General features: G+C 35.0%; 2 protein-coding genes across 2 annotated transcripts in view; both read left to right on the forward strand.

Moving 5' to 3' along the window:
• The first annotated feature begins 12,098 nt into the window (after window positions 1-12,098).
• On the forward strand, window positions 12,099-27,346 carry LOC145004494 (putative LRR receptor-like serine/threonine-protein kinase At1g56130). The gene is made up of 24 exons (XM_078963425.1): window positions 12,099-12,259; window positions 15,231-15,426; window positions 15,558-15,629; window positions 15,753-15,824; window positions 15,936-16,007; window positions 16,116-16,187; window positions 16,326-16,397; window positions 16,490-16,561; window positions 16,643-16,714; window positions 16,825-16,890; window positions 16,973-17,044; window positions 17,155-17,226; window positions 17,325-17,390; window positions 17,467-17,532; window positions 17,677-17,721; window positions 18,738-18,802; window positions 20,184-20,560; window positions 21,864-22,062; window positions 22,152-22,325; window positions 22,432-22,550; window positions 24,131-24,341; window positions 24,437-24,668; window positions 25,446-25,596; window positions 26,809-27,346. Exons 1-24 carry the CDS (start codon window positions 12,118-12,120, stop codon window positions 27,190-27,192), a joined length of 3,141 nt encoding a protein of 1,046 aa, XP_078819551.1. The 5' UTR covers window positions 12,099-12,117; the 3' UTR covers window positions 27,193-27,346.
• A 42,758-nt stretch (window positions 27,347-70,104) lies between these two features.
• The window catches only part of LOC145004499 (putative LRR receptor-like serine/threonine-protein kinase At1g56140), a 20,295-nt gene continuing 18,310 nt past the window's right edge, over window positions 70,105-72,089 (forward strand). The window contains exon 1 of the mRNA XM_078963433.1: window positions 70,105-70,325. Coding sequence (XP_078819559.1) covers window positions 70,247-70,325 — 79 coding nt within the window. The 5' untranslated portion in view covers window positions 70,105-70,246. The remainder of the gene's footprint in view (window positions 70,326-72,089) is intronic.

Raw genomic sequence — 72,089 nt, forward strand, 5'->3', positions numbered from 1 at the left:
ATTCAACTATTGGGACATCATTTTTATCACTTAGGACCCTTTCTAGGGTCTGAAAGGACAACTTATTATGTTCAAACCATAACATGCACCAACTTGGGACTTTTGGGACAAGAAATGGTTTTGTAAAGCTACTAAGGCTAGATCTACATCATACACACATAAAGGTTGGAGCTTTTTACCTACTAGAGCTTCTAGAGCATAAAGAAACTTCAGATCTACAAGCTTGTCCTCCTTCTCCAACTTCTTGACGCAACATCTTCTTCTCCAACTACTCAAAGCACACTCTTTTAGCTTACACACTCAAAAAAGAGGTTAGGGTTTGGGGAAAACGTCTCAAATCTATGGAGGCTGAGGTGATAAAGGGTTTTAAGCTCATAAGGACGTTTATATATCATTCAAACCCTAAATATTAGGGTTTCCTTCTGACATGAGTACGCCCAGTGTACTAGGTGCGCCTAGTATGCTCTGCATACCCTTATGCACGCGCAACATACTCCTCCTGATCCCAAAATTGTAATTTATCCCTTAGGCTTCTCATGGATTTACCTATTCATCCCCATCGACTATAAATGACAAATCTTGGGATGTTACAGCGAATCTAGTAGCGGATGCCTTGAGTCGCAAGTCGGCTGGATCTTCAACGGGAGAGATGTGTATGAGGATATCCATTGATTCCCCACTTTTAGATTTGATTAGAGGGGCTCAGGAAGAGGGATTCAAGAAGGAGAACTGGAAATAGGAGAGGATCACAAGCGAGATTGATAGGTTTGTTACTGATAGTCGAGGGTTGTTGACCTGGTGTGGTTGGGTTTGGGTTCCAGTTTTTGGTGGAATCAGGAAAATAATGTTGGAGGAAGCTCATAAGTTGTGTTTTTATATACAAAGTTTTGGGGGAAGGTTGGTCACAGAGTTATGGGAAGGACTGAGGTATTCCTCTAGACCATAAAGCTTATTCAACAGATCAGATAGAGACTACAGACAACTCAGAGTCGGCAGAAGAGATATGCTAACTGGCGCTAATTGGAGTTGGAATTTCAAGTCAGTGATATGGTGTTGCTGAAGGCCTCATCCTGGAAGGGTGTGGTACGATTCAGCAAGAGGGGGAAATAAGGCCCTCGGTATATTAGGTCGTTCTGTGTGATCGCCAGGGTAGGCAAGGTCGCCTACCGATTAGATTTGTCGAGTGAGCTCAACCAAATCCACATCACTTTCCATGTTTCAAAGTTACGGAATGGCATGTTGGACGATGAAGCAGTGGTCCCCTTGGATGATATTCAGGTCGATGAGCGCCTGAATTATGTTGAGATATCGGTAACGATAGTGGAAAGGAAGATGAAGATTTTGTGCAATAAGGAGATACCTTTGACAAAGGTTCAGTGAAACATCGGAAAGGCTCCAAGTAGACCTAAGAGCCAGAGGCGGAGATGTGGGATCATTATCATGAGTTGTTCGAGATGGGAGACTTTGAGGACGAAGTCTAGCTTAAGTGGGGGAGAATTGTAACATCCCCATGATGAGGTACTTCTAAGTTTGACCTTAAGTATGAAGATTACTTGCATTTTAGGCTTTATGCATGGAAAAGGTTGCTAAATGTCCCATGGTGGCATTTTTGTAAAATTGAGCAAAAGGCACTTATGTTGGGCGTAAGTCTCTCTAATGGGAATCAACGAAGTTTGGCGTATGTTGGCGTACCATGCGTACGCTAGGTGTAACTCGTCTGGACACTAACCCTGATCCAAAGGTTTTGGACCTTATATATTCTACCTTAAGTCCCATCCCCTCACCCCATTTCCAGCCTCCATCATTTTAGACATTTTCTTGCAAACCCTATCCCCCTTTATTGCATTTTGAGACCTTTGATTGTGTTTTTTTGTGTTCCAAAGGAGGAAGAAGGTAGCGGTGAACCTTAGAAGCTAGAAGCAAGCTTGGATCTGGAAGTGTTGCATCATTATCAATCTCCAGAAGGTAAAAAGTTCCTAGTTTGATGGTTGAATTGTTAGATCTAGCTTTCATGGTGATATTATGAGATTTTGTCCCCAAATTATGACTTTCTTATGTATGGCATGCTATTGAATGTTTGGGCTCCCTTTTGGATGTATTTCCATGTCTTGAGTCATAAAAATGTGATCTTGGCCCCTAAGAATCTTTCATGCAAACCATTAAGAGCTTTAGTGGTTAAGAGAAGTTAGGGTATTATTGTTGGATTTGATTTAGACATCCATAACCATAAAGTTGGAAAGTTTATTGTTTAGAATGCCATTTAGGACTAAGATTAAGATTTTGACGTAGTGGCTTAAGGAAATAAGTCCCTAAAATGAAGTTGTTAAGCTATCGTGCATGCTGGTTGTAGCTTGTCGAACATCGGGTGTGCGCCTAAGGGAGCCCCGATATGGATTGCGAGTAAGCGTGGCATACATGCAGAGTATGTTGGGCATAATCGGTATGAGTTCACTTCTTGACGTTGATTTGACTTTGACATTGACCAAGTTTGACTTAAGGGTATTTTGGGTGTTTCGGGCAATAGTTGAGCCTTGGTTTCTATCTGTTGACTAGCTGACCTGTAGAGTTGATATTTGGAGCAGTTTATCGTTCATCATTTCATCAGAATGTGAGATGATTTTTCCTTACTGAACTTACAGGTCAAAGGCACCATGGCCAGATCATTTGATTGATATCATGGTTATACATTGATTTATGATATGCTGAGTATGAGATAGATATGTATGATTATATGATGGTTGCTGATATGCATAGACCAGTAGATCTGTAGGACTACCTGTGATTACTGGTTGCATGATTTTATGTCTGTTAAATATGTTTGTTATCTGTTATATGTCAACATATTGTGTTGAGGTGAGACTTTATTGCTATGTGTATGAATCAACAGACCGGGGGTACTCCAGTCCGATAACTGAGTGGACCCGAGGGTATCCCAGTCTGATAAATAAGTGGGCCCGATGTATATTGGTATTCCAGTCTGATGACTGAGTATGCCTGTTGTATATTGGCATTCCAGTCCGATGATTGGGGCTAAGGGTAATCTAGCCCGATAGTTGTAGACCCGTAAGTATTCCAGTCCGATGACTGATCGGACCCAACATGCTTTTTTTATATGATATGTGTATTGTGGGGGGGGGGGACTCACTAAGCTTTGTTTTACAGTTTTTGGTTATGGTTTCAGGTACTTCCGAGTAACGTGGGAAGGCGAAGGTGTGATCATACACATCCTAATTTTTATGTTGTTGATCTTGGGAGACTCTGTTTTGAACAATATTTTGAAATCAAGGCCTTTGTAAACACTTTTGTTAGTAAATGGGTTGATTTGAAAAGTTTAATATGGTTGTGATTTTTGAGAGGTTACAATTGTTTTCATTGATTGCTTGTTTGTTAGTTGATAGTAAGTTCTTCTGATCTTGCAAAATCGGTAAAAACCCCCTAAATCATAGTTTGTTTAACAGTTTAATTAGAAGTAGTTAGTAAAAGTTTGTTAGGATATAAATTTAAAACTAAATTGTTACTTTTATGCACATCAAAGTTTCTGGTGCCGTTTCCAGGGAACGGCTTATTTGATTTATATTTGAATTGCTTTTGGTTATTCGATCATTTTTGTGGGGTAAAAACCACAAAGAGTTACTTTGGTTTCATTTTTTTATTTTACTTTTTCTCTGAGACGTAACCACATCATGCTTATATCTACCACGTCATGGTCTTGCTTTAAATAAGTTTTAGTTTATTAATTTTTATTACTTTTACGTGTTTTTTGTTTTGTGATTTTTATTACTTTTACGTGTTTTTTGTTTTGCTTCAGTGATATATGACCATGACCCGGGGAAAGGTTTGTGTTTTGTTCATATTGTTTATTTGTTGATTAAATTTTAGTTTTTAAATTTTTTTGTTTTTTTATGTATTTTCCAAATCTCAATGCTCTTGATGCTTTTTTTTTTGAGGAATTGGTACATGAATTAGACCGAGATGATGAGGGATATGACTCGGATAAAGATTCGAAGAGGTTTAGAATATGATTCGATCATATCTTGCCTGAAGATCAATAACAAGCAAAGTTAAATAAACTAGAGCTAGAAGATGAGGAATTTAATCCAGAAAAAGATTTGGAGGAGCTGTAAAGATTGCTAGCAGAAGGCTCAGATGATGAAGAAGAACAATTTGACTTTAAAGAACCATGCCATGGTGATCATCACCACGACACAAATTATTGATCGTTTGGATTGTGTTTCGAAGCATGGGGTGACTATTCCATCGTTGAAGAAGGTTCTGAAGCATGATTCTTTTCTAAGAAGTTTCCATCCAGTCCCTACTATTGTCAATTTTCTAGAATTCGATAAATGCTCGCTCAATTGGTAGATTTTCGAAACGAAAAGTCAAATCTTACAAATCGGTCCAAAAAAGAATCTTAAATACAACAGATGTATTGGAATCGATGTTATTATATGTTTATTAAGTTGAGAGTCCAACTCAAGACTCGCACAAAAAGAAGCGCTTCTCGGCAGGCAACTCGATTTCTAGTTTGCATTTTCCTTACCTTTTGAGTTCTTTTCGTTTTTAGATTTTAGTTTTTAGTTTTAATCTTAAGCTTAACCACTTGATCAAGTGTTTCTCTAGTCTTCTAAATTTGTTTGTAGTAAAATTTAAAGATACTTAGAGGAACTTAATAGATAAGAAGTCGTGCATTTTTGAAGATCATAATTAAAGAACAAGTTTTGGAATAAGTGTTGGGTTCCCACACAATGAAGAGAAAAGCAATTTGAAGAATATTTACTAAAAATAAGATTGGGAATGGTCCTAGCCGTTATGAAGATTTGATGCCTTGCTATTGATTTTAAAACTCGATCTGAGAAGACACCATGACATAGACATCATTAACAAGCCGTGGCAAAAATTTTAATCATGACTACATCTGACCACACTACGACGTGGCATCCTTACACCACGTCATGGAGATTTTATTTTTCTTGACCATTCATGACTTCCAACTTTACACAAGGACGTGACATTACTTTCCCACGTCGTGACAGCGGTTAAACACATTTTTCAAGATTGGTTCTTTTATTTATTCCGATCCGGCATATTTGTGTTCACAAGAAGAAGGTCCAAAAGTAATATTTCCAACCATATTGTGAGAAGACTAATCTTTCCATACATTTTAAGAATTCGATCTCTCCACTACTACCTAAGGGGAGCCTGTTCGAAGTCTTCCTCTTTATTTATATGTTCTTTAGTTGTTTAAGTATGCAATGGGGACATTGCATCATTTAAGTGTGGGGGAGGGGTTAAATAGATGAATAAAAACTTACTGATAATTTATTTTTGACAAAATGACTACGATTTAAAAACTATTAGAAAGATTTGAAATAATAATCTAAAATTAGACCCAGTTAAAAAAATTGTTGTCTTGAGATCTAGGTTCGTAGTATTGTGTGGGACGATCTGATGCGAGTTGCAATGTTTATTTGAGCCAACATATGTTTAAGTGTATTGTGACTTCCCTATCCTAGTACAATCATGGAACAAAAACACAAAATTGATTAGTTTGAGGGTTGCAATATGTTTAGCATCGTGTACCAGAAATTTATCCGCAATAGCTAATGTAGTCATTGCACATTAGACTAATACATCTAACCAATAAGGGTTGAAGTCAAATTCCCTTGCTTAAGCATATGTTTTTAGACTTTTAGTTTTGAGTAAAAAAAGTGAGAAAGAAAAAAAAAAGTTGAAAAGAAAAAAAAAGACTTGCAAAGTTTGAGTGAATAAGAGTCTAAAAAGCTATAAAGATCAAGAAATATTCTGAAGAAAGGCTACAAATTATCAAAGACTCAAGAATAAGGCGAATTTTGCCAAGTTATCTATTGTATTTTTTATTTTCAAGGTTATTTTTCCATATGTATGCTTGTGGACTTAACCAAAAATACCTTGAGTTTAAGAAAGTTTTCTAGGGATGGATTCGGAGCGATGCATAAAATGAGCGTTGTTCAAAAGAAGTGGGCAAGTATTTATGAAGATTAAGAATATTTAGGATTGAGGAAGTTCTTAGGAAAATTTAGACACAAATACATGCATTGAGTTCTTCGAGTAATGAAGAGGCTCAAAATGGATTGTTTTGTATGATGTTAGTAGCTAAAGTCTTGATATAATGATAATAAAATCAGTTTTGCTTGAGGGCAAGCAAAGAACAAACGTGAGGTATTTTTATATATGCATAATTAACTATATATTTAATGCATATTTCTAATATTTTTAGCTATAATTATATTTAATACGTAACAAGAGATAAATAATATGCTTTAATTATGTTTTGTAGATGCAAAGACTTGCTCAGGACAAAAAGGAAGCATATGAGGAGCATGAAGCAGGAAACATGAGAAAAAACAAAAGAAGAGAAGAAAAGGTCTGAAGACCACGTCGTGGTACCTTAACCACGACATGGTGATTAGAAGAATTGCGACCATGATGCTTACGTGGCAATTACGGGATTTACTCGAAGACCACGTTGTTGTGGCGGTCAACTACGACGTAGTGGTCAGATTTCCACAGATACAAAATCTCATTCATTAGGTCGAATTTAGGGAGATGCATTTGGTTCTATGAGGTTAATTACAACTAATAAATCCTTAAAAGCCTAGAGGAAGTCGAAATTGAAGTGAAGATCAATGATTAAAGAAGATTAAGAAGATATTCAACATTGATCTAGTTGGTTTGCTTCTTGAATTTATGTCTAGCTTATTTTACTTAGATCTAATGTGTTTTTCTGCTATATTGAGAGGCTAATCAACTTTTACTTCTGTTTGGTGAAGATGATCTTGATACTTATGTATTGATTTCAATATTGAATGATTATTATTATCGATTTTACTTGTGTTTAATATAATTAAAATCTAACATGTTTTGGTTCTAGTTTATATTGCTTACAAATCAGATTTTGTGTGTTAATTGATCATATTAATTGCATGAATGTATTTTCTAATTGTTTATGACCATTAAATAATTAGAGCTAGGATTAATCATCTTAGTTAAAAGTAATTATAGCTAATAACTTTAACTGTGTTAAAGAGCATAATTAATATTAATTTGTTCTTCGTTGCTCAACTTGACCATAGAAGAGTAACTAATACCATTCATAGTCCAATTGTGCGATTATCAATTTAGTGTTTAACTTGAGCATGGCCATTTCCTTGTCATCCATAAATAGATAGGCCTAGTAATTTGTCTATAAGAGCTAGATAATTGGTAATTAGTATAATCTATCGAATAGAAATCAACCATAGAAGAAAGTGAAATCAGATCTAGACAAAAATATTCTTTTAATTCTTGAAGTTTAATTGTTTTCGTTTCTTGCTCGTTTGTTAGTTAGTAAGTTTGTCTGATCTTCCAAAATCGGTACCCCCCCCCCCCCCAAAAAAAAAAAAAATTCATAGTTTGTTTAATAGTTTAACTAGAAGTAGTTAATTTTATTAATTGAATTCCTTTCCCTGTGATCGACAAGCGACTTACCTAAGCTATACAATAATCTGACTACGTACACTGCCTATAGGTGCATAGTTAGTAAAAGTTTGTTAGATTATAAACTTAAAACTAAATAGGTACGTTTGTGCACATCAGATATTTTGGGGGAAACTCACTAAGCTTTCTGCTTACCCAGTTGTTTATATTTTTAGGTTTTATTAGTGATCGTGGGAATACGAAGGTGGGACTGTATACACTCATTGAAAACATTGAGGAATTTGCATTTTTTATATTACTTTGATTCTTAATAAATATATTTTGGAATAACTTTTTTCTTATTAGTTGATTTATAATTGAGAATTTTTACTTTAATAAAATAAAATTTTGTTTTTGAAAATGGGACGTTATATATTTGTTATAATTTATGCAGATATTTTATAAAAGAGTGGCAGCGAGTGCTGAAGTTAATAAATCTACTTATTTGGTGTTGATAATAAATATTTTAGCTGTTGGAAATTGGAGAAAGTATCATATTCACTTAAGGTATCTATTCATTAATCATAAACTAATGCATCAATTATTTTTTATTTTTTTGTTGTTTAAATGTTATAATATCTCCAAATAGGTATTGTAGTGGATGGAGGATTATGGAGTTGAGGCATCTTGTGACATGTATCAAAGTATACTTGCATATGCACAATGGGTCTGAATATTCTGGAGTTGTGGTTGTTGCAAAAGCAACAAGATGCATTTTTTTATGTAATATGTATTCTTTTTCTTTTGTTCAGGACGACACAAGCATCGGTGATTCAAAAATAGATGCCACCACAATCCGTGCGAAGAGGAATATCTCCATACCTCTACAAAACCACTTTCATTTTATCCAACTTGGAACCATTATTGCATCAAATGGTGTCCATCTTTTTCATTATTGAGAAAATGTATACATTGTAGTTGGTTTCACAAGATTTATGTATGACAAAACTACAAAAATGGTCCTTGTGGTATGCATTTTTTCTGAGATTTAGTCCAAACCTCGACTCTTTTGGCTTCATAATCCTTTTTTCCTAGTTTAGTCCCTTGACTTAAATCCAGTTAAGTTGTTGTTGTTAACCCCTTCATGTGCCTCCCATGTGAGGATATATTTGTCTTTTCACCTTTTAGGGACCTTTTTTGCACCTGAAAAAAATATATCCCCTTTCTTTAAAAAAATTAATACTTAATAATTAAATAATAAAAGAGTTCTCTCTCTCTCTCTCTCTCTCTCTCTCTCTCTCTCGTCTTCTTCGTCAAGAAAACACACACATGCACACACTAAATGCTATGCTTGAAACCTAAAACTTGAAACAACTTTTGCGATTCCATAAAAAATGATTAAGATCTTTACGCCCTTTGCGATTCCATATGAATTTTGGTTGTCGATTTAATCCAAAGTCATGGTAGTGGGGAAGATGAAGAATGGCGACCACTGATGATGGGTATTCCATGGTCAAAGACTCACAAACAGAATCCACCACTGCAATCAAAGAAGGCTATTATTTAATACAATCGAAATTGTCGTCTGAATCCTAGATTCAAAAGCTGAAACAAAATCCACCACCAACATACCACCTCCCAACCCTTTGTATGATCGACAACCACCCAGCTTCTTATACATTCTTTCACCTTCATCTCCCAACAGTTCCTCCTCCCAGCCTTGTACAAACCATTGTTAGGAACGATTGATCATTCTTAGATACAAGTCACCTACATTCTTTCCCAAAACTAAACATTCATGTCAATTTTGAATTTAAAGTCAAAATTGGAGATGAAGCATGAACGAAACCTAATTTCATTAGTAAAAGGTGTCCAAACATGATTGAATTACTTGAATTTTAGGATACACATACGATTATTACTACAATTATACCTGATATGTTCCATCTGGAAGCGACTAAGAAACAAAATTCGGGATCTTATCCATGAACAATCAACTATTTCAGTGGTTGATTTGTTGAGAAAGGAACAAGCACCTCTGATTCCCTCACTAGTTCGTGAGAGGGAGGAAGAAACGAAAGAAGCAAGGGCTGCTGAAGAAGCTCTTGTGCTTCTTTTATCTTGGAAAGAAAGGCGAATGGGAGGGGGAGAGATGGTACGATGGAAGCAGGACAACAACAACTACAGTGCAGGTGGGTGTTTGGTTGCTATGGAGTCGGCGAAAGAAGAATAGAAGGTGTAAGGAGGTTGTTGCCCTCTTGTCTGTCGAAAAATATCCACCTCCGGTGGGAGTTTCTTTGATTGAAACTGAACAGAAAAAGGGTGGAACAAGGGTTGAACTGGACATCGAATTTTAGGGATGTCTTGTTGCTTTGCTCGACATAAAAATGAAGAAGGAGGGACGAGGGGCTGTTGCTCCTCTGTTTATTGGAAAACCACAAGAACGCCACCTCCAATGGAGGTGTTTTTGGTTGCCTATCGAAGGAGAGAGAGAGAGAGAGAGAGAGAGAGAGAGAGAGAGAGAGAGAGTGTGAGAGAGTGTATGTGAGAGAGAGAGAGAGAAACTTCTTTTATTTTTTAATTATTAAAATAAATAAATACTTATTAATTTTTTAAAAGAAGAAAGGGGATATATTTTTTTCAAGTGCAAAAATGGTCCCTAAAAGGTGAAAAGACAAATGTACCCTCACATGGAGGGCGTGCAATGGGGTTAACAACAACAACTTAACGGGAGTTAAGACGGGGGACCATTTCCACATATAAACTAGGCCAAAATGACCATGAACCCAAAAAAATCGAGGTTTCGACTAAACCTCGGAAAAAATGCATAATACAGGGACCATTTTTGCAATTTTGTCTTTATGGTTTTTCAATTATGTGTCTCACATTCATTTTAATGTTAGTAGTGTTTAGAATCCTATAGTCGAGTGATAAGGTACTTTCCTACATCTGTGCTATTTCTAATTAGATTATTTCACTTTTTTTTTTTTTTTTTTTTTTTTGGCGATTTGACGATCTTCATGGACACTATAATGTATGTATTTTTTGGTAAGAAAGACGTTTTTTTATTTATCTAAATATTTTTATGTTAGAAACTACATTCATTTGGTAGAAAAGAAAATCGATCTATTTTTTTAAAATCCATCAACTTGACCAACAAGCATTAATGATATCAAACAACATCCAGTGGGTTAGTGACTATCAAACATCAAATATTGAATTCTATTTTACTAATAATGAATAATGATATTTAATTGGGATTTTCACTTTGAAAAGTAAAATGTTTAATGTTTTTGGAACGTCCGGTTATAACATTCAACTTGAAAAAACTGTCTAATAATACAAATATCATCCAAAAAAAAACTACATGATATGAGAATGTTCTGAACATATTGGTTTTAATTGTTCCAGTAGCCAAAATAGCCAAACATTAACCTCATGTTGATGCTATAAAATAAAATATAATAGTTCTTTTGTTTTTAAATCAGTCAACCCGACTAATGTATTATCTACAAAAAAAACAAAAAAAACTCTAGATAAAATAACAATGTACTTGAAAGTAAGATGTTATAATAAACAAATCAACGAATTTACATTGCTCCAAATGCATTGTGTACAAAAAATAAACAACTTCATAAACAAACTTACAGTACATGAGGTTGATTATTGATAATGATTTGTCTATTATGAGTTTTATTTCTTTACTTCAACCATTTGATGATCTTCATGGACAATGTATGTATTATTAAGTAAAAAAGACAATTTGTTACTTATCTAAATAATTTTAATAAATATGTTAGAAACTAATTCATTTGGTAAAAATAAAACCGATCCATTGTTTTAAAATCCGTCATCCCAACCACCAGGTGGGTATAACGCTAGTTACTTATGGCTAATCGGGTGTTTGCATCTACATGTATTATGGTGACTTAGAATCACTTAATCAGTTACATAATCAAAAAACCTAAAACATAGCTAGTTTACCTCAACATCTAAAACTGATTATTAATTTATTAGTAACTTGGAATTGCAATGAATAGATTAAGCGTGCATCCAAATAGTACTCCCAAATATTTTAGGGATTGCTCTGGTAATAGACTATTATCGTCCAATTAGGTTTGATAATTTACTTATGGTTCTCATTTCATGAATCTTAATTAAAAAAATGAGTCGATGACCAAATGATCATTCAAAATTAGCACCATATTTCATCAAAAGCAGACAAACAACTGATTTGGAATGATCTATGAAATATAAGTATTATATAAACCAGAAATTTACAGAAAATGATCAATTAACTAACAGATTAAGTAATTAACAGAGATCTGTACCTGATATACCTTTTGGGGGGAATTTCACACTGACTTCGTTTAGGTTGAGGATGGTCAGAGATGAACTTTGTTTTTATAAATTTTCAAACAGTTACTTTTCTCTACAAATTTATAATTTTTGTACAAATTTTTTATCAACTTATTTAACACAACTTTTATATCCGGTTTCTAAACACACTCAAGCAGACAAGTAGGACCAACCATTGCTTTCAACTGGGAAGAAGTAAAGTCTGCTTCACTGTCATTGCATTTATATGGTATCATTGGAATGCATTTATGTATATGAAGAAAAGTCTGCTTACGCTATGTATGCATTTATATAAATGAATATGATGTGAAACTGTATTTTTAAATGGAAGCAACTGACGGAGGCAATGATTGCAGAGGCAACAGGATCTGTGTGATGGCATCTCGGTTGTGCTTGTGCTTCTATTTCTGCTTGACGATCACCGCCGCCATAACTCGAGCTCAAAACACCACCGATCCAGCTGAAGGTACTTCTTCTTCTTCTTCTTCTTCTTCTTCTTCTTCTTCTCTCTCTCTCTCTCTCTCTCTCTCTCTCTCTCTCTCTCTCTCTATTCACATCATGGTCGTTCACAACTTCACATCAAGCGTTTCGAATAAAATTTGATTACTTTTTTTTTGCTCCGAACCTTATGCACAGTTACATAAAATGTGTAGCTTGGATACGACTTGAATTATTCAAAATCTAACATAATTGAACTTGTTTAATAAAACTTGATTTTTATTTTAATATTTATAAGCTATCCAAACTCTCAAAGCCAATTCGGACATGGCTTAAAGTCATCAAATTTTGAGATAATATAGGCCTTTTTAACAAAAACATGATTTTTCAATTGTTTTTTTGCAAATCGTGCATATAAAAAACTAGGGATGAGCATCGGAACCGGGTATCCGCTTTTGGAACCAAAACCACATCGGAACTGCCGGTTCTGGAACTCGAACTGTCTTAAGTGGTTCCGGTTCCGGTTCCTAAAGTTATGGAACTGCCTTAAGCGGTTCCAGTTCCAATTCTCATTTTTTCGGAACCGCTACCTGCTGGGTACCCGCCGAATTGATTCTATTTGGATCGAACTAAGTTGCGGTATTATCGACGAAAGTTGACAAAGTTAATGTAACCGGGTTACCCGCTCCCGGAACCGGAACCGCCGGTTCCGGGAGTGGTTCCAAAATTTTAAGAACCGCCTAGAGCGATTCCGGTTCCGGTTCTCGCCAAATGAGGCGGGTACCTGCCTATGCTCATCCCTATAAAAAAACTTTTAAAAAAATATTTATGTGATTATAAATATAAGTACAATAAGTTTTATGCAATATTGAATTTGATAGTCCGTCGTTAACGAAAACTCTTATTCATAATCATAAGTCATAACCCTAATCGAGAATTTGTTAGGATGAGTTAGGGGTGAACATTTGGACATGTGGATCGGACCAAACCGGTGAACGGGACCATTTTTTTGAACCCCTGGTTGGTTCTCGGTTCTAGGATTTCAGCAAAACTTCTCTGGTTTTTTTACCGGTACAGTCTGGCCGGTTTCAAGTAAAAACTGGTTTTGGATCGGCTTATTTTAAAAAAAAAAATTGTATTTTGTAAAAAAAATTTAAACAAACATATTCCATTCGTTTTAAGTTGGATTGATATGCTGTTAATTTTCTCCGACGTGTAATTTAGAGTTGTAGATGATTTTAGACTACAATTTTTTTTTTTTTTTGTTATATTTGATGAGTTACAATCCTTTAAATATTAGATATCAAAGCTTAAATATTTCAGCTATTCAGCAAAAATTTAAACGTTTGTATTTTGTAAAAAATTTTAAACAAGCATGTCTCATTCTTTTTAAGTCGGATTAATATATGGTTTTTTTATCGTGTAGTTTAGAGTTTGTAGATAATTTGAAATTATAATTTCATTATTTTTGATTTTATATTCGATGAGTTACAATGCTTCAAAGATGAGATATCAAAGCTGAAATATTTCCGCTTTTCAGCAAAAATTTTAAACTTGTGTATTCTGTAAAATTCTTTAAACAAGCATATCCTATTCGTTTTAAGTCGTATTGATATGCGGTTTTTTCCAACATGTAATTCAGATTTTTTAGATGATTATAGACTATAATTTTGTTGTTTTTGGTGTTATATTCAATAAGTTACAAGCATTCAAATATGAGATATCAAAACTGAAATATTTCAGTTTTTCAACAAGAAATTAAAAATTTTGTATTATGTGAAATTCTTTAAACAAGCATATCTCATTCGTTTTAAGTCGAATTGACATTTGTTTTTTTTTCCAACATGTATTTAAAGTTTGTAGATGATTTTAGACTATAATTTTTGTTGTTTTTGGTGTTATGTTCAATAAGTTACAATCATTCAAACAAATAGTAAAAATTATAAATAATCAAAGTTTGACCGATCCAAATGGCACAATAAACGAAAATGTATTCATTTTTACGAGTTGTACCACATCAAACCCAAAAAAGTATTCGTTTTTTAGAGTTGTAACATATCAAACCCAACAACATATTCGTTTTAACGAGTTGTATCAAACCCAAAAACGTGTTTTAACAAGTTGTATTGTATGCATATAAAGTTGTGTTATTTCAAACAGGTCAAAGAATTGGAAAACCCAGACCTAGACCTGGACACGGTAAGTCTCATCCGGTCCGGTCTACAGTCCACAATATTCTTCGAAATTGATCTGGTCCAAGAGCCGGTCTCGTCGAAATGCTCACCCCTAGGATGAGTAGTGGGCCTTTTCATATGTGACTAAAAATAAAGGGTTGCATTTAATAATTTGTGATTGTGATTGACAAATATCCACCGACTTTTACGTCTCGTTCCTGAGTTTAACAAAAGAAAAAAAAAAAAGAGAGAGAAGAGAAAAGAAAGTAATGAGAGAAAAGAAGAGAAAGGAAAGGAAAACAAAATTTTCTTTCGTGTTCCCGAGTTGGAGAGAAATGGAAGGAAAATGAATCATTTGTTCTTTCTTTCCAAATCCTCCCAAATCGGAAGGAAAGTTAGGAGAGAAAGTGATCCTCTCGTTTCCCTCCTTTAATAAAACTCTGGAACACCAATCTTTTTTATTTTATTTTCATTTCCACTCATTTCCTTTCATTTCTCTCCTTAAGTTGAACTCAAGAATGGGGTATTATGTCCTCTACTCTTTTTCCCGATAGAACGGCACAAACGCCTATAGGGACAACAGATGTTGGCGGTACGCCAGGTGTGATTGTGAAGATTCGTATGAGATGTTGAGATTATGGACATTAGGTTAGAGTTAGGGTAACCTAGGTTTGACAATGAAGTTCAAAATTCTAGATCACGACCTCGCTCTCTGTTTAACTAGTGAAATAAGTTTTCGATTTTGTTACTTTGAAGAATAAAATCACTAGCAACAATGATTATGATCTGGAATATGAATGAAACTGAATAAAATTGGTGTTGCAGCACGAGTTTTAAATGCAATGTTCAGCCAATGGGGGATACCGGAAAGTTCAGTAACACAGATGGGATGGAACATAAGCGGAAACCCATGCAGCGGCGCCGCCTTGAACTCTACCGACTTCAATGCCTTCGGTTACAATCCCGGCATCAAATGCGACTGTAATTTCCCCAATTCTACTACTTGCCACATCACCCAACTGTGAGTACTTCTCTTCCTTCCTTCCCTTTCAAATATACAACTCTGTTATGTGGGAATAAACTTTAGAAACTTGTTACTTATTTGTATTCTATTTATCTTCTAACAATCATTCTCTCGCTGAAAATTATCAGAAAGGTTATTGGAATGGATGTTGTGGGTCCAATTCCAGAAGGACTCTGGACTTTGACTTACCTTACAAATCTGTACGTATACAGCTGTTTCTTCACTATACTGTTATACTAATGAAAGTTGTAACCTAAAAATATATATTCGTTTTATGAATATTTGTGCTTGTATTATGTTAAATAATCAAGTGTTTGCTACAGTCAGTTGGCCCTGAATTACTTAACAGGTCCCTTGTCACCTTCCATTGGCAATTTAACTCGGATGCAGATCATGTAAGCCATCCCTTTTTGATACTTTAAACTCAATTAATAATTTTAACCTCTATATATTTAAGAATACATCTGAGATTTCAGATATATGATGAGAATCTCAACTTTTTATAGGAGTTTTGGCATCAATGCATTATCAGGGCAAGTTCCACGAGAGCTAGGACAACTTACTGATCTTAGATCACTGTATATCTCTTCCTATTTTGTTTGTCTTTCTGCCATCAAGCAACAACTTCTTCTGTTTAATTCTTTGTTGCTTACAATTTTATAATCTATATATTTTCGATGTTGCAGGAGTTTAAGCACAAACAGTTTCACTGGTCCCCTACCATCTGAACTTGGAAATTTGAGAAGATTACAAGAGCTGTAAGAGCACTCATCTTGAATCCTCTTTCATTACTATTGTACTCACTATTACCTTTTGTTATGCATATATAATTGTAGACAATATCATTGATTAAATCATCTAATATATATCATCTTTATATACATTGAGTGTGTCAGTTTCATTGATAGTGCTGGATTTGGTGGTCCTATACCTCCTTCATTTGCTAACTTACGAAACCTGCAGACAGTGTAAGAGCGTTTATCTTCATTGATTTTTCAAAGCTGAATTTCATCCATCATATAAGAATCGTGACTCTTTCTTTTTTATAACGATTTCACAGATGGGCTTCTGATAATAATTTCACAGGCAGAATACCAAGCTTTATAGGGAATTGGTCACAATTACGATCCTTGTAAGCAAAGCATTTAGAATATATACATGCTTTTCATTGTGAACATTCAAAATATAAGCTATGTGCTTAATATTCTTATAGGTGGATTGAGGGGAACTCTTTTGAAGGTTCAATACCACCTTCATTTTCTAGACTGGCCTCTTTGCAGGAATTGTAAGCCTTTATTCTCGTAATAACTTATAATTATACATTGCAAGTTGGTATTTTGATCTTTTAATTTGCATAGAATTAAATCAAAGTGGTCGGGTTCTATAATGTTACAGGGGCATAAGTGGTTTATCTAATGGAACTTTGGATTTTATTAATGGCTTGAGGTCCCTGAGTATCGTGTAAGCAAAATATATAGATCTTATATTTGTTTTATCGATGATTTGAATATAAATTATAACAAGATGTCATGATCTCTTGCAGAAGGTTGAGGAATAACAAAATTTCTGGCTCTATTCCAAATGATATAGGAGAGTATGAAAGCTTGACAGAACTGTGAGTAATCTGCATTTTTATTGAAGTATTTGAATACAAAGATTTACTTAATAAGTGAAACATGAATATTAACAGCTATTAAAGAAAAGCTCTCTAATGGTATTTTCTAGGGACTTGAGTTTCAACAATTTGAGTGGGGAGATTCCAAGAGGATTATTTAGCTTGAGCCAAATGTCTTTATTGTAATACCAATATTCGCCTTTTATGATAAATAATATTTTTCATGCAATTTGGTCAATAAGGCTCAATGTTGACCAAATATACACCTCATCATTTGCAGGTTTCTTGGAAACAATAGTTTAACTGGTACTCTTCCCGATGTAAAGAGCACAACTCTCCAGAATATGTAAGTGATTATAGGTTATTTAATTAAGAGAAATTGTTTTTTCTTAATTAATTTCCATACAAATTTCTTCTTGCAGTGATCTGTCACACAATGAACTATCTGGGACACTTCCTTCTTGGGCCGATGACTCGGGCTTACAACTGTACGTGTTTGATTTTGGATATTGCTTTTTAAATTCTCATTTGTACCTGTATTTGGAGTTTATTTTCTATCAAAAAGTGGAAACATACATAAGTTTTTTAGCATAGCTTTTGGAGCTAATACCATGTTTTTAATGCGTGTACAGTAATATAGTCGTCAACAACTTCACTATAGGTGATTTTGAAGGCAGGTATTTATATTGAAGCTACAACTTACTTCTACGTTTATTTCTACAGCAATCATGACAAAAAATGAAAGGGTTGTATAAAAAATGACCACCTTTTTATCACTTATCACAAAATAACCCCTGATTTCGCAAAAAAAAAAAAAAAAAAAAAAAAAGAAACAAAAACAAAAACAAAACAAATAGGCATTCTAGCTGAAATGTTAACCAATTTTGGTTATGTTTGGCGTACTAGCTGAAAAACTAATTGTTTTAGTTGAAAAGCTAGCTGATAGCTAGTTGTATATGAAAAGTTAGCTGATAGCTGAAAAGCTAGCCGATAAAAAATAATGTTTGGTAAACTAGCTGAAAAACTAATTGTTTTAGTTGAAAAGCTAGCTGATAGTTGAAAACCTAGTTGTATATGAAAAGCTAGCCGGTAACTGAAAAACTAGCCGATAAAAAATAACGTTTGGTAAACTAGCTAATAAGTTAGCTTAAATATATAAAAATTATATAAATAGCCATTCAAAAGAATATGTTTTTTATAGTTAATTAAGGGTATATTTGGAAATTAAAAAATACTTCTAAAAAGCTACTCTAAGTAGCTTTTTAAAACGCTAGCTTATAAATTATTTTTTGGTTTGCCAAACATGACAACTTAGAAAAGCTCAAAAAATAAGCTAGTTTATCAGCTAGCTAACTATGGCGCGCCAAACACAACATTTGTTGCATCTAATTTTGCTTGCATTTCAAGAAATACTTGAGTTTACCTAACTTCCAAGAAAATAAATTTTTTGAAAATGGTATTTTTTTTTTTTTTGCGGAATAGAATAAAATTCGCTAAATATGGTTTCAGAGAAAGTAATTTCTCATGTTATGTCTCATGTTCAGGAACCTTTTTACTCAAAATATGTGGTTATTTTGTGATTATTTTAAAATGTGGTCATGTTGTGATACAGACATTTCCTATTTTTGTGATTCACTCGTTTATTTATTTTTTTGTTTCTTGCTAATTATAATGCAATATTTTTTTGTCTAAGAGGTTTGCCTTTAGGAGTGGTTTGTCTCCAAAGGGATTTCTCTTGTTATCCTGGATCACCAATATGTAAGCAAAAAACATGAAGTTTCTCCTTTTATTATGTAGCAAAGTCTAAAAACATTATATTTTGGAATTTTCTCAGTTTAACTACCTAAAGATTTTTTTTTTTTTAATTTAGTCACTAAGACTTTGTTTCTGGGGGAATCTTCGGCAAGTCCCTATATTATGGGTTCATTAACAATAAAGTAGTCTTTATTATTTTGAAAAAAAAGGAAAAAAAAAAAAAGAAACCGAAAATCATTTACATATTTTGGATTTTAGTCGGCAATCTTCATAAAACTCCCAATCATTTGGGCTAATTATAATAAAGTCATGTCTTTTTGACAAAGGTTATCTTACTACAATCTCTTTGTCTGATTGTGGATCTTGTCTCGTCTTACTATATGATGTTAGCGTTTAGAAGGGTATAAGGTGGAAATACAGATTCCCAGTGGATCGTGTAGGTTCGTTTTCCGAACTATAGTTATACCCTATGTCTGAGTTACTAGTATAATCCAAAGGGATACTTACGAATCTAGGCACAGAAACGCAAACCAACTTGCTAGAACAATTTAGAGTTTGTCAGAGAAGAAGAGTTGAGAAAGGTGTGCCTCACCTCAAAGAGAAGAACGGTATTTATACTTAATTAGGGTTTCCATTTTCTGAATTAGTCAAGTAATCGTGGGATTTAATGGTATGCTCAATGGGACCATCGTCAGAAGCTATTCCCCTTAGACCCCGCTGGGGACGATGCCCCTAGAACCCTGCAAGGGGGCTCGACCCCCTTGACCCCCACCATTTGGTCGTAGCTGCGTATAATTAGATCTTACACATGTGTGCACTCCACACACCCCGGTTATTATAGAGTACAAATTATAAACCCCTTAACTCACATATTAGTTCCAATTACACAAAATGTTTGGTGAAATTAAAATCACCAACATAAGATAATACCCTGAGAATAAATTAAGATTATTGACAGAGAGAATAAATTAAGATTATTGTACTATAATATCTTTTACATAAAGAATGAATTAAGATAACAACACTATAATATCCTTTTGCAAAAAGAATACAGTATGATTACAATTTGATAATATTCTTTGTCGGACAGAAAACAAAGAAAATGAAGTAAGATAATAGTTTGTCATTTTTTGTTGAAAATCCTGACTTTATCGTTAATGGTCCCCGAATATATAGAATATATAGAGAGTTTTCTAAAGATTACCGGCTAAAATCCAAAATGTGTAAACGATTGCCGGTTTCTTGTTTTTTTTCTATAAAAATATAAATTCATGGCTTTATCATTAATGAGCCCATAATATAGTCCTTTATGAAGATTTCCCTTTTTCAGAAAAAAGCACCTTAACCGGGTATAAAGTTGGCACGTTTTCGTGGTTCTTTACAGATAGTAGCTTTGGAATCAATTGTGGTGGCCCACAAATTACATCCTCAAGTCAATTAGTCCATGAGCAAGATAACGAACAACTAGGGCCCGCAACATACTATTTGACTCCCGAAAAGAGGTGGGGTGTCAGCAATGTGGGAGTAAGTCTAAGTGACAACCCCCCCAAATACAGAGTCTCCACTCTACGCGAGTTTACAAACACTTCAGATCCACAACTCTTCCAAACAGCAAGACTCTCTGCTGGATCTTTAAGATATTACGGCTTAGGACTTGAGAACGGCAACTACACTGTAAACCTTCACTTCGCAGAACTTGAGATACAAGATGGTCCCACTTGGAGAAGTCTTGGAAGGCGTGTATTTGACATTTATATCCAGGTCTGTGTTAAAATACGTTTTCATAATTACAATATTTGAATGACTAACGGCTTGAGTTGTTAGATGACAAAATTGCAAGAATTGTCCTTGTGGTTAGTTGAAAAATGTCATTTTGGTCCAAACAAGTTTGGAATAGCACTAGATGTCCAAAGTTTTCATTTTGTTGCGAGTTTTAAAATTCTTCAAATGACGGATTTTCCCTTTCTGTTTGTTTTTTTCCATGTTTTATTACTATTATTTAATTACACATGGTTCCACCTCTGTGTGTGTGTGAATGATAAAAGCTACCATTTGTCTGGGGAAGAATCTTCAACCTCATCTTCTTCATTTTATATTATTTAACCAAATTGCATGGACTATCGCATCAGCAATTAAAGATTTCGTTTTCTGATTTAATGTTTGTACTTTGTATCCATCATCTGAGTTAAACTCATTTCTTCACCTTCATCTAGAATATAAAATCCATATTTCTTCATCTTTATCAGAAACACCCATTGTTTCAACCCATTTCACATGACAACAAATACCGTCTATCTTTCTTTCTGCTAATCGAACAAGCATACACACCAGACATTGGAACTCAACTAAAGATTGCATTTGATTATACGATTCCATCCACAAAATTTAACGGGGTCTAACATTTGATCACGCTATATTGTGTGTGTGAGAGAGAGAGTGTGTGTGTGTTCTCTTTTTTCGTTTTTAATTTCTGTAATAGAAAAACTGAAAAAGAATATATCAAGGGCAAAATCATCTTTATAAAAAAGTTAAAATCAAATTTGACCAAACTCTCAACAAAATGAAAAATTTGGACCTCTGGTGCTAGTCTAAACCTTTTTGGACCAAAGTGATAATTTTCAGCTAACCATATGGATCATTCGTGCGATTTTGTATCGTTAGATTGAACGACAAAGGGATCAAGTTTGCAACATCAAACAAAATTGGTCCCCAAGTATAGCCAATATATGCAATTTTGGTCCCAAAAAAGTTTTCTCTTGCAATTAAAGTCCTTGTTTATGGTTTTCATATTGTTTTGGTTCCAGTACCAAGTAACATGCCTATATTTTTTGGACCAAATTTGCAAGATCGGTTATACTCAGGAAAAGTTATCGTTTTACTTAAACCCTCAAATAAGAACCAAAGTTGCAAGAATAAACTAATTGGGACCAAAACTTAAAAAATCAACGGACCAAAAAACCAAATTTATTCAAATTAGAGTAAATTGCATTTTTGGTCTCTGAGTATAACCGACTTTATGCCCTAATTTCTGTAAGTTCGTTTCTGAAATTTTGTTTTTTATTAGGGAAATCGGGTGTTTGAAGATTTTGATATAAAAAGGGAGGCAGGGGGAGCTTCATTTAGTCCTGTTTCAAGGGAAGTAACAATCCAGGTGTCACATAACTACCTTGAGATACATTTCTTTTGGTCTGGAAAAGGGACTTGGGCTGTACCTGACCAAGGAACTTTTGGACCACTTATCTCAGCAATCAGTGTCACCCCAAGTAAATATTCTTTCTTGAAGTTTGTTGTTAGTTTTTGGTCTTTCTACTTAACAAAATGACAAGATCGCCCTTTACTTGTTCTTGTACAGATTTCATCCCTAGTGTGAGCAATAGTCCACCTTCCAACAAGAAGAAGAATAATACCGGTTTGACTGTAGGGATTTTGGTTCCGATTGTGGTTGTGAGCTTTTTGGTGTTATTAGCCCTGTATATTCTTCGTCAGCAAAGGAAAAAGAGGAATAATGATGACAACTATGATGAAGGTGGTTGTCTTAACTCTTTTTTTATGGCATAGATGAAAAATGTTTTTCATTGTTGATTTATTTCATTTTGCATTTCTTTATGACTTTTTCTTGTCTTGAATTGCAGATTTTTTGGGAATTGAGGCAAGACCATATACTTTTGGTTATGGAGAATTGAGAGATGCGACAAATGATTTTAGTCCTGCAAATAAGCTTGGGGAGGGTGGTTTTGGACCTGTTTACAAGGTAGTTTTATACTCTTTTATCAAAAATCTAGTATATGATTCTTGAAGTCGGACTAAATTATCATTATTTGATGGAATGGAATGACAAAAGAATGGAATGGACTCGATAATGGTATAAGCAAGATAATGGAATGGGTAATTACATTCCTTTCTCATGCTTGGTTGGCCTTTAGGATTAGATTGACATTTCATATGTTTTTTTATAGTATGTGTAAATACAATGTATTACTTTAGCTCTACTCTATATATTACTTTAAGAAATAACCGCTAAAATAACCAAAATGGGTGGTGCCCTATCACGAAATGACCACTTTTTGAACAATTATCACAATATAACCACCAATTTTGCAAAATTGCTTAATGAATGGTCCGCTAGAATAACAAATTGAGGTTTTTATAGTGGGGACCATTCATAAAGCGATTTGAAAACATAGTATTACAAAGTCCATTTCGCAAAAAAGGGATCTTGCAAAATAAAATAAAATAAAATAAAAAACTTAAGGTTTTTGTAGTAGGGAGCTTTCATAAATCAATTTGGAAAGTAATATTGCAAAGTCCATTTTGCAAATTAAATATGTGGTTATTTTGTGATAACTATTCAAATAAAAAAAAATAAAAAAAAGTGGTCATTTGGTGACATAATACCACCCATTTTGGTCACTTTTGTGATCATCTTTTATTTGAATTAGATTAAATTACATTTTTGGTGCCTGCATACAACTGATTTTTGCAATTTGGCCCTAAAAAGTTCTCTTGCAATTTTTGTCCTTATTTGAGGATTTTGTAACTTTTTTGGTACTCATATACAACTAATGTTTCAATTTTGGTCCAAAAAAATAGTCATTATACTTGGAACACCGACCAAAAAACATTGTATAAACCTCAAATAAGTAGCAAATTTGCAAAAGAAAATTTTTTGTGAAAAAAAATTCAAAAAAATCAGCTATGGAAATTGAACTGCTAGAACAAAAATTGAAAGATTGAACTAGAAAAATAAATGATTACAAATGGTTCTTGGCATCCGGGAGGCCAAGTCTCTCCCAGAAGTGTGACTTCTAACTTTTCAAATGATGCTCACCGACTCCCACCATACCCCCATTTGCCTCATTTAAACCGCCCTAACTATTAGAATGACCAAAATGCCCCTCCTTAGATCCTTTATTATAGATATTGCATTTCTATGTATTTCCTATCCTTCGACTACAAAAATGAAAAAAATTAAAGATAGTGAAGGCTCTTAAGAATCGAAACTAACAATAATTAGTTATTCTAAAAAGTATAATTAACATAATACGTTTTAAAATACTTGTTTTTTTTAAAAGCACATAAATAAAAATGGGTTATATTTACAATTCTTCATTCCATTCCAAGGTGGAATAAAAATAAAAATAAAAACAAAAACAAAAACTAGCTAAAAATGGAACAAATAATGTTCTCATTCCTTCATAAATGGTCCATTCCATTCGATCAGGTAAAACAAAGAGGTATTTTTCATTCCAATGGAATGAGTTCACCATTCCATTCCTTCCCCAATTTCATCACACCATATCCTATCTTAAAATTCTCTTTGATGAAAAACAGGGAACACTTGCTGATGGGAGAGTAATAGCTGTTAAACAACTCTCCATAGCTTCTCACCACGGTAGGAGTCAATTTGTGGCAGAAATTGCTACAATATCTGCAGTCCAACACCGTAACCTTGTGAAATTATACGGATACTGCATCGATGGAGCAAAACGACTTCTTGTCTACGAGTATCTTGAAAACAAGAGCCTCGATCAAGCATTATTCGGTATAAAAAATTAATTACATATTTTTAGCCATTAAATATAAAGTACTAAAGTATAATTAATGCTGTATTGTTACAATTTTTGGTCTATGATGTAGGAAGGAAAAAATTGTCACTTCCATGGTCTACCCGTTTTGAAATATGCATGGGGTTGGCACGTGGTCTCTCATATCTCCATGAGGAATCGCGCATACGAATTATACATCGAGATGTGAAATCTAGCAATGTTTTGCTTGATTCTGATTTGAATCCTAAGATATCGGATTTTGGTTTGGCTAAACTTTATGACGACAAGAAAACACACATGAGTACTCGTGTTGCAGGCACAATGTAAGATTATATACTTGATATAATTTGAATGAATTACATTTTTGTTCACTAGTTTAGCTGATTTTTTCAGTTTTGGTCCGAATGGTTTTCTCTTGCAATTTTGGTCTGAAAGGGCTTCTCTTCCATTTTTGATCCTTATTTGAGGTTTGTATAACGTTATTGTGACATGTTCCACGTAAAATGTCTATATTTGGTTCATGAGTATAGTTGATTTTTTCAATTTTGGTCCCAAAAGTTTTCTCTTGCAACTTTGGTCCTTATTTGAGGTCTTTGTAATTTTTTTCGTCCTGTTCCAAGTAAACTGGCTACAATTTTTGATTAAATGTGCAAAAATCAACCATACGAACAAAAAGTAGTCATTTCACTTGGAACGGGGGTCAAAAATGTTAAAAGAACCTCAAATAAGGAACAACGTTTCAAGAAAAAACTTTTTGAGACCAAAATTGAAAAACTTAACCATACACAAGAACTAAAAATGGCCATTTTATTTGGGACATGACCAAAAATATTACAAGAACCTCGAATAAGGAGCCAAATTATAAGAGGACTTTTTGGGACCAGATTTACAAATAACAGTCAGACTTGGACCAAAAATAAACGTTTTACTTGGAACAGAGACCAAAAACGTTACAAGACCCTTAAATAACTACCAAAATGGTATGGGATAGCTTTTTTGGGACTGAATTGCAAAAATCAACCATACTCGGGGACCATAAATATAATTTACACTTAAAATAAGAAGCTGACAAAGTCTTATTGATTCACTATCATATGTAGTGGGTATCTGGCACCAGAGTATGCAATGCGTGGACATCTCACGGAAAAGGCTGATGTGTTTGGGTTTGGAGTTGTTGCTCTAGAGATCATCAGTGGAAGGCCCAATTGCGATTCAAGTGTGGCAGATGAGAAAATATATCTTCTTGAATGGGTATGTTTAATCTCCATTTTCTTTATAAATGAATTTATGCACTCAACAAAAGGGTTGATGTCATAGAATGGCATCCAGTTTACTGGTTATGTATTTTTAAGGCCCTAATCATTTAATTCTACTTGGTAAGTCACTAAACATCCAAACCGTATTCAATTACACCATTGGGATCAATTTCAAGAAAGAGTTGATCACACAATTGACCAAAAGAGGTAAACATATAACACCAAATGATCGTTTTCATTAATGAAGACCTATTTCGTGTAAAAATTCACAAAATTTTATTCTTTTTTGCAAAAAGTGATGTTTATTTCTTTAAAAAAACATGTAGGTTTTTAAAATATGGTTTGGACTTTCCAGAGGTTACTTCTTTTTCTAATGCAAAGTGTTCATCAAGTTCCCAGCGTGTAATCACTAACCAATGTAGAATATATAAACTAAAATAACAGCCTGTGTTTGCTTACTACTCAGATATGTCGACAGAACAGAAGAAAATAAAATCTTGATTGCAAAAGAATTAATGTACTGGATGGAAAATGAAAGCAAAACCCTCTCGTATAAGTCGTATTTTATTCATAAGAGAAGGCTATATATAGCACTCTTAAAAGTCACATGCAGTACAAGAAAAGAACATAAAGACTCGTACAACCCTACTGACCCATTCTTCCCATGTGCTCCAAAGTCCATGGAATTGGTTAAACCAAAAAAAACAATTCTATCTACTAAGCTAATAAAATATAAGATAATAAATACCTATTATAACTAAAGTTTCAGCCATGCACAAACCGATTAATCCGACAACCACTTGCCATTGTTAGATTTTCAAAAAACTTAAGCTCTCAGTCTTTATATATATAGATATAATTACCAATACATAACATAAACATTTTTTTAGCAATTTTATTCAATCAGCCATACTTAACAATTTTTTTATTTCACAAAATTAACATCCTTTTTGGGAAAATTTTTGTCAGAAAAAGCAATTTCGTGAATTTGCATTTCTTTTTGCGAAGTACTATTTTGTTAAATATGTTCAAAATGTCATTCATTTGGAGTTATGTCTCTATCTTGGTGATCATTAGCTCTCTTATAAATCTCATGTGGCGTCTACATGGAAAAAATTGTTCCTATGTCCACATGGTGCTGACATGGCATCCACATAGACTTTTATACTTTTGCATAAAATGTGAACCAACTTTGGTATGATTTCAGGCATGGAACCTACATGAAGGGAACCGTGAACTCGTATTAGTGGATGAGGAATTGTCTGAATTTGATGAAAATGAAGTGAAAAGAGTAATAAAAGTTGCCCTTTTATGCACACAAACTTCACCAACATATCGACCATCAATGTCGCGTGTGGTGGCTATGATTTCGGGTGATGTTGAAGCAAGTGGTGTAATTACTCGGCCTGAGTATTTGACCGGTTTCAGTTTTAATGATGCTACAACTTTTAAGAGTGCAGTTCCTACATCTACAACTTCGGGTGGTAATGGTAGGGCTTGTACGAGTAACTCGACTGTTTCACCATTACTGCTTTCGCCACTTGATATTTACCGACCCATGCTTTATAATATTAAGGGAGAAGGTAGGTGATGTCATCACCTAAATTCCATTCATGGTATATATATGTAAAGTTCCTTGATTTAGATTTTAGACTTTAACTAGTGGATGGCTCGCGGGTTTATTAATCATATATTTTCGACACAATTTCTATAATATTCCCTTACATGGGGGACCATTTCTATAAGTTTTATGAAACACATGGACCATTTCTATAAATTTATAAAACATAGGAACTATTTCTGTTATTTTTCTATTAGGTACGGACCATTTATGTAATTTTGTGAAACACATGGACCATTTCTATAGTTCTCATATTGGAAAGAGACAATTTCTTAAAATTTGTTAACACAGGGACCTCTTCTGTTATTTTTCTATTAAACATAGATTCCGAATGTGCACACGACTTTATGAACGCTATTAATTGTTATAAGTTGGTGAAAATATAAATAATAATGTATAATAGATATGTGAAAAAAAAAACAAAGCGGAAAAAACGTGTGGTGCCCGAAATACAAAAATATGAAAAATTATTAGCTAATTTTTAGGTAATTACCTACGGATTGGTGACGTAGTTCTGACAGAAAACCTTTTTCGTAGCTATTCCATAGGTAATTACCTACGGAATAGCTACACAAAAGGCTTGCTATCAATATTCTATGTAATTAGCTACCGATTTTTCTTATTTTTGTATTTTCGGGCACCAAATGTCATTTTTTCTACTTCGTTTTTTTCACGCATCTATTATACATTATTATCTGTACTTTCACCAACCTATAACTATTAATATTGTTCATAAAGGCGTGTGCAACTTCGGGGTCTATTATTGGCTTCATTGTTTAACATTATAATGCTTACACTTTCATTAACAAGCTACTTTGTTTCTTTTAAATACATACACATACACACATAGACATACACATACACATACATATACACATTCAAATACACACATACATATACACATATAAACACACATACATATACATAAGCACACACATACACACATACATACATATACATACATATACTTACATACATACATACATACATACATACACATAAGCACACAGGTACACACATACTACAAGGTATATGTTTTATCATTTCCAAAAACTTGTAACATCGATATTCAACGAGTGGCCAGGTGACCCTATCCAAGTAGAGAATTCAAAGGCTACCTCGAATATCAAAAGGTAGATCCAAGTGACCAAGTGATCATGTGCCACAAGAACCATAATAATAATGAGTGAGTGTTTTTTCGGAATGAGTTGTGAATCAATTTCACAACTCCTAAGATGTTCCAACAAGACTTGGTTTACAAACCTCATTTTCTTTTTCATAACAAAAGGTTAGCGATGATCTCATTAGGTTGTATTTCAATCTTCACTATGAAACAATTTGAACAAATAAAAAGTTTCAACAATAATGAAAAAAATTGTCAGTGAAATTGACTAAGAATCTATCATCAAGACTACTCTGAAAAAATTACATACATCACTTATGTGTAATTCTTTGTCAAGTCTTATGTTCTTTAACTACTAATAGTTAAAGACACTTGCGAATCATCTTCCCATATAAATAGGATTCACATATGTCAAATGAATCAAACACATTTGCCTTCAAAATTTTCATCCTTTTGAAGTTGGTGTATGTGTTTCATATTTATATAGTCATGATGATTATGACATAGATAAGTTTGAATCAAATATCATTTGATTATTTAGGTGTCATGATCAGAAATATCAATTTAATGAAAGCTTATAGATTTGCTTTATAATTAACACTATGAGAAAATATTCTTTAACACAAAATACATCATTTCATAACATGAATGTGAACATTCATAAAGCAATAAGTAAATCTAGATTTATTCATAAATTTACAACTGTTACATGTCCCTATAAAATAGGCACAAAACATCTATTGATTATAGATGTTTTGGTTGTGGATAAATTTGTTAATCAGTTGACATTAAAGAATCACTTAATCAATTAAATGAAAAAGTTGAAGAACTATCAAAAAAGATTGTTCAAATGATTAACCAAGGCTTAGTAACTACAAACCAATTAGAAGCCATCGCTGCTAAAATTATTAATGAAATGCAAAAGGAACTTCAAAAAAGTTCTTGCAACAAAGAAATTATTGATATAATCAATAAAACTACTACAGTTTTAGATCCTAAAACTGAAGATAAAAAGCCATTCACTGGTAGGTACTCATGCCCTAATTATAATGAAGGAAATGAAGAACTAGGATCATCAAGGAATCTCAGTTCTATGACATGGCCTAAAGACAACTTTAAATCAGCATGATAGATTATTTATCTAAAGTATAAACATTCTTTTGGGATAACTATGAAGATGAAGAATTGATAATCAATGGATCAATTGTATCTATTCTTGATCAAGCTCTTAGGTTACTAGATCTTGCTGAAATTCAAGGAAAGGATACAATAAACTTAGAAATCTCTACATCTGAGGAACTTAAACAACTTTTCCATTTTGATGAAACGATTAACATCATAGAAAAAATATCTGATAAAGAAACTTCTTTATGTATTTCAGAAGAAGAAGTAGAATCTCTTTCTTCTGATATAGAGCCTAACTTCGGGATGAATAAGACCGAACCACATTTCAATCATCCTGGAGAATCTTCTTTTCAAGGTGAAAGAAGAAAAGGATCTAAAATTGAACAAGGTCATAGAATTGGCTCATGCCAAATCTTCCCACTAGAAATCCAAACTAGTTCGGAACAAACATTCTCAATATTGACAACATTGAAACAAATAGAAAAGAATTTATCGAAAGATGGACTTCAGAAATAAGTCTAATCATTCAGACTAATAAAGAAAAGTATGAAACAAAAGAATCTATCCTTTTATTGTTTAACCATAAAACATCAGGAGTAGTTCAAAATTTATCAAAAATACAAACTAGATTAGTCATAATCCAATGACAGTATTCCGAGACATGCTTGATGTCATCTACATGATGTTCCTTAGTATAGATCTTATACAAGACAAAGCCAATGAACAAAAAAGAGAAATCGAAAAAGCAAAGTCCAGACTTACAAATCTTACCATATATGATATTTGATTTCTACATCATTACACATGTGACTATGTGTAACACCCATAAAATTCGATCAAATTTAAAACTTTTTAAATCATTTTAAACCATTCAATTAATACAATTTGTCTCCAAAATAGTTTATACATAAGAGTTCCCAGAAATCATAATTGTTAATCGAGGAAGTGTACGGTCACGACTTCGCCTACCTGCGACCATTCGTTAAACCTAAAACAATAAACTGAAATTGTAAGCCCAAGGGCTTAGTGAGCTACCCCCAAATACCAATACCACGCTGGTAATACCATATCAGTAACAGACAATCAAAAACATGCATATTGGGCCATCGGCCTAACAGGACCGCCCTGCAGGGCCTACTGTCTATCAGATCCTATCCCAAGCCTTCGGCATGACTGGACCGCCACGTGGGCCTAAAGTCTCCCCGAACCGTTCATAGGGTATGTCGGCCTTCAGCACAAAGCAGGACCGCCTCAACCCAACCAGCAAGTAAATAAACATGTGCGCATAACTTATCATATTCTGACATATACAACCATCAAACATATCTATCTCACTAATCATCAATCCTAGAAATCTATCATAACTAAAGCACCGACCTAGCAGGTTACTAACATACCAATCCCTACAGAACATAAGAGCATAATATACTATCAGTCCTAATTCCGATATAACAGATCACAAAGCATAGCAACAATCCATAACCAGGATGTCGACCTAACAGGTCGCTACCATAACATCATCCTATATACCAGGATACCGACCCAACCAAGTCACTAAAGCATAGCATATCACCATCCTAACTACCAGGATATAAATCAACATAACATGCAATAATCCGAATACAATCCATAAAGAGATGACATTGGTGCCTTAGACCCTGTTGATATAGTAAGGATAACTCACCTTGCAGATGTCGACTCGATAGATGAACTCCAACTATCGGATGATTATCAAAAGCTCCACCACCTATTACCATAATATAATCATACCTATAAGTTCCCAACCTTTCAAGGTACCCCAACAGCTAACTAATCAAACCCTGGTCCAAGTCAAAGTCATCATTCAAGGTCATCGGTCCATGTTGACCCTAACTCGCCGAGTACCCTCGGTTACTCGCCGAGTTCCTTGAAGTACTTGCCCACTCGCCCAATCACAGAGTGACTCATCGAGTTCCTTTAGTTTACGATCAAACTCTAAGGCCGCTTGTCGAGTTTCCTTCTTGCAACTCGACATTTACACACGCATACATAAATTGGGGAAACCTTAACCGACTCACGAGTTGTTCATACAGCTCGTTGAGTTCTATGGCAATCTTCATCGGACTTGCCGAGTTGTTCATCCAACTCGTCGGGCCCAGGACTATCTTCATATGACTCGTCAAGTCGACATTGCGACTCGCCGAGTTCCTTCAGTCCTTCATCCATACAGATGCTTTTTAAGCGATGCAATGACTCCAGTTTACAGATCCATCCTTCCAAGGCCTAATTCTCACGTAAATTTGAAAACTTTACGTGAATACAAAGTGCTAATGGCCCAAATCAAGCTAGTGCTAGGGTTTAAGGAAAGAATGCTTCATAAACAATCCAAAGGCTGATACTTTATTACTTCTTGGACCAAGACAAGTCTAGATCTGGAGCCGCAACCACAGATCTGGACTCAATACCTGGAATGGATCCTAAACATGGTAAAATGGCCCCAAATCCCATTCATGAATAGATCTAAATGTAATAGAGTCAATGTATGAACTTGTTACCTTCAAACTAATGCCCACAACAAAAGAGTCGAATCCTCCAGCTCTTCTATGATCCAATCCTCCTAGCCTTCTTCTTACAATTGCTTCAAAACACACTTTCTCCTTTCTTTCACTCACAAATGGGCTTGGGTCTTTTAGGGTTACTTCTGGCCGTCAAGAGGTAGTAAGGGGCTGAGGTGAGGACATAACATCCTTTAAATAAGGTGCAAACCCTAAATTTTAGGGTTTTCTCTTTCCAGCACCAACTCACTGAGTCCAGCCACCGACTCGTCGAGTTGGTCGCTTAATACGTGCCCAACACCCGCTCCAAATCGACGAGTTAAGATACCTACTCGTCGAGTCTACTCCTTTATTTACACCTAGCACCCCTGAACTCCTGCTTCTGAACTTGGGATGTTATAATACTCCCCCACTTAAATTAGGCTTCGTCCTCGAAGCTTGCTGCAACACCCGATTTTGGATAACACCCCTACACTGCAAACTCTGATATCCCCAACCAACCCAGATCTATTCAGACACTACCATCACGTCCCTACTAAGGACAACTCCTTCTCCGATCTAGTCCTTTTCCATGCTGACAGGATGACGCATCCTTCAGCTTTTGAGTAACTCTCATGAACAACCAGCTATATCACATAAACACTCATACGTGGCCCAATCAGCCTCAGGCTGGAATACTAGGTATGCCTATGATGGGTCTAGTTATCCTTAGAATGTTATACCCTCGCATCCTCATGCATGTTTAGCCTAATCAACCCTCGGGTTGGAATACCAAACACACCCGATCCAATCAATCATAGGGTCCGGTCATCCTCATAATGGAATACCCTAGATTGGAATACCACTACATACATATCCCGTGCCTATAATCATACTTGGAATCCAAGGATCTATTCTTGCATCTCCTTCAAACTCCTTTGATTCGACACAACCGAGTGCAACTCCCCCGAATCTTCAGCAATGCATCTAACACAATCTTTATACCCACAGCCTATAACTGGAATACCCTTATGTGGTCCTTAGCATAGGTCTAGATTGCCTTTGAGCCCATAGAATGAGTCTGGTATGCCCTTCCTGGCCCTCAGCTCAAGACTGGAATGCTCCCGATGACTGACGGCACTACTGTCGTCACTTCAGTTGCCCAACACTCCGACCCTGCATATATCCACTTTCCTCCGCCACTCGAAGGGCCTAATCGATGCTCCTCTCATCAACGAACTACATAACGATATAAAAACTACTACCAGTCATGAATCCCGATTCATATACCTACTTCAAATCTTCCTGCTACCATATGGTGTTTCTTAAGCAAATTCGAAACCTCCTTGGTCCCAACTTGTATGTCCACAACCCGAACATCAGACACCTCACCGAGTACTGAACCAAAACACACACACAAATAGCAATCCTACGCCCTGCCACTAACTCCTGCCAACATAATGAACGTTACATGACCCACGTCAGCCTCCCATCCTACCTGGTCTTTAGTGACCCATCTTCTCTTTACTTCAGACACGTTACGACTCTATCACGGATGAAACCAACCCAAGACACATCACGATAACTCAAACCATCATCAACATACATACCACTACCGTTCAACCAATACGACACTCATATCTAACTCATATCACCTTTTCTGGTTGGAATATCAATCATGTCTAATCAATTCAACTATCGAGCTGAAATTTTCAGGGTTTGTTGGCCTACCGCCTCAACCCTACCGCTCCCTTTGAGCCTCCATGCCTACGACTTACTGTCACCCTGCACCGGGTATCTTGGCCTACTGCATAGAGCAGGACCGCCTCAACCTTATCCAAGTGCCAAAGATGATCATGAGAAAGATCTGACCCGGTTCCCAGAACCTGAATGACAGGACATTCTAATCCCAAACCTTCCTAAAAACGGTCGAATACCCATACGGACCCACTCTAAGTCCCCACTGGAGTATTACCCAATCCCAGAAGATGAAACCTCGGAGACACCCTGAACTGATGAGATCACCAAGACCCTTTTGAGCTCCATCCGACCACTAATAACAACTTCCGTTCAACCAAAAATACACTGGACTCTTCAGCCTACTCCAGCAACATGTTAATTACTTGGGGATAGACCTTCTGATTGATATAGCATAGTAGTCTACTCAATACCCGAACATAGATCTACGAACATATACAGAGTCTTCAGCATGACTGGACCGCCCTACAAGGCCTTCAGTCTGTCTGGACCGTTCTTTGAGCCTTCGGTCTAACTGGTACACCCAACTGGCCTTTAGTCTATCCGGACTGCTCTAAATTGTTGAGCATCTTCCTGAACCCCCTCCTGATGCTCTCTCTCATGCATGCTGTTCTCACCCACTTGGGGCTTTGAACTTCGGGTCTACTCTGTGGACTATATCCTCAGCCTAACCCTAGGCCTCATGCCGATTGTCCACCCTCTCGGAAATCTGTGGTATGCTCCCTGATCATCGTGTCTACCACACACGCTAAATAACCCACACTCCCGTGCTGAATACACTACTGATCCATAGCATCTAACAAAACCCTTAATCTATTGATCCAAAAACCCTCAAAGTCAAGCACATCCTTGACTGAATACTCGAACTAAATTTAATTCTTGACTAGAACCCCCACCTGGTTCCCCAGCTTCTGCTATCAAGCACCCAGAAGATGTGTTTCTTATGTTGGGGAGTTTTACCAAACCCCTAATCAACACAACCCTCAAACCAAGCAGCCACTAGGGCCTCCATTTTCCCAGTTTCAAAACCTCTCCCACTTCCACATCTCGGGGTAACACTCCCCTACTTAGATTCGACTAAGCCTTCCTAATACATGAAAACCGGAGGATTCTCAATCCTTCTCACTTCCCAACGACCGATTAGATGACGAACAACTCTTTCCACTGGTGCTTCATTATTAGCCCATCCTAATCGATCACACACTTCCAAGAACTTGATGAAAACTTGTTGAACCCTAGAGAAACCATTAGCCACTAATGCTTGAGAGATACCCCCCCCCCCCCCCCCCACTCATGTCTTAAAGGCTAAAAGATAAATGCTCCAACTAATACCTCAGCAACGAACCCCTTTTCTGTTGGCGCTTTCGCCCATCAATCACGAACGACTGCTAAGACAACTGAGTCCTGATAATGATGAATAACCATCCTGTGAAACCCTATCTGAAGACTTCCCATGTAATACCTCTATTTCCCAAAGGTGTTCCAATAAACTTCCCGCTCTCGGGCTCTAGTTAGTCTCTTCAGGGTTCGCACCCTGACTCACTTACCAGTTTAAACGTCCACAGCTGAACTGCAACAGCTGAAGCAACCTCTGCCCTAAACCGGGCTACAACTACTCCCAAGACATAATCTACAATTCCAAGAGTACAATAGATCTAATAATCAATCCTTACCGTCTGATGCAAGAGATCCAAGGAAAACTGGACTCCACACTTACATATGCCACGGCGACCCACCTGTGCTCACCGATGCTGAAATAATGTTGCCAACCTCTGTAACCAGCTGATCCCAAGCTAGAAGACAACCTGCCCATGGGTCACAAGCCTGCTCACTCCTTCGAGCTCGAAAAACTGAGAGGGCACAATCCTTACCCTACAAAACAACAATCCAATCCATCAACTAACCATTCCACTTCCAGCTGTAAATCCCCAGCTGAACATCACCATCGCTCCCTTCCAGTGTCCTTGCGTCGCACGTTTTGGTCTCGAGCAAAACCCTCGAGCCTCAAATCTAGATACCCACATGCTAGCCTCTCCCGCTCAACCCGTGGAAATGTAACGAGTACATATCATCCTCCTATTCCCATATAAATGCACCCTCTGCCCATCAGAATATGCACCAATAACAAGTCTCGGTACTGGAAAGCTCAACCAACTCCTCTCCCCTGCCGCCGTTACAGCTGTTAAAACTGTCGCATCAGCCCTCTCGGTAATGGTTGCATAGCGCTTGCTAGGGGTGCAAATGAGTCAAGCCAAGCCCGAGCCTGGTCAGGCTCGGCTCGGGCTCGTTTAAGTTATGCGAGGTTCAAGCTCGAGATCGACTCGTTTCGAGCTTCTTGTACCGAGCTCGGCTCGAGCTCATAAATAATTATACAAGCTCGATTTAGGCTTGGGCTCGGCTCGTTTTTTGTCTGACGTACCTAAATAAGCTTAAGCTCGGCTCGATCTCGTCTACTAATACCCTAAATCCCTAATCCCGAAATATGTTTTTATTTTAATATAAAAATAATAATAATAAATTATTTTATATAAAGGCTCATTTAGGCTCGCGAGCCTAATCGAGCTTAGTAACATAGGCTCGAGCTCGAGCTCGTTTCATAAACGAGCTTAATATTAAGCTCGAGCTCGGCTCAGGCTCGTTTAAAATCGGTTTCGAGTCGAGCTTTTATCGATCCGATCCCGAGTAGCTCACGAGTAGCTTGGCTCATTTGCACCCCTAGTGCTCGCCAAAATACTCAACCATAGCGGTCTTAATAGACCCGACATCTCTGGAAATTACCCCCGAACAATCTTGATCACCTACTCCTGGATGATCTCACTAACGTGATCCACTAAAAAATGATGGCCTGTCATGGATGCCCGCTGCCGATCCTAACCTGGATCTGGTCTCAAGACGTCTTGAATATTCCATACCATGACTAGGAACCGACTCCCCAACCCAACCCTAGGGGTTGTGACTTCCTTGATACGTGTATGGGTCATGTGATTTCAGTAGTATGGGACCATACTACCTTCCACACCTACCCATATTTATCTCAAGTAACACAACCTACCATATACATATACATAACGGGCGATAAATCCTCACTCGTAGAGAAATGCTAAATATCTCATAACTGGCCTCCCGGCCTCTCACTACCCACCCTTCCATGAAACTTCCACCAACCCCTACAGCACTAGTGTATGCTAGCCATACATAACGCTGGACCCTATAGACTTTCGAATATCCCATCCTACCCCAAGCCCTAATCAATAAGAACAGAACATAAGGCCAGATCAAATATTCTCAAGCTATAAGATCTTAATTATATACAGTTGTGATGGATACACCACTACTAGAAAACAGCCCTTTAATGACGCGCAAACAATGACACTCGCTGATAAAGGATGCGCATTTGTGCGTGCCCTAAAAAATAATGTCAATTTTTTAAAATTTGAAGGATAGAGGATATGCATTTGTGCGTGCCCTAAAATTAGCGTCAGAAAAGAATATAAATGGAATGCGGAGGGCGCCCTTCATAAAACGTGCCTCCTCTAAATGTGTAGCTTTATAAAATTTTAATGAAACACACATTTTTAAGGCGGGATTTCACCCGCCTATTAAATCCCAAAAATTAACAACCCCCCCCCCCCCCCCCCTCTTCCAAGCCGTAGGGCCTTCGTCTTATTCTTCTTTATAGTTATCAGTCAAAAATTAAGCAACATTCTCTTCCATTTTGATTTAGAACAATCGTTCACTACAATGTTGGGTATGAGTTTTTGGATAACGCTTCTGATGATTCCGATGATGTATCAGTTAGTCGGCAACAAGAAAGATAGAAGATAGAAGAAGAATAATAAAAGCGAACAAACGGGATTTCTTGACCTGGTGTGTTAATCCCTGATCAGGTCTTTTGAGCGAAGAGGAGATCTGAGGCTCAACTGAAGAAATATGAGCGCTTCTAGGTGGGTTTGCTCTGGTCGCCCATTCTTTTAACGTATACTACATCACCACCTCAGTTAGCTGTCTAAAGGTCAGTCACTCTCTCTTTTCCAACCCCGTTCCGCTTTCTGCCCACATCTTGCTTCGTCTTGCAGCCACATATCACCGCCTTATGTTTCACTTGTATCTTTATTTTTCTTTCTATTATTGACTAATCCTATTTGCTCCAAACACAGTCGATGGTCTCGCATCTTCTCATTGTATGCTAGGGACAGAGGTCCGTGACAGCTAACGTTCCTCCATCATACTTGAGAGGATGATGCTTTCATGGAACACATCTTACACCGACTTCCCCCCTTTTCCGCCTTAATAGGATGAATCGCCTTCTCCTTCCTTCATATGTAAATTAAAAAATACGATTTTTGTTTTAGCTATGGACAGATGTCGTTGTCGCAATTTAGGCCAACTGGTCGGTGGAGTCTAGGTTAGCGAATAACACCCATACGATGATCTTTGGGTTTCTTTCTTTTCCTTATCCTACAAACTAATATGTTTTTTCTGTTTTTTTTTAATTAGGGAACCTTGATTATTACCCTAATGATCGATCATGGAAAGAGGTTGGTGTCATCTATGGTGTTATTAGCTATCTCAATAAGCCCTAGGTTAAATAATGATCGCATGTGTTCTAACGACATGGTACACCTGAATCTAACTTCCCCTGTTTAACTCAAATTTGCAGTTGTGATATAGAATACTTGAAATCTTCTAGAGTCCTTGATTGTTTGTCTGTGATATAGAAGCAACAATCTGGTAGTAGTGGTACTAGTAATCAATCTCATATGCCAAGCTCTTGAATTAACACATAATCATACCAAACTGCTCCATCAAATCAGGTAAACCTTCTAGAGTCTTTTCTACAGTTTTAATCAAAGAAATATTACATAATCACGAGAAGTTTGTGTATGCAGATGTTGCAGAGACAATGCATGGATTAAAAATGAAGAAGACAGAAAAAGCTAGGAATGGAAGAAATGAGAATGTGTAATGAGCTTCATTGACAGGTGAATGTCTTCAATTTTTTGTTGGTGGTCCACATTTCTTTTTCCTACTCTGTGTCCTTCACATTAACTTCTATTCCTTACATAATGGTTTGGAAATCAACTAATTATATTGAGATTTTAAGTAACACAATTGTCTATCACTTTGGGTGGGACAAAAGATTACCAATTTTTTGTCCCTTTAACATCAGTTGAGTCTCATTTCAATGCAAGCCAAAATGCAATACAACCTATTGCATATAACATTTTAGTCATTTAGTAAAGCAGTAAAACATTAGAAAATAGAAAGGGCTAAACTGAGGTCTTGTTTAAATAGAAACACATGTTAATCTGGTGATGAGGTACATAATCTACTCATTTAGAAAGCAAGAAAATTATTAATTAACTTTTATTAGCTTTTGGCAGTTGCTGGTGCTCCTTATGATACCCTAGAAGAAGTCATTGGAATCAGAGATGGAAATGGAAATGGTGCTCCTTATCTGATGCTCCAAACGGTTTTGACACCAAACCTATAGGACAATCCACAAGCAATAGCATTTGGGATACATCTAATGGGTTGGTCGAACAACACCATTGCCATATAAAAAACGTGTCACGCAGGCTGCTGAGGTTCCTCTCTCTTATATCTTTTATCTTTTATTTTGTGTATCTGTTATCGATTCTCTCTATATAATATAACCACCATCTGTGTAGGATTTTACTCTCAAAGAACATCTGCCAAAGTCAACTCCTATGACCCGTATTAGTCAAGGTCATGAGACAAATTCATTTAAATCCAACTTTGCGTCTTGGTCAGCAGCTTCAGCAGCCTCTGTTCCTGAGGAAACTAGAGGAAAAGTAGCAGGTAGATTTGTTATGTATTTTTGTTACATGGGACATGGCTTTTTGAATTTTCTAGGGCTATATTCGACTTTTTCTAAAACTAGCACTCTTGTTCTCATTACTAGCTCTGCTGAAGCAACAAGGCGCTTTTGTCAAAGGTCTGACAAAAACGGCTCCTGTAGAGGAGGATGTTCCACCTTTGCTTGGAGAAAATGGAAAAATTAAGGTTTCAGATCATAAACTTGTTGCCACATTTAGATTTAATGTAGAAAGATAAAATAATTAGTTATATTTATATATTTGGTTTGAATTGGACAAGGAAATTACAATTCTTTGTCACACCTAATAAAAAACGGGACATGGGCATCTCTCTTCTGTGTAAAAGACGAGAATGCCCTTGCAACAACCATGAATAAAGTTAGTTTTTTTGGTGTGTGGGATGATTATTGATTAACTTAATAATTAATGTTGGTTTGAATTGGCAGCCATAGTATCAGGTGGAAAGGGTACAACACAAGACAAAATTAGAACCCTGAGGGAAGCGGGTGTGACAGTGGTGGAATCACCAGCAAAGATTGGAGCTGCTATGCTTGAGGTTTTTAAACAGAGGGGTCTTGTTTGAGTGAAGACCATGTATTAAGAAGAACAAGAAGAAACCATTTCCAGTTCAGAATAAAGAAGATAAACACCCAGGCGAGTTTATATGGTTGGATTTTAACCTTATTGAGTATTTTTAGCAATCTTTCTCTTTTTTTTTCTTTATGAAGCCAAAGCCAAAGCCACGTGCCACGACATATTTTCTTATTAGTTTTGCAAACTTGAAAAAAGTACAGGGATTTGGAATTGAGATAATTGTTTTTAGATTTTACTTATGTGTCAAAAAATTCCAAAAACTTGACAAGAAATGTCTGAGTATTGCTAGTATTAACTACCAGATAATGAACATAACCTTGTTTAATCTATATTGGAAATTTTGTAAAATCATCACGCGAATACATATCCAAAAATTGTGAATAATTTTGGATCTCGGATTCAAATGTTTGTGAATACGCCTAGTTATTAGTAGTCATATTCTAGAAAATATAATTAAATGAAAAAGATTGTTCAACCTTGCAGATGGAGATTATCTATTTCTTGAGATTCTTGCTGCTGGAGGAAAGGTTTGTAAATTAAAAATATTGACAAATACACCAACAATAGCCACAAACAATATGCAAGGACAGGGATTATTTCTATAATATATTAAACAAGGGTCATTTATGTAATTTCTATAATATTTAAGGACATGGAACAATTCTATAATTTTATTGTTACACATGGGCCATTTCCGTAATTCAGCAATATGTATGACTGCGACCATTTCCGTAATTTCCTGTTGCACAAGGTCTAGATCTGTAGTTTTGCCAAACAATGGGTTGTTTCTGTAAATTATTACACAAGGGCAATTTTTGTAAATTCATAGGAACCATGTCTGTAAATCCACAAGGACCATTTCTAAAAATGCATAGTGAACATTTATATAACTTCTGCAATATGCAATGACAAGGGCGATTGGTGTATTGTACAATTTAGTAATTGAATTCTATTTGACAACTTTCTTGATAACGTGATCACTTTTTCTTCATGTAGTTTGTGATTGTTGTAATATAAGTCAACACAGTTTTGATCTATGAATGTAATATAAGTCAACATACTCTGATTTTAATTTTTTTTGTTCTTTTATATATTCATAGATGAGTATCAGCAGGTCAAGAAGTCCTTTGAAGATGATAAATTTTCCTCGATCAAATCTATATTCTTTTCAGCTCAGGTAAATTTTCTTATGGTAAAAAAATATGTTGCCTGGAAAAAAAAAAAATTTGAAATCCATAAATACTGCAAAAACTTTTCTACCTTAGTAAATTACATAAATGGACCTTGTAGTTTTGGTGGAATCTAATTTTGATTTTTGTTGCATGGCTCGTCCTTGTGGTTTCATTTTATGTGCAGCGTTGGTCCTTGACTCATTGAATCGTTAAATCTAACTACTAAGCTGTTAGTTTTTTTTAAATATGACCATTTTGCCCTTGGGCCAAACTAATAAAAAACACACCATACGGTCCAAATTTGTAATTTACTATATGTACATGCATATGCATATCTATATATTTAAGTATATTTACAAATAAAAAACACACCATTTTGGACCCTATGGTGCTTTGTTATTAGTTTGGTCCAAGGGCAAAATGGTCATGTTTAAAAAACTAACAACTGAGTAGTTAGATTTAATGATTTAATGACTCAGGGACCAAGGCTGCGCATAAAATGAAACCACAAGGACGAGTTGTAATACCTTTGCTTTACGCACCTATGATAATATCTATTGGTTGTAGCTAAATGAGTTGTAATTGTTTGGATATAGGACATATGGTGGTCAAATGAAGTTGTGTACAAAATGTTATATGAAATGGATGTGGGAGTATTATGTGGATGCTACAACAGGTAGGTAAGCTTCAATTTCTACCTTTTATTTTCTCTCATAAGTTGAAATTTTGATTTCTAGTTTCCATGGATCCAACCTTAATGTTTTCATCCTCAAAGGTAATACATGTTTGCTGAAATACCAGACGACTACGAACAGATATAGACTCTACAAATGGTCAGCTGGGTATTTTTTTTTTTTTTTTTTCTGAAATTGACATAACTATATCTTTGATAGTCATGTTTGTTTGTTCGGTTGTGCAAGGACAATTAGATGGAGTTTGACAACACATGGAGCTAGGGAAGTGGGACATCAAATAGAACAAATGCAGCTAGGGTAATTGTTTTCTGAATTTGACATAACTATATCTTTGATTTTGTTTTTCATCTTACCGTAAGGCTGCAACTATAGTTCAGGTACTATGGATGAATTATGTTTGTAAAGTATTTAAGAAATGATTAGAAACAAGGGTGAATTTGTACAGATTAGTTAGCTAGTTGCAGGTTGATCTTGAATCAGCAAAGGGGCAATGGATTGTATTTTTTGTATCTAATTCGTTTGTAAATTTTTGTTACAACTTTTATTGATTTGTTTTATCTTTCCATGAAACAATATTTGTATGACATTAAATTTATGCAATGGATTCTATTTTTTGTATATGATATTTTATTTTCTATTATGAAACATTAAATACAAATTTAATTCGAAAACAAGCAAATCTATAAATAATATTTTTTTAAACATTTAAAATTATGATACGCAAAAATTTGTGTCATCTTCATTTATGACATGGGCTTTCTCGACATGGGCTTTCTTGATACGCACTGTGTGTCATTAGCACGCGCGTCGTAAGGTTACGACACGCGAATGCGTGTTGTTTTCCTTTATGACATGGCCTTTCTTGATACGCACTGCGTGTCGTAAACGTGCGTCGTAAATGAGCGTCGTCTCTCTTTATGACAGGGCCTTCCTTGACACGCATTTGCGCGTCGTCTGAGCCTTTTACGATGCGCAATGAGCATCGTAAAAGGCTGTTTTTCTAGTAGTACACAAGTAACTACAGTAATGATGTCAATCTCATATAAAGAAAACCCTAAGCTAATAGGCATCATGTAGTCAGGAAATTTTATCATGCAATTCCTGAAGATCCCTAGCCTAGTACTAGCATGCTGTTCTAACATATCACAATATCAAATAATCGTATGGTCTTTTGGGGTCTACTTACTGGCTTCGGCTGATTGTACACTTCGTGTGACATCCCCAAAATCACGGTCAAAAAAGACCGGTTTTGTTTGTACTTTATTTCTAAATCAGAGTAACCTTTTAATAAAAGAGTTGTGGAATTTGTGCCAAAACACTAATATGATAAAGATTTATCAAAAGCATTTCCTTATAAATGTATTTCATTAAAAGACTCGGGATGTCATGTTAGATACAGTACATAGGTATAAACAATACAATATAATCCTTACTACATTATTTCATATCTACAGGCCTATATCCGTAATCCCTCATCCCAACACATCACAACTATGCTTGAGCGCCACTACCTGTAATACATAAAACTGAGTGGGTCAGGCTTGGGAGCCTGGTGAGCACATAGGGTTTTCAACCCACAATAAATAGTTTATTAATTTCATCAACCAACAATAACCCGATTACCCGTTCCCGTTATCCTCACATTACGTCCCTAAACACCTATAATAAGGGACTTATCCTAAGGATCATCATCGGGATGGACACTACAGCTAAGGGGGTTCCTTAGCAATAAATGCCCTAAAGGCAACCATGTGGCGGATGGAGTACACCGGTGAACACATCGTTCACAAACACATACAGGTTGCGAGCCTGCCAGCGTTCCACTAAACTATCTAGAAGAGTCCATGGTCATCATCTATACTCTGCTAGATGACTGGATCAACAACAACAACATCGAGGCCTCTCATCATTTTATCACACATTGTCTTATTACATCTACCCATGTTTTACCCCAACATTTTTATAGATATAAAATACATATATAGTTTAAATCATTTAAAACTTGTATAAAAACATTCATCCAGTATAGATAGCAAGTATACAGATAATATGCACACATAGCACGTAATATATAAAACACTTTATATCTATGTGTAAGATGAAAGTAACTATGCACTCACCTGATAAGGTGATGATTGGATACTTGGACAGCACTTCGTTATCTCAAAACCATTTCCTTTGACAAAACCTAGTATCATTACCACTACGGTTTAGTTTAATATTCACCGAGACTAATTAATAGTCTAGCTATTATTATTATTAAATAAGCGTTAAACAACACTATATAACTCATAATAATAGCTCAAGTACTTATTTATAAGGTCCTAATAACATTACTATATGGAAACATAAGCTATACTAAAGATAGGGTAGGCATAACTCACTTACAGCGGGCTTTCTCAAAAACCGAGCTTCTCTGGAGCAGTGTTCCCGAGCCGAAAGGCTCTTTTCTTGGGACTCCACGAGCCTCGGGGCTTCCTTCAGGTTCTAGGGGGTTTACCTAGGCTTTAGGGGGCTTAAGGGGAGCTAGAGAGAGAAAGTTTAGAGAGAGAAAGTGGACGAGAAAAGGTGTGAGAATGAATGGAACCCGGCACATCTGTTTATAGTGTGAAATCCTAATGGACTCGCCGAGTAGGAGGACCTACTCACCGAGTTGGGGCATGTGGTGGCCTTGTGGTGGTGCCACGTGTCCGATTCTGGTGGTGCCACGTCACCTAATATCGTGTATCAGCCTCCGACTTAGAAAAATCATAACTCTCGCATATGAGCTCCTTTTTTGACTATATTTATATCCACGCATAGGTAAAACCAAGATCTACAACTTTCATTTAGACTCCGTCGGCTAATTCTCGACCGATCTCAAATTTAACAGTAGGAGGCGTTTAGACGGTTAAATGATCGCAAAGAATTCGTAACTCCTTCATACGGACTCCGTTTTCATCTATCTTTTTACCGTTGAGTTCCTATTAATGAGATCTTCAACTCTCATTTAGGTCGCTGATATGGGCATATTTAGTTATAAAATTCATGCATTATCTTAATACTTTATGTTGATTTTATCTCATTTAATGAGCAAAAGGTGCTTAATTAGTTTAGAATTTCATGTTTCAGCAATAATGACATGCTCGGAAGGAAAAGGAATCGAAACTAGCGATTGGAAGCTTGGATCTTGGATTTTGAAGAAAGAAGGACGTTGCTGGACAGCTTGACCCCTCGTTAGTGTTTTGGCCATATCTCATGAACCGTAACTCCGATTGATGAGATTCAAAATGTTCTGAAAACTAGACACAATTTCGAACGACTTTTGTGTTTTGAGAAAATGCTGATTCCAAACGTACTCGGCGAGTAGGGTCGATTACTCGCCGAGTTGGTCAGAAGTTTCGCGATTCTGGACGCGCTGACTTACCGTACACGGGTTTTAAGTGATGGACTCGCCGAGTAGGTCACTGGACTCGCCGAGTAGCCCCTGTTTTGTGAAAATCTATATAAAGGGACTTTCAGATCGATACCCTAGCATATAGATGAACCCTTGGAGGCCAATTGTCGACTAAAGGTGTTGCTAGAGCGTGGGAAGCAAGGGAATCAACCCTACATTCAATTTTAAGGAGAATCAAGTCAAAATCAAGTTTAATCTTACCTAATTTCTTGTTTGAACTATGTTTTTACCAATTGATTTCGTTTTTGTGCTTGTTTCTGCTGTAATCATGAGCTAAAAACTCATAACTTCTGTTTAGGTAGATGAATTTGTGAACATGGATTGATTATTTGATTAGGATTAATGTTAATTGGTGATTATGTTTTATTAAGCTTGTTAAAGAACCTTATGTGTTAACAATAACTATTCTTCTGTTAATAAATTAGTAATTAAGTTGTATGAACATCTCTTAGTTATTAATTTCATATGATTTATTGTGACCACATAGTTGTATGTCTAGGAATAACGAATGTGAAACTAGAATTAACTTGAAGATAGGTAAGTTAATGTGTAAGCTTGTGTGATACACCATCAACAAGAGGTTAATTGAATCACCAATTTGATTAACTATTACAAGTCTTATTTAACCCAAATCAATAACTAGGAAATTCGTTAATTTAGACAACTGGCAACTGCTTGAGTTAATTTGTTTCCTAAGGATTAGTAATAGCAAAAGTGGAACTAATCATCTTAGTCGGTAGCTAATGAAGAATTAATCCGATACATCGAAATCATCCATGAGAACAAATGAGTCGAACCTAAACAGAAGTCCTCTTTATTATTGAATTTAGTTGATTTTTATTTGCTTAGCTCTTAGTTTCTTAGTTTAAGTTTTAGTTATTAGTTTAAATTTCTAGTCTTGCAAAACTAGAGAAAACTCTTTCTATTACTTGTTTTATTTAGATAATATTAGCATCTATTTTAATTGTTTACCGTTCCCTGTGTTCGATACCCTACTTACCTGAACTAAACTGCTAATCGATAGGTACACTGCCTTTCGTGTGTTTGTCTTTGTGTTTAAGTTAATAGGATTAAAACTAGTTGGTTTCACACACATCAAGTTTTTGGCGCCGTTGCCGGGGAACGGTTCTAAATAGTTAATTTTATTTGCTAATTGTTATCATTTTTTATTTTATTTGTTGATTAATTTTTTTATTTAGTTTAATAGTTTATTTTTATTTTTTATTTATTATGTATTTTCCAAATCTCGATGCTTTTGATGCTTTTCTTGAGGAAGTAGTACAGGAAATTGAGCAAGAAGATGAGGAGTGTGGATGGGATGAAGATTTGAAGAAATTTGATAGATGGTTAGATAACATCTTGCCCAACACACAAGAACAATTTGAGTCACAAGAGCTAAAGTTACAAGATGAAGAATTTAATCCAGAAAGAGACTTGGAGGAGCTGGAAAAATTGCTAGCAGAAGGGTCATATGAAGAACAAGAACAAGCTGAATTGCAGGAACCAAGCTGTGGTTTGACTATTACCACGATATACCCCCCTGTATTTACATTTTGTGTTTCGAAGCGTGGGGTGACGACTCCAACTTTGGAGAAAGTTCTGAGGCACGATCCGTTTTTGATTAGTATCCAACCGGTTCCAACCTTTGTCAAAATTGTTGGGTTTCATGAATTCGAGTTTGTTTGGCCAATTTTAGAAGTAAAGAGCCAAATTTTACAAATTGGTCCACCAAAGAAAATATTTAATGCAATGGATGGATGGGCATCGAATTTATTAGAAGTTTATTAAGTTGAGAGTCCAGCTAAAGACTCGCACAAAAAGAAGCGCTTGCGGGAGGCAACCCGTCATTAGAGTTTTCTTTTCTTTTTCTTTCTAAACTTCTAGTGTTTAAGGATAATCTAGGATTTTTTTTTATTTTAATGTTTTTTTTATTACTTGGTTTTTGTTTTTAATCTTTTCAGTTTGAGTGTAAGGATGCATGTGAGGGTCTAGAGTCAAGGCTGATGAAGCGAGAAATCGAGTCTAGGCGAGAGAGGAAACGAAGTTTTGAGTGAAGCTATGAGTCCAATTGATAGAAGGGTTATATAGTGTTTATTACCTAAAGAAAAATGAGGGAAATTATTAGTTTATATAACCCCCATACATCATAAACGGACTTGGGCAGAATAAAATTTTTGTCACACAGCGGTCTACTGGCCGAGTGAATCTTATGGACTCATTGGGTCCATGTGAAAATTCACGATTCTTCTGCCATTTACGCTTCAACTCGGCGAGTCTACACACTTACTCGATGAGTCGCTCATTCTTCTTACTTTTGAGCTGAAGATTTGATGACATTTGATATGGGCATTGGTTCTATTCTTTGAAAATCATTTTCCGAGCATTTCTAAGAGTTTTTCCCTTATGTTCGGAGCTTTTGTAAAGACTGTACCACACGAGATTTTGACACCCAAGACATGGATGAGCTGTTCCCATATCTAAAGTCAATTGAAGATGGAGATGAAGAGAATAGATATCAACCTCACCACTACTATCCCAGGGGAGTTTGTTCCAATTCTCTCTTTATTTTTATTGTTCTTTATCATGCATGATATGCAATGGGGACATTGCATAAATTAAGTGTGGGGTAGGGGGTTGGTTGGTTACACTAGTTAATTTTTAAAGTTTTGCATAAAATTTGCTAGGATTAATTTAGAAAATTTTGGTAAAGCAATTAGGGATCATGCTAGTATTATATTTGATGATTGCATGAAAACCCAAATGTTTAGTTGAGCCTATATACGTTCTAGTGCATTTGTGGCTTCCTTATTCCAGTGAAATCATGGGACAAAAACACGACCTCGCTTAGTTTGAAGGATGCAATAGGTTTAGCATCGTGTACCAGAAATGTATCTAGGAAAATTATTATTGTTAACAAATAAAGGTTGAAGTTGAGCGCCCCTGCTTAAGCATGTAGGTTTTGAGTGAAAAAAAAAAGTGAGTTACATGTTAAAAAAAAAAGAGAGAGAATTACAAGAAAAAGTTTGAAGAATTTTTGGAGCATCAAAGTTAAGTATGAAATTAGAAGATCGAAAATTCCGAAGAAATTAAAAAGTTGAAGATACTAAAAATCAAACAACAAGGTGGTGAATTCAAAGAAATTAAAGATCAAATGTCAAAGAAGTGAAGAATTCCAAAGAGCTCCAATGTGGTATCATAAATTGTAATTATCTAGATTATGTATGCTTGGGTTGCTCAACCAAAAATACCTTGAGGTTAAGAGGTTTTCTGAGGATGGATTCGGAGGGATGCATAAAATGAGCATTGTTCGGAAAAAGTGGGCGAATGTTTATGAGGATTGTGAGTATTTGGAGTATGGGGGTTATTAGGAAAATTTTAGACACAAATGCATGCGTTGCGGTCTTGGCATAATGGCTGGGTTTGATTGGGATTGTCTTATGTAATATTAGTGTACTAAAATTCAGTTTTGCTTGGGGGCAAGCAAAAGTCAAGTGTGGGGTATTTTGATATGGGCATATTTAGTTATAAAATTCATGCATTATCTTAATACTTTATGTTGATTTTATCTCATTTAATGAGCAAAAGGTGCTTAATTAGTTTAGAATTTCATGTTTCAGCAATAATGACATGCTCGGAAGGAAAAGGAATCGGAACTAGCGATTGGAAGCTTGGATCTTGGATTTTGAAGAAAGAAGGACGTTGCTGGACAGCTTGACCCCTCGTTAGTGTTTTGGCCATATCTCATGAACCGTAACTCCGATTGACGAGATTCAAAATGTTCTGAAAACTAGACACAATTTCGAACGACTTTTGTGTTTTGAGAAAATGCTGATTCCAAACGTACTCGGCGAGTAGGGTCGATTACTCGCCGAGTTGGTCAGAAGTTTCGCGATTCTGGACGCGCTGACTTACCGTACACGGGTTTTAAGTGATGGACTCGACGAGTAGGTCACTGGACTCGCCGAGTAGCCCCTATTTTGTGAAAATCTATATAAAGGGACTTTCAGATCGATACCCTAGCATATAGATGAACCCTTGGAGGCCAATTGTCGACTAAAGGTGCTGCTAGAGCGTGGGAAGCAAGGGAATCAACCCTACATTCAATTTTAAGGAGAATCAAGTCAAAATCAAGTTTAATCTTACCTAATCTCTTGTTTGAACTATGTTTTTACCAATTGATTTCGTTTTTGTGCTTGTTTCTGCTGTTATCATGAGCTAAAAACTCATAACTTCTGTTTAGGTAGATGAATTTGTGAACATGGATTGATTATTTGATTAGGATTAATGTTAATTGGTGATTATGTTTTATTAAGCTTGTTAAAGAACCTTATGTGTTAACAATAACTATTCTTCTGTTAATAAATTAGTAATTAAGTTGTATAAACATCTCTTAGTTATTAATTTCATATGATTTATTGTGACCACATAGTTGTATGTCTAGGAATAACGAATGTGAAACTAGAATTAACTTGAAGACAGGTAAGTTAATGTGTAAGCTTGTGTGATACACCATCAACAAGAGGTTAATTGAATCACCAATTTGATTAACTATTACAAGTCTTATTTAACCCAAATCAATAACTAGGAAATTCGTTAATTTAGACAACTGGCCACTGCTTGAGTTAATTTGTTTCCTAAGGATTAGTAATAGCAAAAGTGGAACTAATCATCTTAGTCGGTAGCTAATGAAGAATTAATCCGATACATCGAAATCATCCATGAGAACAAATGAGTCGAACCTAAACAGAAGTCCTCTTTATTATTGAATTTAGTTGATTTTTATTTGCTTAGCTCTTAGTTTCTTAGTTTAAGTTTTAGTTAATTGTTTAAATTTCTAGTCTTGCAAAACTAGAGAAAACTCTTTCTATTACTTGTTTTATTTAGATAATATTAGCATCTATTTTAATTGTTTACCGTTCCTTGTGTTCGATACCCTACTTACCTGAACTAAACTGCTAATCGATAGGTACACTGCCTTTCGTGTGTTTGTCTTTGTGTTTAAGTTAATAGGATTAAAACTAGTTGGTTTCACACACATCAGTCGCGTAAGCCAAAAACCGCTCGAACTAAAATTCGACTTTCGGGTCTTACACTACTAAGCCGAATCTTAGAAAAATCATAACTTCTTCATACGAAGTCAGATTTGGGCGTTCTTTTTATAGATTTTCTCGATTTAACATATTCTACGACTTTCATTTAGATTACTAAAGCTAAAAATTCATCCATCGTAAATTCACTATTTACGTCTCCGGGTGCCGTGCCGGTTTTGCCGTAAAACTTCGGCGGGCCATAACTTCTTCTTTATAACTCGGATTTTGGTGTTCTTTATATCCCCGGAATCCTTGTTTTGACCACTACAAATTTATGTAAAGATATAGGACTTATCTCAAACTTTAGTTTTCACTCTTATTTTTATTCTTTATTAAATATATATTTATAATAAAGTAATAAGCACACAAATACACATAATTCACATAGTATTCAAATATTTCATCTTTATTACTTCAAAAGAGTTACAATAGTTAACCTAGACTATTATATCATCTAAAATGCTTAGCCCTGAAACCCGGGCGTTACAATTCTCTCCCCCTTAGGATGATTCCGTCTCGGAATCATGCATCAGCAAACAGATTTGGGTAGCAACTCATCATGTCACTCTCTGTTTCCTAAGTGAGATTCGCCCCATTCGAATGTTTCCATCAGACTAGCACTAAGTCGACCATCTTGCATCGTAACTTCTTAGTCTTACGGTCAACAATTGCCTCGGGCTCTTCTATTAGCCTTTTATTCTCATCCATTTTTAACTCCGAGATTGGGATTATGTCAGGAACTTCTCCCGTGAATTTCCTCAAATAACACACATGGAAGGTGTTATGAATGCCATCTAGTTCTTCGGCCAATTCGAGCTTGTAAGCTTGGTTCCCAATTTTCTGAAGAACTTTGAATGGTCCAATAAACCTTGGACTCAACTTTCCTGGCTTTCCGAATCTTATAAGTCCCTTCCATGGTGAGACTTTAAGCAAAATAGAATCCCCAACTTCGAAGGTCATCGGTCGTCTTTTCTTATCAGCGTAGCTCTTCTGACGGTCCTAAGCTTCTAACATTCTTTCCCTGATCACTTTTAACTTTTTGGCAGTCTCATGGACTATCTCGGGGCCCATAAACTGCTTTTCTCTAGCCTCAAGCCAACAAGACGGCGTACAACACTTCTGTCCATACAAAGCTTGATAAGGTGCCATCTGGATGCTCGAGTGGAAACTGTTGTTGTAGGAAAAGTCTACCAGAGGTAAGTGCTCATCCCAGTTCCCTTGGAACTCAAGGGTACAAGCTCTCACCATATCTTCCAATGTTTGAATCATTCTTTCACTCTGGCCATCGGTCTCCGGATGGTAAGCTGTACTCAAACATAACTTTGTACCCAACTCCTCTTGTAGACTCCTCCAAAACCGTGACGTGAAACGACTATCATAATCAGATACAATTGTTAGAGGAACACCATGATGTCTTACAATCTCCTTCACGTAAGCATTTGCGAGCTTATCCATAGACCACCTCTCGTTGGCTGCTATAAAGTGTGCACTCTTGGTGAAACGATCCACAACCACCCAAATCATGTTGTGACCGCTCTTAGTTTTGGGTAGTTTAGTTACAAAATCCATGGTGATGTCTTCCCATTTACCCATGGGTACAGGTAAAGGTTCTAAACTCCCATATGGTTTCTGATGTTGTGCCTTAACCCTTGCACAAGTTACACACTCGGCCACATACTTTGCAACGTCGAGCTTCATCGTCGGCCACTAGTAGTAGGGGTTTAGGTCCCTATACATTTTAGTGCTACCGGGATGAATTAAGTACATGGTCTTGTGTGCTTCTTCCATCAAAAGATCTCTTATTCCTCCCGTCTTAGGTACCCAAATTCTTCCTTGGAATACCTTCAACGCTTGGTTGTTTGTGACAAACACTAACGGTTTGCCCAAACATTCTTCCTTTCGGTCATTCTTCTCAGAAGCTTCCTCCTTAGCTTTCTTGATGCTTTCCACAATTGTCGAGACAACTTCAATTCTCTACGCTCTTGGCCTCTTCCTTTCAATGTTGACTTTTCGACTGAGAGCATCAGCAACAACATTGGCTTTACTAGGGTGGTAAAGTATCTCGCAGTTGTAGTCTTTAAGCAATTCCATCCAGCATCGTTGCCTCATGTTCAATTCCTTCTGATTAAAGAGATACTGGAGACTCTTATGATCAGTGAAGAGTTTACACTTGGTACCATAGAGGTAATGCCTCCATATATTTAGAGCAAATACTACCACTGCCAATTCCAAGTCATGAGTGGGGTAGTTCTTTTCATGCTCCTTCAATTGTCGAGATGTGTATGCTATCACTTTTTCCCTCTGGTTAGAACACAACCCAACCCGACTCCAGATGCGTCACTATAGACCGCGAAGTCTTCAACTCCATTGGGTAGAGAAAGAATCGGTGCTTCGCATAACTTCTTCTTCAGCTTCTCAAATGCTTCCTCGTGCTTCTCAATCCATGTATATGTAGCTCCTTTATGGGTCAAATCTGTCAATGGAGTAGCTTTCGAAGAAAAGCCTTGGATAAACCTTCGGTGGTATCTAGCTAATCCTAGAAAGCTTCGAATCTCCGTGGGACTTTTTGGTCGTTCCCACTTCATTACAGCTTCGATTTTTGATGGGTCAACCATTATTCCCTCCTGGTTAACCACGTCACCCAAGAATTGGACTTCTCGGATCCAAAAGTCGCACTTGGAGAACTTAGCGTAAAGCTTCTCCTTCTTCAATACTTCCAACACTTCTCGTAGATGCTTGCCATGCCCCTCTTGGCTTTTCGAGTAGATGAGAATGTCATTTATGAACACTATGATGGATTTGTCGAGGAATGGTTTACAAACCCTATTCATCAAATCCATGAATGCTGTTGGAGCATTGGTTAGTCCAAATGACATAACCAAGAACTCGTAGTGTCCATATCTAGTTCTGAATGCAGTCTTCTCGATATCCTGCTCCCTCACCTTCAGCTGATGATATCCTGACCTAAGATCGATCTTTGAGAAATAGCTCGATCCTTGCAGCTGATCGAATAGGTCATCAATCCTTGGTAATGGATACCTGTTCTTTACCGTTGCCTTGTTCAGTTCTCGGTAATCTATACGCATCCTCATTTACTTATTTTAAAAATCATTTTGAAAATCTCTTCGTGATTTGAGACTGGATTCACATGAGTGTTCCTCCAATTCACTCAAACAAAGGCTTTGATACCAACTTGTAACACACATAAAATTCAAGCAAATTTAAAACATTTTAAATCATTTGAAACCATTAAATTAATACAATTTGTTTCCAAAATAGTTTATACATCATAGTTGCTAGAAATCATAATCGTCAATCGAGGAAGTGTACGGTCACGACTTCGCCTACCCGCGACCATCCGTTGAACTTGAAACACTAAACTGAAATTGTAATCCCGAGGGCTGAGTAAGCTACCCCTAAAATACACATACCACACTGGTAATACCATATTAGTAACAGACAATCAACAACATGCATACTGGGCCATCGGCCTGACTGGATAGCCCTGCAGGGCCTATAGTCTATTAGATCCTATCTCGAGCCTTCGGCATGACTGGATCGCCACGTGGGCCTAAGGTCTCCCCAGACCGCTCATAGGGTATGTTGGCCTTCGGCACAAAGCAAGAGCACCTCAACCTAACCAACAAGTAAATAAACATGTGTGCATATCTTATCATATACTGGCATATATAACCATCAAACATATCTATCTCACTTATCATCAATCATAGAAATCTATCATAACTAAAGCACCGACCTAGCAGGTTACTAACATACCAATCCCTACGGATCATAAGAGCATAATATACTGTCAGTCCTGATTCCAATCTAATAGATCACAAAGCATAGCAACAATCCATAACCAGGATATTGACCTAACATGTCACTACCATAACATCATCCTATATACCAGGATACCGACCCAACCGGGTCACTAAAGCATAGCATATCACCATCCTAACTACCAGGATGTAAATCAGCATAACATGCAATAATCCAAATACAATCCATAAAGGGACGACATTGGTGCCTTATACCTTGTTTATATAGTGAGGATAACTCACCTTGCAGATGTCGACTCGGTAGATAAACTCCAACTCTTAGATCATTATCAAAAACTCCACCACCTATTACCATAATATAATCATACCCATAAGTTCCTAACCTTTCAAGGTACCCCAACAGCCAACTAATCAAACCCTGGTCCAAGTCAAAGTCATCAGTCAAGGTCATCGGTCAATGTTGACCCTAACTCGCCGAGAAATATTCCATATTCCCTCTGTATACCAACAAGAATATGGAACAGATTTTATTTTAGGAACTTTTGTGTATTCCATTTGTACAAAATCTCAAAATAGTTACTTTCCACTACAATGGTGTTCAAATCATTGTTGATAAAATCACAAACGCTTATAGAAACGGAAAACCTAGATTTTTAGAATCAATGAAAAGTAATTCAAAAATTAAAAAACCAAAACCTATCAACATCTCTCAAAGAAAAATTGAAGAAACTTTGCCTTTTAAAATGGGGGAGAATGAAGAAGAATTTTAATTTCTTCTTAACCAAGAAAAATTTTCAAAAACTGAAAGTTTACTTGAAAAAGTTTGCTCAGAAAATCCTATAAACCCAATAAAGTCTAAACAATAGATGAAAGCAAACATAAAATTAATCGACCCGACCACTATCATAACATGTTAAACCTATGAAATATAGTCCTCAAGATGTCAAAGAATTTAGTAAACAAATCAAAGAACTACTTGAAATAAAGGGCATCATTCCAAGTGAATCTCCTCACAGATCTCCCGCTTTCCTTCCGAAAATGATGCAAAAATAAGAAGAGGAAAGAAAAGAATAGTAGTTAACTACAACGCTATTAACAAAACAACCATAGGCAAAAGTCATAATCTCCCTAATAAAGATGGACTTCTCACCCTTATTAGAGGAAAAAAAATATTCAACTCTTTCGACTGTAAATCTGGCTTTTAGCAAGTTTTGCTTAATGTTGAATCACAAGTCTTAACAGTTTTCACATGTCCCCAAGGACATTACCAATGGACTGTTGTACCTTTCGGTCTAAAACAAGCTCCATCCATATTTCAAAGACATATGCAAAATGCATTCAGATCTTTTGAAAATTTTTGTTGTGTTTATGTAGATGATATCCTCATATTCAGCAACAATGAAAATGAACATTTGTTACACATAGCAGTTGTTTGCAAAAAAAATGTGATCTTCTTGGAATCATTCTTTCCAAAAAGAAAGCACAACTTTTTAAAAGTAAACTAAATTTTCATGAGTTACAAATAGAACAAGGAAGTCATCTTCTTCAAAATCATATTTTGGAAAATATTCATAAATTTCCTAATAAAATTGAAGGTAAAAAATAGTTACAAAGATTTTTAGGAATCTTAACATATGCTTTAGACTACATTCATAAAATTGCAAAAATAAGAAGTCCCTTACAATGAAAACTTAAGAAAGATGTCCTTTGGTCATGGTTTGAATATGATTCTAGCTATATGGCAAAAATAAAAAAGAACCTAAAGGAATTTCCACCTCTATATCATGCTAATATACATGATAAATTAATTATCGAAACTGATGCTTCAGATAATTATTGGGGAGGAATCCTTAAAGCAATAAATTCTGAGGATCAATCCAAAGAATTAATTTGTAGATACACCTCAGGATCTTTTAAGGATTCTGAAAGAAATTACCATTCTAATGAAAAAGAATATCTTGTCGTTAAAAGAGTAATTGAAAATTTTTCAATCTATTTAACACATGTAAATTTTACAGTAAGAACAGATAACAAAAACTTTGCTTATTTTTTAAGAAATAACATTTCTGGAGATAACAAACAAGGTCGATTAGTTCGATGGAAAATGTGGTTTTCCAGATATAGCTTCGAAGTAGAGAACATTAAAGGAGAAAAGAATATATTTGCAGACTTCTTAACTCGAGAATTCCAACAGAAAAACTAATCAGGTTTGATACTCTTTTCATGCATGAATCAAATCCATTCGGCGTTATACTTTGGTGGTCTAACGACCCAAGAGGTTTTAACCTCAGTCCATAATTTGGACTACAGGTACATAGCCTTTCTCAAATGGAGAAAGAACAAGAGCTTATGCTCAAACAAGCTCCTCTTGAACAAGAATTAGAATTCATCAAGAACCAATTAAAAATTGTAAGACTATTTATGTCTGAACATAAAAATGAACTTTCTTATCCTTCCTCTCCTATGATTCAAGAAGAAAATGTAAGTGTTCAAAAGAACATCGAATAACAGGATGTCAATGTTACACCTCCTTTAAAAAGAAAAAAAGCGTCTAGTCTTGAGCAAACGGCTCCAGGTAAAGACTCAACAAAACCGTTGAGGGTTGTGGATTTACCAAAAATCCAGACAGGAGTACAAACTCCAATAATGTTGGTTACACCCTTAGACTTTAGTCTAAGACCCAACGGGGGAATTCAAATCCCAAAAACTAAAGGTTCATCTTCAGGATCAGGAACACTTGATAAGGGAATTCAAATCCCAGAGGAATTGTTACAAATTCCTAATAAAAGCTCAAAACCATACTACATTGTATTCAATGGACCCAACGTTGGTATATTTGAAGACTGGAATATCACCAAAAAAGGCAACAAATGGAATTAAAAATATTAAACATAAAAAGTTTAATAACTTTCTTAAAGCCAAGATAGTTGAAGATAAATACACAAGATGTGAAAGGTTCTCAGAACTACACCTTGTTACTATAGCAGACACCTTAAGGCCTAGCACATTCAAGTTAGCCTTAAATTCTACAAAAAGTTCCAAAACTGTTCTTGGAAGCCTTCCAAGAAGAACTCCCAAAAATACTGAAGAATTCACACCTAACCTCCTAGCATAAATCAAGATAAAAGACTTCGAGTATTGTTACAGATATTCTCGAAGTGCAACGGAAGAAAATTTTGTAGAAGAAAAATTTTCCGCTATTGATATGAAGAATTTAAGCCACTACAATTTCTACAAAAATGTCAACTCTTTACAAGTGTATGAAGCATTTCAACTAGGATTGGTAAAAACCATCTATCCTAGTCAAAACCTGCAGGAAATAAAGATGTTATCTAAAAGCTTTACAAAAGCAATAAAAACTTTCAGAACAAGATGCTGCAAAAAGGATCAAGACATTTTTCTAAAATTCAACAGTAGCATCCCATACTATAATGATAAGGATGAAATAAAATATCATCATCATCATTTAGTACAGATAGGCATCTGCAAACAAGAAACTTATCTACCCAGCAAGGCCATGGAAGAAAAGCTTGAAAGAGACGATATCCTCCAGCTAGCAAAATCTAGAATTGAAATCTTTATCAATAAGGTTTTTGAAATTTTCAGCGGATGACAATATCTTCTTTAGTGGATATGATGCTAATGATAAGACCTTAATCTACAACAAATACAGCAAAGAGATTTCTCCGGCCGACGAACACCTACTCTTAGCCTTCCAAAACTCCCTACTAAAGCCAGACTTAATCGGCGAACATGTGGCAGACATCTATAAGACGCTCCACAAAAGCACTAATAGATACAACTATCAATGCTTAACCATCAAGGTGGCCTCCACTACCGAAAATATTAATGGTAAAGCTATTATTAATGAAGATTCCTCGACAAGCTCCAAATAAGAGAGGACCCTCAAAGATAAGCCACAACACAATAATGTAGTTAGTGCATGATTTGGTTGACAGTGACGTTAAACACTTGTATCAGATCCTCTTTATGATTCTTTAACTAGAGAGTTATGCTTTCAATTGTAGGCAAAGTGAAAATATAAGAGCCTTAAGCATTCCTATTGAAATCTACAAATGTGTGAGTAAAACCCCATATAGGGTTTATAGTTTGAAATTGTAAAAACCTTCGTGTTTTAGTTCATTTATAAATAAGAGAAGTTTTCTCAATCCGTCCTTTATGCAACTGTTTGTATTTTAAAGTCTGAAGTCTTATTCGTCATAATGATCTAGTACTAACAAGTACCGCCAGTCAGAAGGACGTAGGGAAGAAGGAACGATCAGAAGGACCTATTCTTAGCCTTCCAAAACTCCCTACTAAAGCCAAACTTAATCGGCGAACATGTGGCAGACATCTATAAGACACTCCACAAAAGCACTAACAGATACAACTATCAATGCTTAACCATCAAGGTGGCCTCCACTACCGAAAATATTAATGGCAAAGCTATTATTAATGAAGATTCCTCGACAAGCTCCAAATAAGAGAGGACCCTCAAAGATAAGCCACCAACACAATAATGTAGTTAGTGCATGATTTGGTTGGCAGTGACGTAAAACACTTGTATCAGATCCTCTCTATGATTCTTTAACTAGAGAGTTATGCTTTCAATTGTAGGCAAAGTGAAAATACAAGAGCCTTAAGCATTCCTATTGAAATCTGCAAATGTGTGAGTAAAACCCCATATAGGGTTTATAGTTTGAAATTGTAAAAACCTTCATGTTTTAGTTCATTTATAAATAAGAGAAGTTTTCTCAATCCATCCTTTATGCAACTGTTTGTATTTTTAAAGTCTGAAGTCTTATTCATCATAATGATCTAGTACTAACAAGTACCGCCAGTCAGAAGGACGTAGGGAAGAAGGAACGATCGACACCAAGATTAACAAAGAAATCACAGAGCCTCACGCACAAGCAAGGTATGAAAACTATCTTTTAATTTATAACAAAACTATCTCGTTAAAGTTTTTTAATTTCAAAAACTATAAACTCTATAATAAATCATCTTTTATAAAAAATCAAAAAATCTTATAACAACTCAAATGAGTAGTAACAAAGTATTAGCCAATTAAGAACCTAATAAGCTCTTCATTTCTCAAATAAAAGATTGCAGAATTGCTATTAAACAACTTCAAAGAAATTTAGATTATATTAATGATGAAATTTCTTTAATAGATTTAACACTACAAACGTCTCTATGAGATGATTTTAGAAGGCAGATAAATGCTAAAAGTAGAAGATTTGCACACATTCGTGTACAAAATCTCTTAAAATGGGTCTTAATTCTAATAAAAACCATTTAATTGAGTTAAAAGATAAGCTTTTAACTTAAATTTATTCGCAACCAGTTCCTGATGTAGAGATTTCTAACTTTACTGATTAAAGAATCACTTAATCAATTTAAAAATAGATTTCTAAGCTTTTAACTTAGTAAGGGTCTTCAACTTTTTCATTTAATTGATAAATCTTAACAACACTTGTTATATCTTCAACATGATATATCATTCGTTTATAATCAGTTGATTATTTCTTCCAATCATCAGCATATAATATCAATCATTAGTGTCACTTTAAGTATAACATACTCATGTGAATGAAGGAAAAATAAATAGTTCTATCATATAGATATCTGAAGTCTTGTCTAAGTCAGCCTTCTTCATCTCGATGAAATTAGAGAAGCAATTTCTCTTTCAATGTCCAATTTCTTCCCCAATAGAAACAACATCAATCATTTAGATCCTTTCTTGATTCATGTGATCATGTTGTGTATCCCTTAACTAAACTATAAGTCTTTTTGAGTACATAATCTGTTAGACTTCCTTTAGTCAATGCTTGAACAGACTTGAAGTACTTTCTAGTGTTCTGATTTAATATCTGTTTTACTTGATGAGACATCTTATATGTTTCCAAATTATCCAAGACTTTCTGCAATTCTAGGCTAATTATTCAAATATGATGTGAGACACATCAATATCATTACAATAATGTTTCCATCAAATCATCACGATCAGACTGATTGGTTTGTAGAGGTTGTTTAGGTATGGGATCTTTTAGTATAGATAATTTCTATTTATCTTTATGGTAGAACCTCAAGATATTATATCATTTATAGAAACAATAATCACCAAATGTTACTATCTCTTGAAACTCAACAAAAGGGGGATTTTGTAGGGTGTAAAATTATTAACAATTATCAACAGAAATTCAAAAAAGTTTCATTTAGTATTTTCAATATTTAGTGTTTAAAAATTAATACCCTTTATTTTTTCTTAAAAAAATAATTTATTAAAGTTTAGGATCCAAGTATTGAAACAAGTAAATGGTTAGGTGACATTTATCCCATGAACTTAATCAAACTCGGTAAGTAGCGATTACCAATTTCATATGATACGTAACTCCTAGATTATAGGATCCTAAACTGTAACATCCCAATCTCCAGGTATGAATTTAAAAGCTTATATATGTGTTTTCAGGGCAACTCGACGAGTTGGAAGGCTCCAACTCTTCATGTAGAGTTTAATAGTCGCGCATTTTTTAGGGTTTACTCAACGAGTTGGTTGGAAGGCCCCAACTCGACGAGTTGACGGATGTTTATGAAAACCTAATTTTCAGGGTTTTGCACCCTATTTAAGGACATTATGACTCATTTGTGACCTCCCTCATCATCCCCTCGGTCCAAAGAAAACCCTAATCACACCTCTTTCCCCATTTTAAGTGGTTGTGAGCTTAAAGAGTGTTATTTGGTGCATCTCTTGAATAAGCTTGAAGTGATAAGTGCATAACTAAAGGAGGAGGGTGTGGATCCGACATATACACTGTGGTAGAAACCATTTGGAGGTAAAAATTCCTTACCTTGACCTCTTGTTTCTTAGTTTTTCTCCTATGGAAGTTTAGTGCATTTTTAGTCCATTTTAGAACCATTTTCGGAGTTGAGCATGATTTGAAGTTATGACTTTAGATCTGGACACCCTTAGGCCTCCTTGGGCCTAAAGATTCAAGCTTTATCAATCTTTGGCCATTCTCCATGTCTTAAACCCCTTATTAAGTTTCATATGAGTGTTTTAACCCCTTGGATGCCATGCATGGACGTAAAGTTAGCAACTTTATGTGGTACCTTAACCCTATGCGACTAGATCCATACTTTGGGGCTTTGGATTAGAATGGATAGGACTAAATATGAAAAGGTTGACGGAACTTGATGAGTTTCTTAGCCAACTCGACGAGTTGAGTCGGGTTTTCCTACTTTCTGTATTCTGAATAAATTCAGTGAGTTGATGAGATAACTCAACGACTTAGTTACGGTTTTCCTGATTTTATGAGTTATGAAGGAACTTGACAAGTTACTAGTTGCACTCGATGAGTTGGGTCAACATGGACTGTTGACCTTTACTGTCGACTTTGAATTTGATCGGGGTTAAATAAGTTTGACTTCTAAGGGTATTTTGGTAATTTGGGACTTGATGGAATTGGTTCTATAGTGGTTGTAGGTGCTTGAGTTTGGAGCTGTGTTTCGGGAGCTTGATCTTTTCGGTTCAGTTCGACATTGTGAGGTGAGTTTTCCTCACTATAATTAGGGGTCGAAGGCACCAAGGCCGGCCTATTAGATTGATATCTTGGTAGTTGTTGTTATGTTGAGTACGAGTTAGCTATGCATGGTAGTTTGATATGCTAGTCTAGTAGGTCTATAGGACTACCTGTGATACTGTCAGATTATTTATATGTGTTTTTATTTGTTACATTTCGACATGTTGTGTGGGTAGGGTTGAGGTTGTACTGCTCTGTGCGGTAACCAACAAACCCTGGAGTATGCCACATATGAGTTGAAGGCCAGGGAGGGCATGCCAGACTCGTACTGAGGGCTCCTAAGCATTCCAGATGCGATCTGAGGGCCATGGGAGCATGTCAGACTCGCACTGAGGGGTGATCATTTATATTTTGGTCTTAAGACTGAAGGGGCAAGCCAGCCATAATCTATAGGCTCGAGAGCAAGCCAAACTTATGTTGTGGGCTTATAAGCAAGCCAGATGTGAGTTGTGGGCCTGTAAGGCAATCCAGACTCATATTGTGGGTTGGGGGTAATCCACTCTAGAAAGTTGTGGACCAATTATATGTTGTTATTATGTGTGCTATTTGTTATGTATTGGTATTTTTGGGGAGCTCACTAAGCTTCGAGCTTATAGTTTTGGATTTAGTTTTAGATACTTTGGATGATCGCAGGAAGGCGAAGGCTTGATCGTGGACCTCCTCACATTTTATGATTTTGATTTCTGGGATACTCTGATATGAAACTATTTTGAAAACATTTTGGAATAATTAATGGTTTTTTTATATTTGAAAAAGTTTTAAATTTTTTATGAATTTAATGGATGTTACATGAACAACTATTGCTTAACTTGGAATGTTTATCCCATCTATGCATCAGACCTCTCATGCTTAGGTGACCTCTATCACACAGGATTCAGATTGTATGTTACATGAACAAAAATGAAATATTTTTCCCTATAAAAGAATATATTTTTTTTTGTCCCCTCTTCGGAAAATTATTGGGTCCACCCTGTGTATAACACAAAATAGCCATTTTCAATAAAGAAGACCTATTTCGTGAACTTTTTGCAACAATCTTATTTTATTTTGGAAAATAATGATGTTTGTTTCTTAAAAAAAAAACAAGTAGCATATATATATATATATATATATATATATATATATATATATATATATATATAGGGGTGAGATCGGTTGAGAACTCATAGTTTCCCGATAACTAAAAGTGGAGCATTATATCAAAACTAATTCATTAAAAACATGATCATAATCTTAGCAGTCTCTAAAAAATTACATAATAAATCAACTTTTCAAGTTATTTTTAAATAGTATTTTTCAAAAAAATTTAAAAAAGTGCAGATTTTTTTATTTTTTTATAGAAAATGTGAATTTTTGAAAAGAAAATTGAAAAAAAAACATTTTTAAAAAAAACTGTAATCTTTTTAAAATAATTTAAAAATCAATAAAAAGTTTTAAAAAAACTAGGATATTTAAAAAATACTATAATCTTTTAACCAAAAAAATCAACATTTTAGGTACATATACACATATTTTTACAAATACATATATGCATATTTCATATACTATCATATTTGTAAAGAAATCATAAGAAAACTCATTTTATTTACTAATCTATAAACACAATAGAATAAGTATTTTATTCGATACAAAATAAGATATAAAAAACAAAAAAAAATGTTACAAAATTTCAAAGTGTTTTCATGTCTTCGTGTCAATATTTCCATATTTTTTTCAATTTATCATTTTTCACCTCTTCAATATTTACCGCATTTTCTTCCAAATCTACAAGAAAATTAAAAAAAAAATGATTGATGCAAAGACAGTTACAAAAATACATTTGTGAATTACATGTAATTCATATGTGAATCACATGTAATTCATATGTGAATCACATGTAAATCACATGTAATTCATATGTGATTTACATGTGAATCACATGTAATTCATATGTGAATTACATGTGATTTACAGGTGAATCATATATAATTTATATGTGAATTACATGTGATTCATATGTGATTTACATGTAATTCATATGTGAATTACATGTAATTCATATGTAATTTAAATGTGAATCACATGTAATTACATGTGATTCATATGTGATTTACATGTAAATTACATGTAATTCATATGTGAATTACATGTGAATCATATGTAATTACAACGTTTAACTTTTTATAAATTTAGCTAAGTAAAAAAGAAATAAGACAATTATTATTTATGATTGTTAACCATTCCAAACTCCAATGCTACATCAATTGTTGCATCCAAAGAACTTGGATCACTCTCAATTGAAAGCTTGTGATGTTCAAACTTTTTCAAGCTTTTATGTATTTCTGAGACTTTGGGTGTATCATAAAACAAGATAATCAAATTATCCTGTTAACAGTAGTTAGAAGTAGGTATAGTAAAAGCACAAGAAAATCAAATTATGCCTTGTATGATGCATAACTAGGATCTACATATACTTATGCAACAAGCAACAAGAAAGATGTCATTAATGTTATATATGTTTTTTAGATTGAATACATCTCAAATCTCATTGATTGAAAGTTGAAAACATACCTCCTTTGTAACCATATTGCTTAGAGAATGCTCTCGCGTGCAAATGGTGAATAAAACACTTATCATATAATATAAATTAAAACTAACATGATCAACATACACACACATGTGCCTGATCAACACTACCAGGTCCAATCAAGACAAGCGTCACACTTGAAGCGTATATCATATCCTGATTGAAGCGTAATTGAGGAAAAACTACATGAATTTGATCATCGTATGTCTAAAAAGTGTAAGATACAGTTTGTAAAATCTGAATACCTTCATGCTGACACACAATTAACAATTGATGTAATAAGAATATGAACAATGAATTTAGATTCAGGTTAAGGAAAAAATCACGTCCATAAACACATATCTTATCAAATTACAGTAGATGTCTTTCTTGTTGTTGATCTTGCGATGATTTTGAGCCTTACTACAATATAAGAAATCAATAATCAACCAAAAATCAGAAATGAGAGGCTTTGGAAAGAAGATGAAGATGATTACATACATGAAAATATGTGAAAAAATGATAATAAAAAAGTTTTTTTTGGATTTTACAAACCTACTGGCTTCAATCGATGGGAGATGGTCATTATGTGTGACCCCCTGGGAAATCGGCAAAAGATTATTTAGAATAAATAATTTTAACCAAGTTATATTATATATCACAAGGTTTCCGTACATATAAAGAACGCCGAAATTTGAGTTATAACGAAGAAGTTATGGACCGTCGAAGTTTTATGGTAAAATCGGCACGGCACCGGGAAGCGTAAAAAGTGAATTTATGATAGAAGACTTTTTAGCCTTATTTATCTAAACCAAAGTCATAGAGTATGTTAAAATGAGAAAATCCGTAAAAAGAACGCCAAAATCTGACTTCGTATGAGGAAGTTATGATTTTTCAAAGTTTCAGCTTAGTAGTGTACAGCCCGAAACTCGAATTTTAGTTCGAGCGGTTTTTGGCTTACGCGACCTAAATGAGAGTTAAAGATATCATTAATAGGAACTAAACAGTAAAAAGATGGACAAAAACGGAGTTCGTATGAAAGAGTTACGAATTCTTTGCGGTCATTTAACAGTTTAAACGTCTCCTACTGTTAAATTTATGATCGGTCGAGAATTAGCCGACGGAGCCAAAATAAAAGTTGTAGATATTATTATTACCTACGTATGGATATAAAGAACGTCGAAAACGGAGATAGTATGAGATAGATATAGACGAAGCTTAGTCGCTACTTTTCGAGCGCGGCGAATTCGATACAGTTTTGTAAATCCGAGATAGAATGAGAATTAGACAACGAGGTCTAAATGAGAGTTGAAGATCTCATTAATAGGAACTCAACGGTAAAAAGACAGACAAAAATGGAGCTCGTATGCGAAAGTTATGGACGAAGCTTAGTCCCTACTTTTCGAGCGCGGCGAATTCGATACAGATTTGTAAATCCGAGATAGAATGAGAATTAGCCAACGAGGTCTAAATGAAAGTTGAAGATCTCATTAATAGGAACTCAACGGTAAAAAGACAGACAAAAACGGAGCTCGTATGTAAAAGTTACGGACGAAGCTTAGAGACTACTTTACTATAAAACTCCTATAAATACAAGGGTGAACTCCTCATATTTTCTTCACACCATAAGCCTCTCTTTCTCTCTCTAACTTCTCTCTAGCCTCCCTAAACCCCTCACAAGTCTACGGAACCTCCCTAGCACGAGAAGAAAGCCCCGGAGCGCCCGACGGCTCCAAGAAGAAAAGCTTTCGGCTTGGAAACGCTGCTCCAGCGAAGCCCGGTTTTTAATACAAACTCGTTGTAAGTGAGCTACGCCTATATTATATTTAATATAGATTTTATTTAATTATAGTAACAATATTAGGACCTTAAAATAATTATTTGGGCTATTATTATGAGTTATATTGAGTGTTATTTAACGCTTATATAATAGTAATAATAGCTAGACTATTAGTTAGTCGTGGTTAACGTTAAAAACTAAACCCTAGTGGTATTGATACTAGGTTTTGTCGAGGAAAATTGTTTTGAGATAACGAAGTGCTGTCTGAGTTTGGAATCACCACCTAATCAGGTGAGTGCATGGTCTCTTTCATCTTACACATAGATATGGAGTATTTTAATATAAATTACGTGTTATATGTGCATATTGTCTGAATACTTGTTGTCTATGCTGGTGAAAGATTTTTATACATGTTTTAAATGATGTAAACTGTATAAAGTATTTTATATCTACAAAATATGTTGGGTAAAACATGGGTAAATGAATGATGATGGATAAAAGCTGAAATAGAGGAACATTAGTAGTACAGACCTAGTGCCCTATAGGTATACATTGGCAGTAGTGGACCTAGTACCCTATAGATGAGCACTGGCAGCTGCGCCACAACCCGTAGATGATTTAGATCTACGGTAAACATCCTAGCAGCTGCGCTCTAAGGATAGTATCGGCAGCTGCGCCTAATAGGGAGCCTTATGACCATGACAGTAGTGTTTAAAGGTCAATACCGGCAGAAGCGCCTCATAGAAAATGTCCTAATTCTGGCAGCTGAGCCTAAGTGACAATATTAGCAGCTGTGCTTGACCAATGTGTCATTGGCAACAATGGACTTCATGTTGTTTCCTTAGGATGATCCTTAGGAAGGAATGAATGAGAAATAGCTGATTCTTAGGGTAGATCCTTAAGAATAAAGAAGATAATGGGGATGGGTAATTGGGTTGATTGTTTGACTGTTTAAACATAATAATTATATTATTGTGGGTTGAAAACCCTATGTACTCACCAGGTTTCCCAACCTGACCCACTCAGTTTATTTATATCACAGGTGTTGATATGAAGTGACATTACACTAAGAGATTTAAAGAGATGTAGATCACTAGTGTAAATAATTGTAAGTTCCGTTTATGCTTATGTTTCTGTATTAACGATGACGTCCCAAGCGTTTTAAAATGAAATAAATACGTTTCTTCGAAAATGTTTTAATAACGTATTTACCATGTTTTTCTGGGAACAAATTCCGCAACATTTTTATAAAATGAAGTACTCTGATTTTTATAAAGCATAAACAAAATCGGTCTTTTCTGGCCGTGAAAATGGGGATGTCACAATTCATATATGAATCACATGTAATTCACATATGAATTATAGGTGATTCACATGGAAATCACATGTAATTTACATATGACTTACATGTGATTCACATTTAAATCACATATGAATTACATGTGATTCACATGTAATTCACATATGAATCACATGTGATTCCTATGTAATTCGCATATGAATCACATGTAATTCACATATGAATTACATATGATTCACATGTAAGTCTCATTTAATATACATATGAATTACATGTGATTCACATATGAATTACATGTGATTCACATATGAATTACATGTGATTCACATATGAATTACACGTGATTCACATGTAAATCACATGTGATTCATATGTGAATCACATGTGATTTACATGTAAATCACATATGTACTTTTGTGAGTGTTTTTGCATCATTTTTTTTTTAAATTTTCTTGTAGATTTGGAAGAAAATATGGTGAATATCAAAGAGGTGAAAAATGATAAATTGAAGAAAATATGGAAATACTAACATAAAGACATGAAAACGCTTTGAAATTTTGTAGCATATTTTTTGCTTTTTATATCTTATTTTGTATCAAATAAAATACTTATTCTATTGTGTTTATAGATTACTATATAAAATGAGTTTTCTTATGATTTATTTACAAATATTATAGTATATGAAATATGCATATATGCATTTGTAAAAATACGCACATATGTACCTAAAATGTTGATTTTTTTTGGTTAATAAATTATAGTATTTTTAAATATTCTAGTTTTATTATTATTATTATTGATTTTTAAATGCTTTTTAAAAGATTGCAGGTTTTTTAAATCATTTTGTTTTTCAAAAACTCACGTTTTCTATTAAAAAAAATTTTAAATCTACGTTTTTTTTTAATATTGAAAAATACTATTTTTTTTTTAAATCTGAAAAGTTGATTTATTATGTAATTTTTTAGACAATTCTATTAATATTTCCAATAATACAAAAAAATTAAACTTTAAATGATATTGTTAAGATTACGATCGTCTCTTTAATGAATTAGTTTTGATCTGACGCTTCATTTTTAATTCTCTAGTTCTTAGAAAACTATGAGTTCTCAACCGATCTCACCTATATATATATATATATATATATAATTTAGAGAGGATGCATCTTTTTCTAATGCAAACATTTTGTAACCAGTTGCTATTATTAGATTTTCAAAAACACTTAGGGTGCGTTTAGTTGCGGAAAAATAAGTATTTTCTTGAAAAAAATTTCAAGAAAAATGAGAAATTTTGAAAAAGCATTTAGTTCGTCTATTTTTCTTAATTTTCACGGAAAATGAAAATTTTCGGTTTTCGAAAATTACAAAGAAAATTGAAGTTTTGGAAAACCAATAGTTATTGTTTTTCACATTTTTCTAATTCCAAAATATTTCTAAAATATAAAGACACACTTAATCCCACCTCTACCTATCCCCACCTTAACACCCCCAACCCACTACACCCCTACCTACCCACACTCACCCACTCCACACCCACCCCCACAAACACATACATACCCTACCTACCAACCACACCCCTACACACATAACCACAAACACAGACCCACAAACACACAAGAACACACACACACACACCATAAACACAAACACACAGACACACACAAACACACAACACCACTACCACAATCACCGACCTACTATCACCGTCACAACAACCACTACCCCCATCACTAGCATCACCGCTGCCGCCGCCACCACTACGACCGTCGTCATCATCGACACCACCACTACCCCCCCCCCCCCCCCCCCAAACCTACTAAAAATGAAAACCAATAGAAATATACATATCTAAATGCGTTTTATAATTTTCTAAAACTGAAAATGAAAAATGAATAAGTTTTAACTAAACGTATTTTCTAAATTTTCCAATAAAAACTAAAAACGAAAAACAAAAATTAAAAAGAAAAAACAAAAAACGTAAAATAAAAATTATTGTTTCGTAACTAAACGCAATCTTACATTCCCAGTTTTTTTAGGTAGATGTGGACTTTAACGACAACAATTGATTGTTTGACCAAATTATATTATTGGGTAATATGGTCTTCTTTTATCATTTAGGTAAAATCTAGATATATTTATAATATAGAAAAGGCACTAGTTGCATGGTACTTGGATCCATCCATGTTGATTATATGATAGGCGCCGTCTCAACCCCTTTTATAAACTCTCAATTTGGCAGATTTTCATTTAAACCCCTCCAATTTGTGTAAAACCTTTAGCTAGTAGTTGTGAATGATTCAAAGTTATAGCATGTTCCGCTTCTATAATTGTGTTGATTGGGTAACATCTATTATATTGTTTAGGCAAGATGTAGATGGTAAGTTCGAAATGTGAGGTTATTTTCCTAAATCACACAAGTTTTGGTCGTTTTGATCAACAGCCTCATTCCTGGGGGGTTAGTTTCGTCAAAAATCCTTTTTTTTTTTTTTTTTTAAATTATAAATATCACAAAAATCAACTTGGAACACCCAATACTGTTTTGAGAATTATAATTATAAAAACGGTCGGGAGTTTGAAATAATGGAGATGTGACCTCTGGGAAGAAAAGTCTGCTCACACAGCAAACACTGATACATGTTCAGTGTACATACTATTGCACACATCGCCGCCGTGTAACAGAGCTCTGAGCATTATGGCATCTCGGCTGTGGTTGTGCTTGACGATCATCGCCACCGTAGCTCGAGCTCAAACCACCACCGATCCAGCTGAAGGTACTCTCTCTCCAATTATTTATGATCTCCGATTCTCCACAGATGCCATACGTTTCTGCTATGTGTGCTTGTGTGTATGAGAGAGAGAGAGAGAGAGAGAGAGAGAGAGATTAGTTCCCATTTCCCAAGATTTCAGTTAAAACGGTCTGTTTGGAAAATCAAGTTGTTTAATGGTTCTAACTTCTAATCTTTGAATTAGTGGCTAAAAGAATATAAGATTGCTTAACGTACAGTTCATAAAAAATTTCGATCGATGCTTAATTTTGATTCATTCAAGATCGTTTAGAGTTTGCATAAAATGCTATGAACGATGAACGGTTCGGAGCTAATGTTAAAACATATTTTTCTCCACTAAACTCTCGTAATAAGATATCTTCTATGCACATAAAATCCTAAACAAACTAATCGAAAACCATATTCATAAATGTGATTATCATGATCACAATTTTATTCATTTTAAGGTATTAGCGGTGAAATGAAATAAGAAATTCTATTTTTGACACCATTGTTTCTAGCTTTCGATTGTTCTGTTAAGTTATGTATAATAGAGTTTGTTTAAGGTTACATAAATTAAAAGCACATATTGGTTCTTTTGATTTATACGTAATATGAGGAATTCCGCAAGTAAAAATATATGATGATTAACTTGATTTTATAACTTTATTAGTTTTGTTTTTCTAAAATCAATGAAATAAAATCAAAATAATAGATTTTTTAGTTAAAACTACATCATTTGTTGAGATGTTATATATATATATATATATATATATATATATATATATATATATATATATATATATATATATATATATATATATATATATATATATATATATATAAAATGGCGGAGCCAACAGGGGTGCCGGATACTTTGTCCCCTCAACTTCTTTTAAACCTTCAGCCCATAAGTAACTTTTATCCGAAATCGTTTATATAATAATAGACACCAAAAATTACGCCATGATTTGACTTAAAAATAAGCCGCCTCTTCCCTTCTTTTTTTTTTTTTTTTTTTTTTTTTTGCCTCCACCCTCTATTTTTTTTAGTTTAATCAACTTAATGCCCTCATTTATGTCAAACACCCACAATTCTTCATAAATAACTTTTGTTAATTGATGAGTCTCCAAGATAAATTCCATAGTTATTTTTATTTATTTTAACAATGTTTATTTTCACTAAAAAATTGTTTCCGGCTATATTGTTATATTCACACGATTTTAATTCTTTAATCAATAAAAAGTTAATTAATAAATATTAGTTAATATTTATAATTTATGAAAATTTTTAAAATTGATATTAATAGATGAATATGAATCAATACTCATGGTCTTTTGAAAACTTTATAATATTAATTTCTTATAGAGATTGATGTAGTGTGTACTACTAACGATTTTTTCTTTTAAAGTTTTAGACTCTACATCATTTAGGTATAACATTATATTATAACATGTTAAAATTACGATGCGAGGCTCTCAGCTCCTTTATTTTCAAATCTTGGCTCCGTCCATATGTGTGTGTGTATATATATATATATATATATATATATATATATATATATATATATATATATATATATAACAAATTTTTTGAAGTTTTAAGGGTGGGCATGGGCCTACCGTGACTTATAGGTGGCTAAACCCTTGCACACATACAATAGAAATACAGTTCATAAATCGTGAAGGTATAAAACATACCCTTAAAACTTGTTACATGGATGATAACACAATCCCAACTTTCAATAATAGTAAAAATCATTAATATGTG

Source organism: Lactuca saligna, chromosome 7 (genome assembly GCF_052625555.1).
Source record: "Lactuca saligna cultivar CGN05327 chromosome 7, ASM5262555v1, whole genome shotgun sequence".
Classification (NCBI taxonomy): domain Eukaryota; kingdom Viridiplantae; phylum Streptophyta; class Magnoliopsida; order Asterales; family Asteraceae; genus Lactuca; species Lactuca saligna.

Excerpts from the sequence above, each read along its gene's own strand:
- LOC145004494 (XM_078963425.1), top strand. The coding sequence starts at position 12,118 with ATGGAAGCAACTGACGGAGGCAATGATTGCAGAGGCAACAGGATCTGT. Across the intron at positions 16,715-16,824 it reads CTGGCCTCTTTGCAGGAATT|GGGCATAAGTGGTTTATCTA; the intron begins GTAAGCCTTTAT and ends ATAATGTTACAG. Across the intron at positions 22,326-22,431 it reads TGATGACAACTATGATGAAG|ATTTTTTGGGAATTGAGGCA; the intron begins GTGGTTGTCTTA and ends CTTGAATTGCAG.